This window comes from Garra rufa, unplaced genomic scaffold (genome assembly GCF_049309525.1).
Source record: "Garra rufa unplaced genomic scaffold, GarRuf1.0 hap1_unplaced_001, whole genome shotgun sequence".
Classification (NCBI taxonomy): Eukaryota; Metazoa; Chordata; class Actinopteri; order Cypriniformes; family Cyprinidae; genus Garra; species Garra rufa.
The window spans coordinates 24,555,469-24,627,557 of record NW_027394276.1 but is presented as its reverse complement, the minus strand read 5'-3'; positions in this window follow the sequence as shown (position 1 = coordinate 24,627,557).

The following is a 72,089-nucleotide window of genomic DNA, read 5'->3' as shown; positions in this document are numbered from 1 at the left end:
TCCGAGCTTCGATTTCTTGCATCATTAAGTATTCTGCTTCTTTAGCTGCTAATTCAGCTGCTGCATCTGCCCGCTTGGCTGCAATGGACATAACCGTAGACCTTGATGATGTGGGGTGTGAGACTGTGGATCCATATACAGAGCGAGCATAATCATGATGGAGTAATTCACGAAGGCTGTGTTTTACGTTTTCTCGGTCAAAATCCTCAAGGCATGCCATTCTGTCAAAAATGATCTTCGAAATATCTTTTGTCACAGCTTCACAAGTGTCAATTCTGCGTCTAGTGTCACTGGATGGAGCAATGTAATCTCTTATTTCCAGGTAGACATGCATGACATCATCCCTTCCCTTCTCAAGTGAATTAATAAGCACTACAAGTTGGCTTTCACTAACGTCTGTTTTTAGCTCTTCCCTTGTCTTGCGAGCCAGATCTTTCCATTGTTCATACAGCTGGATCAATCTTTTCTCCTTTTTTAGTGCCTCCTCTTTCTTATATGCACGCATCTTTTCCGTGGGATTCCGTTGTCGACCAGAGCGGTGAAGCTCCTCCTCTTCCGTTCCATTCTGAGGGGTCTCCACCTGCGCGTCTGGGTCTTTATTTTCAGATGCATCCATTTTCTTTACAGGAGTGCCACAGACTTAGATCATCAAATTGAATCTTTTGGTTGTCGTTAGACAGCTTTCAGATGTGTGATAGAACTGATGAGGTGAAGCTGTTGTTTTTCTAGGTAAAGCGCTTACTCTCCAGAGTAAGGTAAAGCTCTTACTGTAGCATTCCCAGCTGAACATATGCACTTTACTCTCCAATGGACTGATGTTTATAAAATATTTATTTCCAAAAAACACCGTAAGAGCTGCATAAACACAAACAAACAAACTCATTAGACATCTGGCCACAAATTGTGCAAAAATGCTCATTATAAACCTACAAACTAATGAACACACACTTGCAATCAAATTGGTATACACAATTAATACAATGTGACAATCACATTTTTAGTATACAGGTAATAACCTTGCTTTACTGTACTGTAGTCTGAATAATATGAATTATTTTAACACAGACAAACTTCTTTTAAAGTGCTACCTGAATGACTACAATCTCATTTTAAAGTGCAATATGAAATGAGTTGACTATGAATTAATTTTAGTACAACTGACGATTTCAATTTAGAGAGAAAAACATAACACATGTAAACAATCCTTTTGGAATGCAAACCGAGAAACAATAACACTAACGAGCCTTCTAAACACTTTAAAACCTTGCAAATGAAATTAAAACAATACCTTGTGCCCTTTATCAGCCAGGAGCTAAGAGGTAGGGAAAAACTTTTTAAACTTTTAGACAGCGTGGAAAGTTCATGTCTCTTCTCCATTCGCGTTAATCAGACTGACGCTTCACGTACAAAGTTCACCACTGTACACACACACAGCGCTATTCCATGACAACAGCGCCCTCTACCGATGGAGGTAAAGATGACAGTGATTTATGATGATGATCAGATTTAATGGTCCTTTACAACGCCGTTTTCTGACATTTCAGGCTCTAACTTCAAAAATCATGCAAAACACTTCTAACACCTTCAGATATGTTTCTCTGTGTTGCAAAATAGGTTTTATTCATGCACAGACTGCAATTTTAATTTTGGACCGATTTTCAGCCTGCATTGCCTGAACCAAGTTTGTTATGTGCTGAAACGCCGTTTTCTGACATTTCAGGCTCTAACTTCAAAAATCATGCAAAACACTTCTAACACCTTCAGATATGTTTCTCTGTGTTGCAAAATAGGTTTTATTCATGCACAGACTGCAATTTTAATTTTTGGACCGATTTTCAGCCTGCATTGCCAGAACCAAGTTTGTTATGTGCTGAAAAGCTGTTTTCTGACATTTCAGGCTCTAACTTCAAAAATCATGCAAAACACTTCTAACACCTTCAGATATGTTTCTCTGTGTTGCAAAATAGGTTTTATTCATGCACAGACTGCAATTTTAATTTTTGGACCGAGTTTCAGCCTGCATTGCCAGAACCAAGTTTGTTATGTGCTGAAAAGCTGTTTTCTGACATTTCAGGCTCTAACTTCAAAAATCATGCAAAACACTTCTAACACCTTCAGATATGTTTCTCTGTGTTGCAAAATAGGTTGTATTCATGCACAGACTGCAATTTTTATTTTGGACCGAGTTTTAGCTTGAATTGCCTGAACCAAGTTTGTTCTGCGCTGAAACGCTGTTTTCTGACATTTCAGGCTCTAACTTCAAAAATCATGCAAAACACTTCTAACACCTTCAGATATGTTTCTCTGTGTTGCAAAATAGGTTTTATTCATGCACAGACTGCAATTTTAATTTTGGACCGAGTTTCAGCCTGCATTGCCAGAATCAAGTTTGTTATGTGCTGAAACGCTGTTTTCTGACATTTCAGGCTCTGACTTCAAAAATCATGCAAAACACTTCTAACACCTTCAGATATGTTTCTCTGTGTTGCAAAATAGGTTTTATTCATGCACAGACTGCAATTTTAATTTTGGACCGAGTTTCTGCTTGCATTGCCTGAACCAAGTTTGTTATGTGCTTAAACGCCGTTTTCTGACATTTCAGGCTCTAACTTCAAAAATCATGCAAAACACTTCTAACACCTTCAGATATGTTTCTCTGTGTTGCAAAATAGGTTTTATTCATGCACAGACTGCAATTTTAATTTTGGACCGAGTTTCAGCTTGCATTGCCTGAACCAAGTTTGTTATGTGCTGAAACGCCGTTTTCTGACATTTCAGGCTCTAACTTCAAAAATCATGCAAAACACTTCTAACACCTTCAGATATGTTTCTCTGTGTTGCAAAATAGGTTTTATTCATGCACAGACTGCAATTTTAATTTTGGACCGAGTTTCAGCTTGCATTGCCTGAACCAAGTTTGTTATGTGCTGAAACGCCGTTTTCTGACATTTCAGGCTCTAACTTCAAAAATCATGCAAAACACTTCTAACACCTTCAGATATGTTTCTCTGTGTTGCAAAATAGGTTTTATTCATGCACAGACTGCAATTTTAATTTTGGACCGAGTTTCAGCCTGCATTGCCAGAATCAAGTTTGTTATGTGCTGAAACGCTGTTTTCTGACATTTCAGGCTCTAACTTCAAAAATCATGCAAAACACTTCTAACACCTTCAGATATGTTTCTCTGTGTTGCAAAATAGGTTTTATTCATGCACAGACTGCAATTTTAATATTGGACCGAGTTTCAGCTTGAATTGCCTGAACCAAGTTTGTTATGTGCTGAAACGCCGTTTTCTGACATTTCAGGCTCTAACTTCAAAAATCATGCAAAACACTTCTAACACCTTCAGATATGTTTCTCTGTGTTGCAAAATAGGTTTTATTCATGCACAGACTGCAATTTTAATATTGGACCGAGTTTCAGCTTGAATTGCCTGAACCAAGTTTGTTCTGCGCTGAAACGCTGTTTTCTGACATTTCAGGCTCTAACTTCAAAAATCATGCAAAACACTTCTAACACCTTCAGATATGTTTCTCTGTGTTGCAAAATAGGTTTTATTCATGCACAGACTGCAATTTTAATTTTTGGACCGAGTTTCTGCTTGCATTGCCTGAACCAAGTTTGTTATGTGCTGAAACGCCGTTTTCTGACATTTCAGGCTCTAACTTCAAAAATCATGCAAAACACTTCTAACACCTTCAGATATGTTTCTCTGTGTTGCAAAATAGGTTTTATTCATGCACAGACTGCAATTTTAATTTTTGGACCGATTTTCAGCCTGCATTGCCAGAACCAAGTTTGTTATGTGCTGAAAAGCTGTTTTCTGACATTTCAGGCTCTAACTTCAAAAATCATGCAAAACACTTCTAACACCTTCAGATATGTTTCTCTGTGTTGCAAAATAGGTTTTATTCATGCACAGACTGCAATTTTAATTTTTGGACCGATTTTCAGCCTGCATTGCCAGAACCAAGTTTGTTATGTGCTGAAACGCCGTTTTCTGACATTTCAGGCTCTAACTTCAAAAATCATGCAAAACACTTCTAACACCTTCAGATATGTTTCTCTGTGTTGCAAAATAGGTTTTATTCATGCACAGACTGCAATTTTAATTTTGGACCGAGTTTCAGCCTGCATTGCCAGAACCAAGTTTGTTATGTGCTGAAACGCTGTTTTCTGACATTTCAGGCTCTAACTTCAAAAATCATGCAAAACACTTCTAACACCTTCAGATATGTTTCTCTGTGTTGCAAAATAGGTTTTATTCATGCACAGACTGCAATTTTAATTTTGGACCGATTTTCAGCCTGCATTGCCAGAACCAAGTTTGTTATGTGCTGAAAAGCTGTTTTCTGACATTTCAGGCTCTAACTTCAAAAATCATGCAAAACACTTCTAACACCTTCAGATATGTTTCTCTGTGTTGCAAAATAGGTTGTATTCATGCACAGACTGCAATTTTTATTTTGGACCGAGTTTTAGCTTGAATTGCCTGAACCAAGTTTGTTCTGCGCTGAAATGCTGTTTTCTGACATTTCAGGCTCTAACTTCAAAAATCATGCAAAACACTTCTAACACCTTCAGATATGTTTCTCTGTGTTGCAAAATAGGTTTTATTCATGCACAGACTGCAATTTTAATTTTGGACCGAGTTTCAGCCTGCATTGCCAGAATCAAGTTTGTTATGTGCTGAAACGCTGTTTTCTGACATTTCAGGCTCTGACTTCAAAAATCATGCAAAACACTTCTAACACCTTCAGATATGTTTCTCTGTGTTGCAAAATAGGTTTTATTCATGCACAGACTGCAATTTTAATATTGGACCGAGTTTCAGCTTGAATTGCCTGAACCAAGTTTGTTATGTGCTGAAACGCCGTTTTCTGACATTTCAGGCTCTAACTTCAAAAATCATGCAAAACACTTCTAACACCTTCAGATATGTTTCTCTGTGTTGCAAAATAGGTTTTATTCATGCACAGACTGCAATTTTTATTTTGGACCGAGTTTCAGCTTGAATTGCCTGAACCAAGTTTGTTCTGCGCTGAAACGCTGTTTTCTGACATTTCAGGCTCTAACTTCAAAAATCATGCAAAACACTTCTAACACCTTCAGATATGTTTCTCTGTGTTGCAAAATAGGTTTTATTCATGCACAGACTGCAATTTTAATTTTGGACCGATTTTCAGCCTGCATTGCCAGAACCAAGTTTGTTATGTGCTGAAAAGCTGTTTTCTGACATTTCAGGCTCTAACTTCAAAAATCATGCAAAACACTTCTAACACCTTCAGATATGTTTCTCTGTGTTGCAAAATAGGTTTTATTCATGCACAGACTGCAATTTTAATTTTGGGCCGAGTTTCAGCTTGCATTGCCTGAACCAAGTTTGTTATGTGCTGAAACGCCGTTTTCTGACATTTCAGGCTCTAACTTCAAAAATCATGCAAAACACTTCTAACACCTTCAGATATGTTTCTCTGTGTTGCAAAATAGGTTTTATTCATGCACAGACTGCAATTTTAATTTTGGACCGAGTTTCAGCCTGCATTGCCAGAATCAAGTTTGTTATGTGCTGAAACGCTGTTTTCTGACATTTCAGGCTCTAACTTCAAAAATCATGCAAAACACTTCTAACACCTTCAGATATGTTTCTCTGTGTTGCAAAATAGGTTTTATTCATGCACAGACTGCAATTTTAATATTGGACCGAGTTTCAGCTTGAATTGCCTGAACCAAGTTTGTTATGTGCTGAAACGCCGTTTTCTGACATTTCAGGCTCTAACTTCAAAAATCATGCAAAACACTTCTAACAACTTCAGATATGTTTCTCTGTGTTGCAAAATAGGTTTTATTCATGCACAGACTGCAATTTTAATTTTGGGCCGAGTTTCAGCTTGCATTGCCTGAACCAAGTTTGTTATGTGCTGAAACGCCGTTTTCTGACATTTCAGGCTCTAACTTCAAAAATCATGCAAAACACTTCTAACACCTTCAGATATGTTTCTCTGTGTTGCAAAATAGGTTTTATTCATGCACAGACTGCAATTTTAATTTTGGACCGAGTTTCAGCCTGCATTGCCAGAACCAAGTTTGTTATGTGCTGAAACGCTGTTTTCTGACATTTCAGGCTCTAACTAAAAAAATCATGCAAAACACTTCTAACACCTTCAGATATGTTTCTCTGTGTTGCAAAATAGGTTTTATTCATGCACAGACTGCAATTTTTATTTTGGACCGAGTTTCAGCTTGAATTGCCTGAACCAAGTTCTGCGCTGAAACGCTGTTTTCTGACATTTCAGGCTCTAACTTCAAAAATCATGCAAAACACTTCTAACACCTTCAGATATGTTTCTCTGTGTTGCAAAATAGGTTTTATTCATGCACAGACTGCAATTTTAATTTTGGACCGATTTTCAGCCTGCATTGCCAGAACCAAGTTTGTTATGTGCTGAAAAGCTGTTTTCTGACATTTCAGGCTCTAACTTCAAAAATCATGCAAAACACTTCTAACACCTTCAGATATGTTTCTCTGTGTTGCAAAATAGGTTTTATTAATGCACAGACTGCAATTTTAATTTTGGACCGAGTTTCAGCTTGAATTGCCTGAACCAACTTTTTTATGTGCTGAAACGCCGTTTTCTGACATTTCAGGCTCTAACTTCAAAAATCATGCAAAACACTTCTAACACCTTCAGATATGTTTCTCTGTGTTGCAAAATAGGTTTTATTCATGCACAGACTGCAATTTTAATTTTGGACCGATTTTCAGCCTGCATTGCCAGAACCAAGTTTGTTATGTGCTGAAAAGCTGTTTTCTGACATTTCAGGCTCTAACTTCAAAAATCATGCAAAACACTTCTAACACCTTCAGATATGTTTCTCTGTGTTGCAAAATAGGTTTTATTCATGCACAGACTGCAATTTTTATTTTGGACCGAGTTTCAGCTTGAATTGCCTGAACCAAGTTTGTTATGTGCTGAAACGCCGTTTTCTGACATTTCAGGCTCTAACTTCAAAAATCATGCAAAACACTTCTAACACCTTCAGATATGTTTCTCTGTGTTGCAAAATAGGTTTTATTCATGCACAGACTGCAATTTTTATTTTGGACCGAGTTTCAGCTTGAATTGCCTGAACCAAGTTCTGCGCTGAAACGCTGTTTTCTGACATTTCAGGCTCTAACTTCAAAAATCATGCAAAACACTTCTAACACCTTCAGATATGTTTCTCTGTGTTGCAAAATAGGTTTTATTCATGCACAGACTGCAATTTTAATTTTGGACCGATTTTCAGCCTGCATTGCCTGAACCAAGTTTGTTATGTGCTGAAACGCCGTTTTCTGACATTTCAGGCTCTAACTTCAAAAATCATGCAAAACACTTCTAACACCTTCAGATATGTTTCTCTGTGTTGCAAAATAGGTTTTATTCATGCACAGACTGCAATTTTAATTTTTGGACCGATTTTCAGCCTGCATTGCCAGAACCAAGTTTGTTATGTGCTGAAAAGCTGTTTTCTGACATTTCAGGCTCTAACTTCAAAAATCATGCAAAACACTTCTAACACCTTCAGATATGTTTCTCTGTGTTGCAAAATAGGTTTTATTCATGCACAGACTGCAATTTTAATTTTTGGACCGAGTTTCAGCCTGCATTGCCAGAACCAAGTTTGTTATGTGCTGAAAAGCTGTTTTCTGACATTTCAGGCTCTAACTTCAAAAATCATGCAAAACACTTCTAACACCTTCAGATATGTTTCTCTGTGTTGCAAAATAGGTTGTATTCATGCACAGACTGCAATTTTTATTTTGGACCGAGTTTTAGCTTGAATTGCCTGAACCAAGTTTGTTCTGCGCTGAAACGCTGTTTTCTGACATTTCAGGCTCTAACTTCAAAAATCATGCAAAACACTTCTAACACCTTCAGATATGTTTCTCTGTGTTGCAAAATAGGTTTTATTCATGCACAGACTGCAATTTTAATTTTGGACCGAGTTTCAGCCTGCATTGCCAGAATCAAGTTTGTTATGTGCTGAAACGCTGTTTTCTGACATTTCAGGCTCTGACTTCAAAAATCATGCAAAACACTTCTAACACCTTCAGATATGTTTCTCTGTGTTGCAAAATAGGTTTTATTCATGCACAGACTGCAATTTTAATTTTGGACCGAGTTTCTGCTTGCATTGCCTGAACCAAGTTTGTTATGTGCTTAAACGCCGTTTTCTGACATTTCAGGCTCTAACTTCAAAAATCATGCAAAACACTTCTAACACCTTCAGATATGTTTCTCTGTGTTGCAAAATAGGTTTTATTCATGCACAGACTGCAATTTTAATTTTGGACCGAGTTTCAGCTTGCATTGCCTGAACCAAGTTTGTTATGTGCTGAAACGCCGTTTTCTGACATTTCAGGCTCTAACTTCAAAAATCATGCAAAACACTTCTAACACCTTCAGATATGTTTCTCTGTGTTGCAAAATAGGTTTTATTCATGCACAGACTGCAATTTTAATTTTGGACCGAGTTTCAGCTTGCATTGCCTGAACCAAGTTTGTTATGTGCTGAAACGCCGTTTTCTGACATTTCAGGCTCTAACTTCAAAAATCATGCAAAACACTTCTAACACCTTCAGATATGTTTCTCTGTGTTGCAAAATAGGTTTTATTCATGCACAGACTGCAATTTTAATTTTGGACCGAGTTTCAGCCTGCATTGCCAGAATCAAGTTTGTTATGTGCTGAAACGCTGTTTTCTGACATTTCAGGCTCTAACTTCAAAAATCATGCAAAACACTTCTAACACCTTCAGATATGTTTCTCTGTGTTGCAAAATAGGTTTTATTCATGCACAGACTGCAATTTTAATATTGGACCGAGTTTCAGCTTGAATTGCCTGAACCAAGTTTGTTATGTGCTGAAACGCCGTTTTCTGACATTTCAGGCTCTAACTTCAAAAATCATGCAAAACACTTCTAACACCTTCAGATATGTTTCTCTGTGTTGCAAAATAGGTTTTATTCATGCACAGACTGCAATTTTAATATTGGACCGAGTTTCAGCTTGAATTGCCTGAACCAAGTTTGTTCTGCGCTGAAACGCTGTTTTCTGACATTTCAGGCTCTAACTTCAAAAATCATGCAAAACACTTCTAACACCTTCAGATATGTTTCTCTGTGTTGCAAAATAGGTTTTATTCATGCACAGACTGCAATTTTAATTTTTGGACCGAGTTTCTGCTTGCATTGCCTGAACCAAGTTTGTTATGTGCTGAAACGCCGTTTTCTGACATTTCAGGCTCTAACTTCAAAAATCATGCAAAACACTTCTAACACCTTCAGATATGTTTCTCTGTGTTGCAAAATAGGTTTTATTCATGCACAGACTGCAATTTTAATTTTTGGACCGATTTTCAGCCTGCATTGCCAGAACCAAGTTTGTTATGTGCTGAAAAGCTGTTTTCTGACATTTCAGGCTCTAACTTCAAAAATCATGCAAAACACTTCTAACACCTTCAGATATGTTTCTCTGTGTTGCAAAATAGGTTTTATTCATGCACAGACTGCAATTTTAATTTTTGGACCGATTTTCAGCCTGCATTGCCAGAACCAAGTTTGTTATGTGCTGAAACGCCGTTTTCTGACATTTCAGGCTCTAACTTCAAAAATCATGCAAAACACTTCTAACACCTTCAGATATGTTTCTCTGTGTTGCAAAATAGGTTTTATTCATGCACAGACTGCAATTTTAATTTTGGACCGAGTTTCAGCCTGCATTGCCAGAACCAAGTTTGTTATGTGCTGAAACGCTGTTTTCTGACATTTCAGGCTCTAACTTCAAAAATCATGCAAAACACTTCTAACACCTTCAGATATGTTTCTCTGTGTTGCAAAATAGGTTTTATTCATGCACAGACTGCAATTTTAATTTTGGACCGATTTTCAGCCTGCATTGCCAGAACCAAGTTTGTTATGTGCTGAAAAGCTGTTTTCTGACATTTCAGGCTCTAACTTCAAAAATCATGCAAAACACTTCTAACACCTTCAGATATGTTTCTCTGTGTTGCAAAATAGGTTGTATTCATGCACAGACTGCAATTTTTATTTTGGACCGAGTTTTAGCTTGAATTGCCTGAACCAAGTTTGTTCTGCGCTGAAATGCTGTTTTCTGACATTTCAGGCTCTAACTTCAAAAATCATGCAAAACACTTCTAACACCTTCAGATATGTTTCTCTGTGTTGCAAAATAGGTTTTATTCATGCACAGACTGCAATTTTAATTTTGGACCGAGTTTCAGCCTGCATTGCCAGAATCAAGTTTGTTATGTGCTGAAACGCTGTTTTCTGACATTTCAGGCTCTGACTTCAAAAATCATGCAAAACACTTCTAACACCTTCAGATATGTTTCTCTGTGTTGCAAAATAGGTTTTATTCATGCACAGACTGCAATTTTAATATTGGACCGAGTTTCAGCTTGAATTGCCTGAACCAAGTTTGTTATGTGCTGAAACGCCGTTTTCTGACATTTCAGGCTCTAACTTCAAAAATCATGCAAAACACTTCTAACACCTTCAGATATGTTTCTCTGTGTTGCAAAATAGGTTTTATTCATGCACAGACTGCAATTTTTATTTTGGACCGAGTTTCAGCTTGAATTGCCTGAACCAAGTTTGTTCTGCGCTGAAACGCTGTTTTCTGACATTTCAGGCTCTAACTTCAAAAATCATGCAAAACACTTCTAACACCTTCAGATATGTTTCTCTGTGTTGCAAAATAGGTTTTATTCATGCACAGACTGCAATTTTAATTTTGGACCGATTTTCAGCCTGCATTGCCAGAACCAAGTTTGTTATGTGCTGAAAAGCTGTTTTCTGACATTTCAGGCTCTAACTTCAAAAATCATGCAAAACACTTCTAACACCTTCAGATATGTTTCTCTGTGTTGCAAAATAGGTTTTATTCATGCACAGACTGCAATTTTAATTTTGGGCCGAGTTTCAGCTTGCATTGCCTGAACCAAGTTTGTTATGTGCTGAAACGCCGTTTTCTGACATTTCAGGCTCTAACTTCAAAAATCATGCAAAACACTTCTAACACCTTCAGATATGTTTCTCTGTGTTGCAAAATAGGTTTTATTCATGCACAGACTGCAATTTTAATTTTGGACCGAGTTTCAGCCTGCATTGCCAGAATCAAGTTTGTTATGTGCTGAAACGCTGTTTTCTGACATTTCAGGCTCTAACTTCAAAAATCATGCAAAACACTTCTAACACCTTCAGATATGTTTCTCTGTGTTGCAAAATAGGTTTTATTCATGCACAGACTGCAATTTTAATTTTGGACCGAGTTTCAGCCTGCATTGCCAGAACCAAGTTTGTTATGTGCTGAAATGCTGTTTTCTGACATTTCAGGCTCTAACTACAAAAATCATGCAAAACACTTCTAACACCTTCAGATATGTTTCTCTGTGTTGCAAAATAGGTTTTATTCATGCACAGACTGCAATTTTTATTTTGGACCGAGTTTCAGCTTGAATTGCCTGAACCAAGTTTGTTCTGCGCTGAAACGCTGTTTTCTGACATTTCAGGCTCTAACTTCAAAAATCATGCAAAACACTTCTAACACCTTCAGATATGTTTCTCTGTGTTGCAAAATAGGTTTTATTCATGCACAGACTGCAATTTTAATTTTGGACCGAGTTTCAGCTTGCATTGCCTGAACCAAGTTTGTTATGTGCTGAAACGCCGTTTTCTGACATTTCAGGCTCTAACTTCAAAAATCATGCAAAACACTTCTAACACCTTCAGATATGTTTCTCTGTGTTGCAAAATAGGTTTTATTCATGCACAGACTGCAATTTTAATTTTGGACCGAGTTTCAGCCTGCATTGCCAGAATCAAGTTTGTTATGTGCTGAAACGCTGTTTTCTGACATTTCAGGCTCTAACTTCAAAAATCATGCAAAACACTTCTAACACCTTCAGATATGTTTCTCTGTGTTGCAAAATAGGTTTTATTCATGCACAGACTGCAATTTTAATATTGGACCGAGTTTCAGCTTGAATTGCCTGAACCAAGTTTGTTATGTGCTGAAACGCCGTTTTCTGACATTTCAGGCTCTAACTTCAAAAATCATGCAAAACACTTCTAACAACTTCAGATATGTTTCTCTGTGTTGCAAAATAGGTTTTATTCATGCACAGACTGCAATTTTAATTTTGGGCCGAGTTTCAGCTTGCATTGCCTGAACCAAGTTTGTTATGTGCTGAAACGCCGTTTTCTGACATTTCAGGCTCTAACTTCAAAAATCATGCAAAACACTTCTAACACCTTCAGATATGTTTCTCTGTGTTGCAAAATAGGTTTTATTCATGCACAGACTGCAATTTTAATTTTGGACCGAGTTTCAGCCTGCATTGCCAGAACCAAGTTTGTTATGTGCTGAAACGCTGTTTTCTGACATTTCAGGCTCTAACTAAAAAAATCATGCAAAACACTTCTAACACCTTCAGATATGTTTCTCTGTGTTGCAAAATAGGTTTTATTCATGCACAGACTGCAATTTTTATTTTGGACCGAGTTTCAGCTTGAATTGCCTGAACCAAGTTCTGCGCTGAAACGCTGTTTTCTGACATTTCAGGCTCTAACTTCAAAAATCATGCAAAACACTTCTAACACCTTCAGATATGTTTCTCTGTGTTGCAAAATAGGTTTTATTCATGCACAGACTGCAATTTTAATTTTGGACCGATTTTCAGCCTGCATTGCCAGAACCAAGTTTGTTATGTGCTGAAAAGCTGTTTTCTGACATTTCAGGCTCTAACTTCAAAAATCATGCAAAACACTTCTAACACCTTCAGATATGTTTCTCTGTGTTGCAAAATAGGTTTTATTAATGCACAGACTGCAATTTTAATTTTGGACCGAGTTTCAGCTTGAATTGCCTGAACCAACTTTTTTATGTGCTGAAACGCCGTTTTCTGACATTTCAGGCTCTAACTTCAAAAATCATGCAAAACACTTCTAACACCTTCAGATATGTTTCTCTGTGTTGCAAAATAGGTTTTATTCATGCACAGACTGCAATTTTAATTTTGGACCGATTTTCAGCCTGCATTGCCAGAACCAAGTTTGTTATGTGCTGAAAAGCTGTTTTCTGACATTTCAGGCTCTAACTTCAAAAATCATGCAAAACACTTCTAACACCTTCAGATATGTTTCTCTGTGTTGCAAAATAGGTTTTATTCATGCACAGACTGCAATTTTTATTTTGGACCGAGTTTCAGCTTGAATTGCCTGAACCAAGTTTGTTATGTGCTGAAACGCCGTTTTCTGACATTTCAGGCTCTAACTTCAAAAATCATGCAAAACACTTCTAACACCTTCAGATATGTTTCTCTGTGTTGCAAAATAGGTTTTATTCATGCACAGACTGCAATTTTAATTTTGGGCCGAGTTTCAGCTTGCATTGCCTGAACCAAGTTTGTTATGTGCTGAAACGCCGTTTTCTGACATTTCAGGCTCTAACTTCAAAAATCATGCAAAACACTTCTAACACCTTCAGATATGTTTCTCTGTGTTGCAAAATAGGTTTTATTCATGCACAGACTGCAATTTTAATTTTGGACCGAGTTTCAGCCTGCATTGCCAGAACCAAGTTTGTTATGTGCTGAAACGCTGTTTTCTGACATTTCAGGCTCTAACTACAAAAATCATGCAAAACACTTCTAACACCTTCAGATATGTTTCTCTGTGTTGCAAAATAGGTTTTATTCATGCACAGACTGCAATTTTTATTTTGGACCGAGTTTCAGCTTGAATTGCCTGAACCAAGTTTGTTCTGCTCTGAAACGCTGTTTTCTGACATTTCAGGCTCTAACTTCAAAAATCATGCAAAACACTTCTAACACCTTCAGATATGTTTCTCTGTGTTGCAAAATAGGTTTTATTCATGCACAGACTGCAATTTTAATTTTGGACCGAGTTTCTGCTTGCATTGCCTGAACCAAGTTTGTTATGTGCTTAAACGCCGTTTTCTGACATTTCAGGCTCTAACTTCAAAAATCATGCAAAACACTTCTAACACCTTCAGATATGTTTCTCTGTGTTGCAAAATAGGTTTTATTCATGCACAGACTGCAATTTTAATTTTGGACCGAGTTTCAGCCTGCATTGCCAGAATCAAGTTTGTTATGTGCTGAAACGCTGTTTTCTGACATTTCAGGCTCTAACTTCAAAAATCATGCAAAACACTTCTAACACCTTCAGATATGTTTCTCTGTGTTGCAAAATAGGTTTTATTCATGCACAGACTGCAATTTTAATATTGGACCGAGTTTCAGCTTGAATTGCCTGAACCAAGTTTGTTATGTGCTGAAACGCCGTTTTCTGACATTTCAGGCTCTAACTTCAAAAATCATGCAAAACACTTCTAACACCTTCAGATATGTTTCTCTGTGTTGCAAAATAGGTTTTATTCATGCACAGACTGCAATTTTAATTTTGGGCCGAGATTCAGCTTGCATTGCCTGAACCAAGTTTGTTATGTGCTGAAACGCCGTTTTCTGAAATTTCAGGCTCTAACTTCAAAAATCATGCAAAACACTTCTAACACCTTCAGATATGTTTCTCTGTGTTGCAAAATAGGTTTTATTCATGCACAGACTGCAATTTTAATTTTGGACCGAGTTTCAGCCTGCATTGCCAGAATCAAGTTTGTTATGTGCTGAAACGCTGTTTTCTGACATTTCAGGCTCTAACTTCAAAAATCATGCAAAACACTTCTAACACCTTCAGATATGTTTCTCTGTGTTGCAAAATAGGTTTTATTCATGCACAGACTGCAATTTTAATATTGGACCGAGTTTCAGCTTGAATTGCCTGAACCAAGTTTGTTATGTGCTGAAACGCCGTTTTCTGACATTTCAGGCTCTAACTTCAAAAATCATGCAAAACACTTCTAACACCTTCAGATATGTTTCTCTGTGTTGCAAAATAGGTTTTATTCATGCACAGACTGCAATTTTAATTTTGGGCCGAGTTTCAGCTTGCATTGCCTGAACCAAGTTTGTTATGTGCTGAAACGCCGTTTTCTGACATTTCAGGCTCTAACTTCAAAAATCATGCAAAACACTTCTAACACCTTCAGATATGTTTCTCTGTGTTGCAAAATAGGTTTTATTCATGCACAGACTGCAATTTTAATTTTGGACCGAGTTTCAGCCTGCATTGCCAGAACCAAGTTTGTTATGTGCTGAAACGCTGTTTTCTGACATTTCAGGCTCTAACTAAAAAAATCATGCAAAACACTTCTAACACCTTCAGATATGTTTCTCTGTGTTGCAAAATAGGTTTTATTCATGCACAGACTGCAATTTTTATTTTGGACCGAGTTTCAGCTTGAATTGCCTGAACCAAGTTCTGCGCTGAAACGCTGTTTTCTGACATTTCAGGCTCTAACTTCAAAAATCATGCAAAACACTTCTAACACCTTCAGATATGTTTCTCTGTGTTGCAAAATAGGTTTTATTCATGCACAGACTGCAATTTTAATTTTGGACCGATTTTCAGCCTGCATTGCCAGAACCAAGTTTGTTATGTGCTGAAAAGCTGTTTTCTGACATTTCAGGCTCTAACTTCAAAAATCATGCAAAACACTTCTAACACCTTCAGATATGTTTCTCTGTGTTGCAAAATAGGTTTTATTAATGCACAGACTGCAATTTTAATTTTGGACCGAGTTTCAGCTTGAATTGCCTGAACCAACTTTTTTATGTGCTGAAACGCCGTTTTCTGACATTTCAGGCTCTAACTTCAAAAATCATGCAAAACACTTCTAACACCTTCAGATATGTTTCTCTGTGTTGCAAAATAGGTTTTATTCATGCACAGACTGCAATTTTAATTTTGGACCGATTTTCAGCCTGCATTGCCAGAACCAAGTTTGTTATGTGCTGAAAAGCTGTTTTCTGACATTTCAGGCTCTAACTTCAAAAATCATGCAAAACACTTCTAACACCTTCAGATATGTTTCTCTGTGTTGCAAAATAGGTTTTATTCATGCACAGACTGCAATTTTTATTTTGGACCGAGTTTCAGCTTGAATTGCCTGAACCAAGTTTGTTATGTGCTGAAACGCCGTTTTCTGACATTTCAGGCTCTAACTTCAAAAATCTTGCAAAACACTTCTAACACCTTCAGATATGTTTCTCTGTGTTGCAAAATAGGTTTTATTCATGCACAGACTGCAATTTTAATTTTGGGCCGAGTTTCAGCTTGCATTGCCTGAACCAAGTTTGTTATGTGCTGAAACGCCGTTTTCTGACATTTCAGGCTCTAACTTCAAAAATCATGCAAAACACTTCTAACACCTTCAGATATGTTTCTCTGTGTTGCAAAATAGGTTTTATTCATGCACAGACTGCAATTTTAATTTTGGACCGAGTTTCAGCCTGCATTGCCAGAACCAAGTTTGTTATGTGCTGAAACGCTGTTTTCTGACATTTCAGGCTCTAACTACAAAAATCATGCAAAACACTTCTAACACCTTCAGATATGTTTCTCTGTGTTGCAAAATAGGTTTTATTCATGCACAGACTGCAATTTTTATTTTGGACCGAGTTTCAGCTTGAATTGCCTGAACCAAGTTTGTTCTGCTCTGAAACGCTGTTTTCTGACATTTCAGGCTCTAACTTCAAAAATCATGCAAAACACTTCTAACACCTTCAGATATGTTTCTCTGTGTTGCAAAATAGGTTTTATTCATGCACAGACTGCAATTTTAATTTTGGACCGAGTTTCTGCTTGCATTGCCTGAACCAAGTTTGTTATGTGCTTAAACGCCGTTTTCTGACATTTCAGGCTCTAACTTCAAAAATCATGCAAAACACTTCTAACACCTTCAGATATGTTTCTCTGTGTTGCAAAATAGGTTTTATTCATGCACAGACTGCAATTTTAATTTTGGACCGAGTTTCAGCCTGCATTGCCAGAATCAAGTTTGTTATGTGCTGAAACGCTGTTTTCTGACATTTCAGGCTCTAACTTCAAAAATCATGCAAAACACTTCTAACACCTTCAGATATGTTTCTCTGTGTTGCAAAATAGGTTTTATTCATGCACAGACTGCAATTTTAATATTGGACCGAGTTTCAGCTTGAATTGCCTGAACCAAGTTTGTTATGTGCTGAAACGCCGTTTTCTGACATTTCAGGCTCTAACTTCAAAAATCATGCAAAACACTTCTAACACCTTCAGATATGTTTCTCTGTGTTGCAAAATAGGTTTTATTCATGCACAGACTGCAATTTTAATTTTGGGCCGAGATTCAGCTTGCATTGCCTGAACCAAGTTTGTTATGTGCTGAAACGCCGTTTTCTGAAATTTCAGGCTCTAACTTCAAAAATCATGCAAAACACTTCTAACACCTTCAGATATGTTTCTCTGTGTTGCAAAATAGGTTTTATTCATGCACAGACTGCAATTTTAATTTTGGACCGAGTTTCAGCCTGCATTGCCAGAACCAAGTTTGTTATGTGCTGAAACGCTGTTTTCTGACATTTCAGGCTCTAACTACAAAAATCATGCAAAACACTTCTAACACCTTCAGATATGTTTCTCTGTGTTGCAAAATAGGTTTTATTCATGCACAGACTGCAATTTTTATTTTGGACCGAGTTTCAGCTTGAATTGCCTGAACCAAGTTTGTTCTGCGCTGAAACGCTGTTTTCTGACATTTCAGGCTCTAACTTCAAAAATCATGCAAAACACTTCTAACACCTTCAGATATGTTTCTCTGTGTTGCAAAATAGGTTTTATTCATGCACAGACTGCAATTTTAATTTTGGACCGAGTTTCAGCTTGCATTGCCTGAACCAAGTTTGTTATGTGCTGAAACGCCGTTTTCTGTCATTTCAGGCTCTAACTTCAAAAATCATGCAAAACACTTCTAACACCTTCAGATATGTTTCTCTGTGTTGCAAAATAGGTTTTATTCATGCACAGACTGCAATTTTAATTTTGGACCGAGTTTCAGCTTGCATTGCCTGAACCAAGTTTGTTATGTGCTGAAACGCCGTTTTCTGACATTTCAGGCTCTAACTTCAAAAATCATGCAAAACACTTCTAACACCTTCAGATATGTTTCTCTGTGTTGCAAAATAGGTTTTATTCATGCACAGACTGCAATTTTAATTTTGGACCGAGTTTCAGCCTGCATTGCCAGAATCAAGTTTGTTATGTGCTGAAACGCTGTTTTCTGACATTTCAGGCTCTAACTTCAAAAATCATGCAAAACACTTCTAACACCTTCAGATATGTTTCTCTGTGTTGCAAAATAGGTTTTATTCATGCACAGACTGCAATTTTAATATTGGACCGAGTTTCAGCTTGAATTGCCTGAACCAAGTTTGTTATGTGCTGAAACGCCGTTTTCTGACATTTCAGGCTCTAACTTCAAAAATCATGCAAAACACTTCTAACAACTTCAGATATGTTTCTCTGTGTTGCAAAATAGGTTTTATTCATGCACAGACTGCAATTTTAATTTTGGGCCGAGTTTCAGCTTGCATTGCCTGAACCAAGTTTGTTATGTGCTGAAACGCCGTTTTCTGACATTTCAGGCTCTAACTTCAAAAATCATGCAAAACACTTCTAACACCTTCAGATATGTTTCTCTGTGTTGCAAAATAGGTTTTATTCATGCACAGACTGCAATTTTAATTTTGGACCGAGTTTCAGCCTGCATTGCCAGAACCAAGTTTGTTATGTGCTGAAACGCTGTTTTCTGACATTTCAGGCTCTAACTAAAAAAATCATGCAAAACACTTCTAACACCTTCAGATATGTTTCTCTGTGTTGCAAAATAGGTTTTATTCATGCACAGACTGCAATTTTTATTTTGGACCGAGTTTCAGCTTGAATTGCCTGAACCAAGTTCTGCGCTGAAACGCTGTTTTCTGACATTTCAGGCTCTAACTTCAAAAATCATGCAAAACACTTCTAACACCTTCAGATATGTTTCTCTGTGTTGCAAAATAGGTTTTATTCATGCACAGACTGCAATTTTAATTTTGGACCGATTTTCAGCCTGCATTGCCAGAACCAAGTTTGTTATGTGCTGAAAAGCTGTTTTCTGACATTTCAGGCTCTAACTTCAAAAATCATGCAAAACACTTCTAACACCTTCAGATATGTTTCTCTGTGTTGCAAAATAGGTTTTATTAATGCACAGACTGCAATTTTAATTTTGGACCGAGTTTCAGCTTGAATTGCCTGAACCAACTTTTTTATGTGCTGAAACGCCGTTTTCTGACATTTCAGGCTCTAACTTCAAAAATCATGCAAAACACTTCTAACACCTTCAGATATGTTTCTCTGTGTTGCAAAATAGGTTTTATTCATGCACAGACTGCAATTTTAATTTTGGACCGATTTTCAGCCTGCATTGCCAGAACCAAGTTTGTTATGTGCTGAAAAGCTGTTTTCTGACATTTCAGGCTCTAACTTCAAAAATCATGCAAAACACTTCTAACACCTTCAGATATGTTTCTCTGTGTTGCAAAATAGGTTTTATTCATGCACAGACTGCAATTTTTATTTTGGACCGAGTTTCAGCTTGAATTGCCTGAACCAAGTTTGTTATGTGCTGAAACGCCGTTTTCTGACATTTCAGGCTCTAACTTCAAAAATCATGCAAAACACTTCTAACACCTTCAGATATGTTTCTCTGTGTTGCAAAATAGGTTTTATTCATGCACAGACTGCAATTTTAATTTTGGGCCGAGTTTCAGCTTGCATTGCCTGAACCAAGTTTGTTATGTGCTGAAACGCCGTTTTCTGACATTTCAGGCTCTAACTTCAAAAATCATGCAAAACACTTCTAACACCTTCAGATATGTTTCTCTGTGTTGCAAAATAGGTTTTATTCATGCACAGACTGCAATTTTAATTTTGGACCGAGTTTCAGCCTGCATTGCCAGAACCAAGTTTGTTATGTGCTGAAACGCTGTTTTCTGACATTTCAGGCTCTAACTACAAAAATCATGCAAAACACTTCTAACACCTTCAGATATGTTTCTCTGTGTTGCAAAATAGGTTTTATTCATGCACAGACTGCAATTTTTATTTTGGACCGAGTTTCAGCTTGAATTGCCTGAACCAAGTTTGTTCTGCTCTGAAACGCTGTTTTCTGACATTTCAGGCTCTAACTTCAAAAATCATGCAAAACACTTCTAACACCTTCAGATATGTTTCTCTGTGTTGCAAAATAGGTTTTATTCATGCACAGACTGCAATTTTAATTTTGGACCGAGTTTCTGCTTGCATTGCCTGAACCAAGTTTGTTATGTGCTTAAACGCCGTTTTCTGACATTTCAGGCTCTAACTTCAAAAATCATGCAAAACACTTCTAACACCTTCAGATATGTTTCTCTGTGTTGCAAAATAGGTTTTATTCATGCACAGACTGCAATTTTAATTTTGGACCGAGTTTCAGCCTGCATTGCCAGAATCAAGTTTGTTATGTGCTGAAACGCTGTTTTCTGACATTTCAGGCTCTAACTTCAAAAATCATGCAAAACACTTCTAACACCTTCAGATATGTTTCTCTGTGTTGCAAAATAGGTTTTATTCATGCACAGACTGCAATTTTAATATTGGACCGAGTTTCAGCTTGAATTGCCTGAACCAAGTTTGTTATGTGCTGAAACGCCGTTTTCTGACATTTCAGGCTCTAACTTCAAAAATCATGCAAAACACTTCTAACACCTTCAGATATGTTTCTCTGTGTTGCAAAATAGGTTTTATTCATGCACAGACTGCAATTTTAATTTTGGGCCGAGATTCAGCTTGCATTGCCTGAACCAAGTTTGTTATGTGCTGAAACGCCGTTTTCTGAAATTTCAGGCTCTAACTTCAAAAATCATGCAAAACACTTCTAACACCTTCAGATATGTTTCTCTGTGTTGCAAAATAGGTTTTATTCATGCACAGACTGCAATTTTAATTTTGGACCGAGTTTCAGCCTGCATTGCCAGAATCAAGTTTGTTATGTGCTGAAACGCTGTTTTCTGACATTTCAGGCTCTAACTTCAAAAATCATGCAAAACACTTCTAACACCTTCAGATATGTTTCTCTGTGTTGCAAAATAGGTTTTATTCATGCACAGACTGCAATTTTAATATTGGACCGAGTTTCAGCTTGAATTGCCTGAACCAAGTTTGTTATGTGCTGAAACGCCGTTTTCTGACATTTCAGGCTCTAACTTCAAAAATCATGCAAAACACTTCTAACACCTTCAGATATGTTTCTCTGTGTTGCAAAATAGGTTTTATTCATGCACAGACTGCAATTTTAATTTTGGGCCGAGTTTCAGCTTGCATTGCCTGAACCAAGTTTGTTATGTGCTGAAACGCCGTTTTCTGACATTTCAGGCTCTAACTTCAAAAATCATGCAAAACACTTCTAACACCTTCAGATATGTTTCTCTGTGTTGCAAAATAGGTTTTATTCATGCACAGACTGCAATTTTAATTTTGGACCGAGTTTCAGCCTGCATTGCCAGAACCAAGTTTGTTATGTGCTGAAACGCTGTTTTCTGACATTTCAGGCTCTAACTAAAAAAATCATGCAAAACACTTCTAACACCTTCAGATATGTTTCTCTGTGTTGCAAAATAGGTTTTATTCATGCACAGACTGCAATTTTTATTTTGGACCGAGTTTCAGCTTGAATTGCCTGAACCAAGTTCTGCGCTGAAACGCTGTTTTCTGACATTTCAGGCTCTAACTTCAAAAATCATGCAAAACACTTCTAACACCTTCAGATATGTTTCTCTGTGTTGCAAAATAGGTTTTATTCATGCACAGACTGCAATTTTAATTTTGGACCGATTTTCAGCCTGCATTGCCAGAACCAAGTTTGTTATGTGCTGAAAAGCTGTTTTCTGACATTTCAGGCTCTAACTTCAAAAATCATGCAAAACACTTCTAACACCTTCAGATATGTTTCTCTGTGTTGCAAAATAGGTTTTATTAATGCACAGACTGCAATTTTAATTTTGGACCGAGTTTCAGCTTGAATTGCCTGAACCAACTTTTTTATGTGCTGAAACGCCGTTTTCTGACATTTCAGGCTCTAACTTCAAAAATCATGCAAAACACTTCTAACACCTTCAGATATGTTTCTCTGTGTTGCAAAATAGGTTTTATTCATGCACAGACTGCAATTTTAATTTTGGACCGATTTTCAGCCTGCATTGCCAGAACCAAGTTTGTTATGTGCTGAAAAGCTGTTTTCTGACATTTCAGGCTCTAACTTCAAAAATCATGCAAAACACTTCTAACACCTTCAGATATGTTTCTCTGTGTTGCAAAATAGGTTTTATTCATGCACAGACTGCAATTTTTATTTTGGACCGAGTTTCAGCTTGAATTGCCTGAACCAAGTTTGTTATGTGCTGAAACGCCGTTTTCTGACATTTCAGGCTCTAACTTCAAAAATCTTGCAAAACACTTCTAACACCTTCAGATATGTTTCTCTGTGTTGCAAAATAGGTTTTATTCATGCACAGACTGCAATTTTAATTTTGGGCCGAGTTTCAGCTTGCATTGCCTGAACCAAGTTTGTTATGTGCTGAAACGCCGTTTTCTGACATTTCAGGCTCTAACTTCAAAAATCATGCAAAACACTTCTAACACCTTCAGATATGTTTCTCTGTGTTGCAAAATAGGTTTTATTCATGCACAGACTGCAATTTTAATTTTGGACCGAGTTTCAGCCTGCATTGCCAGAACCAAGTTTGTTATGTGCTGAAACGCTGTTTTCTGACATTTCAGGCTCTAACTACAAAAATCATGCAAAACACTTCTAACACCTTCAGATATGTTTCTCTGTGTTGCAAAATAGGTTTTATTCATGCACAGACTGCAATTTTTATTTTGGACCGAGTTTCAGCTTGAATTGCCTGAACCAAGTTTGTTCTGCTCTGAAACGCTGTTTTCTGACATTTCAGGCTCTAACTTCAAAAATCATGCAAAACACTTCTAACACCTTCAGATATGTTTCTCTGTGTTGCAAAATAGGTTTTATTCATGCACAGACTGCAATTTTAATTTTGGACCGAGTTTCTGCTTGCATTGCCTGAACCAAGTTTGTTATGTGCTTAAACGCCGTTTTCTGACATTTCAGGCTCTAACTTCAAAAATCATGCAAAACACTTCTAACACCTTCAGATATGTTTCTCTGTGTTGCAAAATAGGTTTTATTCATGCACAGACTGCAATTTTAATTTTGGACCGAGTTTCAGCCTGCATTGCCAGAATCAAGTTTGTTATGTGCTGAAACGCTGTTTTCTGACATTTCAGGCTCTAACTTCAAAAATCATGCAAAACACTTCTAACACCTTCAGATATGTTTCTCTGTGTTGCAAAATAGGTTTTATTCATGCACAGACTGCAATTTTAATATTGGACCGAGTTTCAGCTTGAATTGCCTGAACCAAGTTTGTTATGTGCTGAAACGCCGTTTTCTGACATTTCAGGCTCTAACTTCAAAAATCATGCAAAACACTTCTAACACCTTCAGATATGTTTCTCTGTGTTGCAAAATAGGTTTTATTCATGCACAGACTGCAATTTTAATTTTGGACCGAGTTTCAGCTTGCATTGCCTGAACCAAGTTTGTTATGTGCTGAAACGCCATTTTCTGACATTTCAGGCTCTAACTTCAAAAATCATGCAAAACACTTCTAACACCTTCAGATATGTTTCTCTGTGTTGCAAAATAGGTTTTATTCATGCACAGACTGCAATTTTAATTTTGGACCGAGTTTCAGCCTGCATTGCCAGAATCAAGTTTGTTATGTGCTGAAACGCTGTTTTCTGACATTTCAGGCTCTAACTTCAAAAATCATGCAAAACACTTCTAACACCTTCAGATATGTTTCTCTGTGTTGCAAAATAGGTTTTATTCATGCACAGACTGCAATTTTAATATTGGACCGAGTTTCAGCTTGAATTGCCTGAACCAAGTTTGTTATGTGCTGAAACGCCGTTTTCTGACATTTCAGGCTCTAACTTCAAAAATCATGCAAAACACTTCTAACACCTTCAGATATGTTTCTCTGTGTTGCAAAATAGGTTTTATTCATGCACAGACTGCAATTTTAATATTGGACCGAGTTTCAGCTTGAATTGCCTGAACCAAGTTTGTTCTGCGCTGAAACGCTGTTTTCTGACATTTCAGGCTCTAACTTCAAAAATCATGCAAAACACTTCTAACACCTTCAGATATGTTTCTCTGTGTTGCAAAATAGGTTTTATTCATGCACAGACTGCAATTTTAATTTTTGGACCGAGTTTCTGCTTGCATTGCCTGAACCAAGTTTGTTATGTGCTAAAACGCCTGTAGCATTCCCAGCTGAACATATGCACTTTACTCTCCAATGGACTGATGTTTATAAAATATTTATTTCCAAAAAACACCGTAAGAGCTGCATAAACACAAACAAACAAACTCATTAGACATCTGGCCACAAATTGTGCAAAAATGCTCATTATAAACCTACAAACTAATGAACACACACTTGCAATCAAATTGGTATACACAATTAATACAATGTGACAATCACATTTTTAGTATACAGGTAATAACCTTGCTTTACTGTACTGTAGTCTGAATAATATGAATTATTTTAACACAGACAAACTTCTTTTAAAGTGCTACCTGAATGACTACAATCTCATTTTAAAGTGCAATATGAAATGAGTTGACTATGAATTAATTTTAGTACAACTGACGATTTCAATTTAGAGAGAAAAACATAACACATGTAAACAATCCTTTTGGAATGCAAACCGAGAAACAATAACACTAACGAGCCTTCTAAACACTTTAAAACCTTGCAAATGAAATTAAAACAATACCTTGTGCCCTTTATCAGCCAGGAGCTAAGAGGTAGGGAAAAACTTTTTAAACTTTTAGACAGCGTGGAAAGTTCATGTCTCTTCTCCATTCGCGTTAATCAGACTGACGCTTCACGTACAAAGTTCACCACTGTACACACACACAGCGCTATTCCATGACAACAGCGCCCTCTACCGATGGAGGTAAAGATGACAGTGATTTATGATGATGATCAGATTTAATGGTCCTTTACACTCCCACCAAATAATGAGTGATTTGTATGACATTAAGGAATATAAATTACAAATTATTTTCAAATACAAAATGACCTTGAACTCAGAAACAGACTACAAGTGTCTTTACTATGGTAAATTAATACTAGAATTAAGTATTATGATGAAAAGGATACACTTGGTTGCTCTTGGAAGCAGCTAGACAGTCTCTAGCAACAGGATCAGCTTCTGGACTGGGCGTTCAATGACAGACAGCTTGTTCAGACGACGACCATTCTTTTCTAGATTCCGGTCACCAAGGCATACCTTGACTCTTCTCACAAGCCCATCTTTATCTATGGTAGTCTCTGTAACTCTTGCCAGCCGCCACTCATTTCTGGGCAGTCCTTCAGCCCTTTCCATGACAATATCTCCTACTCGCAGGTTTCTCTTTGCTGTGTGCCAGCGCTGCCTGGTGGCAATGTTCGATAGATACTCCTTACGCCAGCGACTCCAAAACTGCTCTGCGAGGTACTGAACATGACGCCACCTTTTCCTTGCATAGATGTCTTCTCTGATGAATCTGCCTGGTGGTGGTAATGCTGGAACAGATTTCATATTAAGCAGGTTATTAGGGGTGAGAGGTGCAAGACTGTTGGGATCGTTTAGATTGTCAACTGAGAGGGGTCTATTGTTTACGATTGCCATAGCTTCATAAAAGAATGTCCGCAGTGATGCATCATCCAGTCTGCCAGAAGAGAGAGAGAGAGTTGAGCGGAGGACATTTCTCACTGTTCTGATTTGTCTCTCCCATACCCCACCTGCATGACTCGAATGGGGTGCATTTAGGACAAAGTCGCACTGCTTCTCAGCTAAGAAGACTGTCAGACGATCGGCATCAATCTCCTTAAGAGCATTTTTCAGCTCATTCTTGGCTCCTACAAAGTTGGTGCCTTGGTCACATTTAATTTGGCGCACTGCTCCCCGCAATGCGACGAAACAGCGCAGGCCATTGATGAAGGAATCTGTAGACATGTCGTACAGCATTTCGATATGAATAGCTCTGGAGCTGAAACACGTAAAGAGGAGGCCGTACCTTTTATGATCCTTCCGACCCTGTCTAGTGATAAAGGGACCAAAGCAGTCCATACCACAGTATGTGAACGGTGGTGAAGGATTTGTTCGCTCTGAAGGAAGGTCGGCCATTCTTTGTTCTTCTGTGGGTCTCCTGAGCTTCCGACACGTCACACAGTGATGCACATGGGATGCTACTGCTCTGCTCATTCCTGAAATCCAGTAGCCTTGAGATCTGATCTCATTAATTGTGAGACCCTTTCCTTGGTGCCTGACATTCTCATGACATTGAGAGATGATCATCTTTGTTATGTGGTGGTCTTTAGGAATGATCACTGGGTGTTTGACTGAGCTGGGTAAGGATGCATCACAAAGCCTTCCTCCCACCTTGAGTACTCCCTCTTGATCTAGGAAGGCATCAAGATGATACAGCTTGCTTCTAGCTGACAGCTGGACACCCCTGCTTAATAACTTGATGTCATCTGGATAGGTGTTTCTTTGTAAATCTTTAATGATGATGCGTTTAGCATCTTCTCGTTCAGCTACCGTACTGTGACTGCTGGATTTGTCCCCTTTGGCTCGACGAACAAGACGCGCCACCGCTTGGACAGCTCCAGACCATGAAGACAGCTTTGACAAACGGTCTGAGAGGCTGACATCTGTTGTTTCTGTACTCAGCGTCTGAGCCTGTCTCACTTCAGGATCTCCAATTGTTAGCGTAGTGTCAATATCTGCAACAGGAGGTATATCCTTCTTCCATAAGAATTCTGGACCTGTCAACCAATTGGATGTAAGAATCTCACCAGCATTTAAACCTCTTGATGCATGGTCAGCAGGGTTTTCATTAGTGGGAACATATCTCCACTGTTGAGAAGTAGTGCTGAGATGTATCTTCTGCACTCTGTTTGCCACAAATGTGTGAAAGCGGCGTGCCTCGTTGTTAATGTATCCCAAAACCACTTGGGAGTCGGTCCAGAAGTGCTCTTCTATGTCTGCATATTCAAGCTCCTGTTTAAGCATATTGCTCATGGCAACTGAGATGACGGCGGCTGTCAGTTCCAGCCTAGGAATAGTCTGGACCTTAATGGGAGCAACTCTGGATTTACCTATGACCAGGGCACAATGGATGTTTCCTTCTTCGTTTGTGATTCTTAGATAGGAACACTGGCCATAGCCGCTGTTGCTGGCGTCAGAAAAGTGATGAAGTTCCCTTCTGATAACCTTTCCAAAGTTTGCAGGCACGTAGCAGCGGGGTATATTAATCCTTTCCAAGTTCTCAAGATCAGCTTTCCAATGTTCCCACCTTGGCTGCAACTCTTTAGAAAGAGGGTCATCCCAGCCTGTTCCATTTCTGCACATTTCCTGAAGCACTAATTTTCCCCTGAGCAGGAAAGGAGCAATAAAGCCCAGTGGATCATACAGCGACGCAACTGTAGATAGTATGCCACGGCGTGTTGCTGGCTGGTCTTTGAGGTCAACAGAGAATCTGAGTCTATCAGAATCAATGTCCCAGTGTATCCCTAAAGCTCTCTCTAAAGGTGTGTCATCGAAGTTGAGGTCCAGCGCCTTTATTTCAATGGCTCGTTCAGAAATTGGAATGCTATCCAGGACAGCTCTGTCATTTGAAATAAATTTGTGCAGTCTAAGACCACCTGAAGCACACAGTTGTCGAGCTTCTCTAGCTACCTGGACAGCTTCTTCTGCGCTGGCTACACTGGTGACACCGTCATCTACATAGAAGTCTGTTGTGATGAATTTTGAGGCAAGAGGATACATATGCTCGTTCTCCTTAGCGAGATGTTTCAGACCGTAGTTGGCGCATCCAGGTGATGAGGTTGCACCGAAAAGATGGACCTTCATGCGGTATTCTTGTGGGTGTAAAGCCAAGTCTCCGTTTTTCCACCAGAGAAAACGGAGATAGTTTCGATCTGCTTCTTCTACATGAAACTGGTGAAACATCTTTTCAACATCGCACATCAGGGCGATGGGATGTTTTCTGAATCTTACAAGAACACCAGTCAGATTATTTATTAAATCTGGGCCTTGAAGCAAGTGATCATTGAGGCTGGTTCCCTGATACTTGGGCGGAGCAGTCAAAGACAACACGAAGCTTGTCTGGCTTCTTAGGGTGATACACCCCGTGATGAGGGATGTACCATTTTTCTCCATCCTTTCCTTCATCATGCACTTCTTCTGCATCACCTCTCTCAATGACCTCTTCCATAAACCTCACATAGTGTACCTTGTACCTTTCATCTTTTAGCAATTTCCTTTTAAGATGATTGAGCCTTACGATGGCAAGCTGCTTATTGTTAAGCAAGTGAGGTCTCTCCTTGAAAGGGAGTGGCATCTCGTAATGCCCATGTTCGTTCTTCCTTATGCCTTGCTGCAATTTATTCAAAAAGAGGATGTCATCCTGTGACACAGTTTTAGTATCTTCACCAGCATCTTTGAAGTCAGACTCCAATACTTTAATAACATCTGCTGGGGTCATTGGAGGGAGCTCTTTAATGCTGACTCTATGACATATGTTGTTGAAGCATTGTGATTCATGGTCTGAAGACAGGCGACCAACAATGCTCCATCCTAGGTCGGTATGGACTGCATAAGGTTCATTGTCTCCTCCTAAAATCACCTGTTTTGGTGCCAAAGCTTTTGGACAGCTGTAGCCTATCAGGAGACCAACCTCACAATCCTGCAGAGGTGGAATTTTGTCCACTATTGTAGAAAGATGCTTCCATTGCCGAGCTGTGTCACAAGTAGGGATATGAGTACGGTTCACTGGAATGGAGTCCTTAGTGTAGGCAGGAGGCAGGTTGAGGACAACGGGGGAGCTGTAGCCTCTTACTTTGAGACCTGACACCCTTTCACTTGGCATCACAACATCCTTTGCGGTCATGGTCGTCAACTTAAGTCTCACAGGAGAAGAGTCAGCTTGCAGGTTGTTGCTCAGCTCTCGATCAACAAACACAGTATCACTCTGGGTGTCAAGTAAAGCGTAAACAAGTTTTTCAAAACCTGGATTCCTCTCGGTTGATACCCAAACTGGTACTATCATTGAGGTATTGGTGGATGGCTCATCAATCCCTACTTTGTGAGATGTAGCAGTGCTTGTCTCTGTGTCACCTTGGTTTGAGACCGATGCAGAGTTGACTTTCTTTGTGTAGTTTTCATCATGTAGACACGTTGGATGTCTACCTCTACAGGTGTCACAGGATAGACGGTAACGGCAGTCTTTTGCGCTGTGGCCCGGTTTCATGCATCCATAGCAGAGTCTGTTCTCCTTCACATATTTCCGTTTCTCTTCTAATGATTTTGCCACAAATGTAGGACAGTTCTGAATCTTATGCTTGTTGTCTTTGCAGAAGAAACACATTTTGAAATTTCCTTTAGTGGACTTTTGTTCATTTTCGTTGTTTTGATTATTTTCTGTGGCTGTTTGAGTGTGAAAGACGTTAGCCCTGTTCCTTTTACTGTCCTTAGGGTTCCGTTTTTCCCACGTGGGGTCAGAGGCACGAAGAGCGCTGAAGGAGGTGACAGGATTACAAGTAATCTCTGCTTCCACTGACATGAAGGTCACAAAATCTATAAACTTTGGAAAGTCTTGAGTCTCAATTAATGTCTGCGTGACCTGACGGTTCCACCGTGCTGCTGCCCAATCTGGTAATTTGTGTACAAGTTTCTGATTTTCATCACAATCATTCAGTATTTCAAGGCCTTTGACATGAGGCATAGCTTGATAACATGCATTCAAGAAGTCAGAGAATTCTCTGAAACCTTCAGCATCCTTAGACTGAATTTTAGGCCATTTGGCTAGTTTTGCCCTGAATGCCTTCTGTATAACAAATGGCTGTCCATACCGTTGGTTCAGCTTGTTCCATGCATCATTATACGCCTCATCATCATTCCTGTAGAAGATGCCATCAAGAGACTTACGAGCTGGCCCACCAACATACCTTTTTAAATAGTGCAGCTTGTCAGCAGAAGAAATGGCCTTTCCATCAATGAGTGATACAAATGCAGCCTTCCACTCAATGAACTGGATAGGATCACCACTAAACACAGATGGTTCTGTCGTAGGCAGCCTGTTCAAGGCTATGCTGTCTTGGACAGCTTGAGCGAGATAAGATATATCAGATTTTGTAGGTGAGGATGTTGCCGTAATATTGGTAGGACGCGTTGCTGTGACATTAGTAGGACATTGGATGGGAAATGGAATCACATGCTGCTGTGCAGCTACGCTAACATCCTGCTGTTCACCTCTATTTGAGTCTGATGAATGAATGCTGACTTCATGTGCCATTTCTTGATCATAGACCTGCAGTCTGGCTCTAGCTGCTTTTAGATCCTTCTCTGCCTTTAGTTTTTCCAGTTCACACTTCCGAGCTTCGATTTCTTGCATCATTAAGTATTCTGCTTCTTTAGCTGCTAATTCAGCTGCTGCATCTGCCCGCTTGGCTGCAATGGACATAACCGTAGACCTTGATGATGTGGGGTGTGAGACTGTGGATCCATATACAGAGCGAGCATAATCATGATGGAGTAATTCACGAAGGCTGTGTTTTACGTTTTCTCGGTCAAAATCCTCAAGGCATGCCATTCTGTCAAAAATGATCTTCGAAATATCTTTTGTCACAGCTTCACAAGTGTCAATTCTGCGTCTAGTGTCACTGGATGGAGCAATGTAATCTCTTATTTCCAGGTAGACATGCATGACATCATCCCTTCCCTTCTCAAGTGAATTAATAAGCACTACAAGTTGGCTTTCACTAACGTCTGTTTTTAGCTCTTCCCTTGTCTTGCGAGCCAGATCTTTCCATTGTTCATACAGCTGGATCAATCTTTTCTCCTTTTTTAGTGCCTCCTCTTTCTTATATGCACGCATCTTTTCCGTGGGATTCCGTTGTCGACCAGAGCGGTGAAGCTCCTCCTCTTCCGTTCCATTCTGAGGGGTCTCCACCTGCGCGTCTGGGTCTTTATTTTCAGATGCATCCATTTTCTTTACAGGAGTGCCACAGACTTAGATCATCAAATTGAATCTTTTGGTTGTCGTTAGACAGCTTTCAGATGTGTGATAGAACTGATGAGGTGAAGCTGTTGTTTTTCTAGGTAAAGCGCTTACTCTCCAGAGTAAGGTAAAGCTCTTACTGTAGCATTCCCAGCTGAACATATGCACTTTACTCTCCAATGGACTGATGTTTATAAAATATTTATTTCCAAAAAACACCGTAAGAGCTGCATAAACACAAACAAACAAACTCATTAGACATCTGGCCACAAATTGTGCAAAAATGCTCATTATAAACCTACAAACTAATGAACACACACTTGCAATCAAATTGGTATACACAATTAATACAATGTGACAATCACATTTTTAGTATACAGGTAATAACCTTGCTTTACTGTACTGTAGTCTGAATAATATGAATTATTTTAACACAGACAAACTTCTTTTAAAGTGCTACCTGAATGACTACAATCTCATTTTAAAGTGCAATATGAAATGAGTTGACTATGAATTAATTTTAGTACAACTGACGATTTCAATTTAGAGAGAAAAACATAACACATGTAAACAATCCTTTTGGAATGCAAACCGAGAAACAATAACACTAACGAGCCTTCTAAACACTTTAAAACCTTGCAAATGAAATTAAAACAATACCTTGTGCCCTTTATCAGCCAGGAGCTAAGAGGTAGGGAAAAACTTTTTAAACTTTTAGACAGCGTGGAAAGTTCATGTCTCTTCTCCATTCGCGTTAATCAGACTGACGCTTCACGTACAAAGTTCACCACTGTACACACACACAGCGCTATTCCATGACAACAGCGCCCTCTACCGATGGAGGTAAAGATGACAGTGATTTATGATGATGATCAGATTTAATGGTCCTTTACAACGCCGTTTTCTGACATTTCAGGCTCTAACTTCAAAAATCATGCAAAACACTTCTAACACCTTCAGATATGTTTCTCTGTGTTGCAAAATAGGTTTTATTCATGCACAGACTGCAATTTTAATTTTGGACCGATTTTCAGCCTGCATTGCCTGAACCAAGTTTGTTATGTGCTGAAACGCCGTTTTCTGACATTTCAGGCTCTAACTTCAAAAATCATGCAAAACACTTCTAACACCTTCAGATATGTTTCTCTGTGTTGCAAAATAGGTTTTATTCATGCACAGACTGCAATTTTAATTTTTGGACCGATTTTCAGCCTGCATTGCCAGAACCAAGTTTGTTATGTGCTGAAAAGCTGTTTTCTGACATTTCAGGCTCTAACTTCAAAAATCATGCAAAACACTTCTAACACCTTCAGATATGTTTCTCTGTGTTGCAAAATAGGTTTTATTCATGCACAGACTGCAATTTTAATTTTTGGACCGAGTTTCTGCTTGCATTGCCTGAACCAAGTTTGTTATGTGCTAAAACGCCGTTTTCTGACATTTCAGGCTCTAACTTCAAAAATCATGCAAAACACTTCTAACACCTTCAGATATGTTTCTCTGTGTTGCAAAATAGGTTTTATTCATGCACAGACTGCAATTTTAATTTTGGACCGATTTTCAGCCTGCATTGCCTGAACCAAGTTTGTTATGTGCTGAAACGCCGTTTTCTGACATTTCAGGCTCTAACTTCAAAAATCATGCAAAACACTTCTAACACCTTCAGATATGTTTCTCTGTGTTGCAAAATAGGTTTTATTCATGCACAGACTGCAATTTTAATTTTTGGACCGATTTTCAGCCTGCATTGCCAGAACCAAGTTTGTTATGTGCTGAAAAGCTGTTTTCTGACATTTCAGGCTCTAACTTCAAAAATCATGCAAAACACTTCTAACACCTTCAGATATGTTTCTCTGTGTTGCAAAATAGGTTTTATTCATGCACAGACTGCAATTTTAATTTTTGGACCGATTTTCAGCCTGCATTGCCAGAACCAAGTTTGTTATGTGCTGAAACGCCGTTTTCTGACATTTCAGGCTCTAACTTCAAAAATCATGCAAAACACTTCTAACACCTTCAGATATGTTTCTCTGTGTTGCAAAATAGGTTTTATTCATGCACAGACTGCAATTTTAATTTTGGACCGAGTTTCAGCCTGCATTGCCAGAACCAAGTTTGTTATGTGCTGAAACGCTGTTTTCTGACATTTCAGGCTCTAACTTCAAAAATCATGCAAAACACTTCTAACACCTTCAGATATGTTTCTCTGTGTTGCAAAATAGGTTTTATTCATGCACAGACTGCAATTTTAATTTTGGACCGATTTTCAGCCTGCATTGCCAGAACCAAGTTTGTTATGTGCTGAAAAGCTGTTTTCTGACATTTCAGGCTCTAACTTCAAAAATCATGCAAAACACTTCTAACACCTTCAGATATGTTTCTCTGTGTTGCAAAATAGGTTGTATTCATGCACAGACTGCAATTTTTATTTTGGACCGAGTTTTAGCTTGAATTGCCTGAACCAAGTTTGTTCTGCGCTGAAATGCTGTTTTCTGACATTTCAGGCTCTAACTTCAAAAATCATGCAAAACACTTCTAACACCTTCAGATATGTTTCTCTGTGTTGCAAAATAGGTTTTATTCATGCACAGACTGCAATTTTAATTTTGGACCGAGTTTCAGCCTGCATTGCCAGAATCAAGTTTGTTATGTGCTGAAACGCTGTTTTCTGACATTTCAGGCTCTGACTTCAAAAATCATGCAAAACACTTCTAACACCTTCAGATATGTTTCTCTGTGTTGCAAAATAGGTTTTATTCATGCACAGACTGCAATTTTAATATTGGACCGAGTTTCAGCTTGAATTGCCTGAACCAAGTTTGTTATGTGCTGAAACGCCGTTTTCTGACATTTCAGGCTCTAACTTCAAAAATCATGCAAAACACTTCTAACACATTCAGATATGTTTCTCTGTGTTGCAAAATAGGTTTTATTCATGCACAGACTGCAATTTTTATTTTGGACCGAGTTTCAGCTTGAATTGCCTGAACCAAGTTTGTTCTGCGCTGAAACGCTGTTTTCTGACATTTCAGGCTCTAACTTCAAAAATCATGCAAAACACTTCTAACACCTTCAGATATGTTTCTCTGTGTTGCAAAATAGGTTTTATTCATGCACAGACTGCAATTTTAATTTTGGACCGATTTTCAGCCTGCATTGCCAGAACCAAGTTTGTTATGTGCTGAAAAGCTGTTTTCTGACATTTCAGGCTCTAACTTCAAAAATCATGCAAAACACTTCTAACACCTTCAGATATGTTTCTCTGTGTTGCAAAATAGGTTTTATTCATGCACAGACTGCAATTTTAATTTTGGGCCGAGTTTCAGCTTGCATTGCCTGAACCAAGTTTGTTATGTGCTGAAACGCCGTTTTCTGACATTTCAGGCTCTAACTTCAAAAATCATGCAAAACACTTCTAACACCTTCAGATATGTTTCTCTGTGTTGCAAAATAGGTTTTATTCATGCACAGACTGCAATTTTAATTTTGGACCGAGTTTCAGCCTGCATTGCCAGAATCAAGTTTGTTATGTGCTGAAACGCTGTTTTCTGACATTTCAGGCTCTAACTTCAAAAATCATGCAAAACACTTCTAACACCTTCAGATATGTTTCTCTGTGTTGCAAAATAGGTTTTATTCATGCACAGACTGCAATTTTAATTTTGGACCGAGTTTCAGCCTGCATTGCCAGAACCAAGTTTGTTATGTGCTGAAATGCTGTTTTCTGACATTTCAGGCTCTAACTACAAAAATCATGCAAAACACTTCTAACACCTTCAGATATGTTTCTCTGTGTTGCAAAATAGGTTTTATTCATGCACAGACTGCAATTTTTATTTTGGACCGAGTTTCAGCTTGAATTGCCTGAACCAAGTTTGTTCTGCGCTGAAACGCTGTTTTCTGACATTTCAGGCTCTAACTTCAAAAATCATGCAAAACACTTCTAACACCTTCAGATATGTTTCTCTGTGTTGCAAAATAGGTTTTATTCATGCACAGACTGCAATTTTAATTTTGGACCGAGTTTCAGCTTGCATTGCCTGAACCAAGTTTGTTATGTGCTGAAACGCCGTTTTCTGACATTTCAGGCTCTAACTTCAAAAATCATGCAAAACACTTCTAACACCTTCAGATATGTTTCTCTGTGTTGCAAAATAGGTTTTATTCATGCACAGACTGCAATTTTAATTTTGGACCGAGTTTCAGCCTGCATTGCCAGAATCAAGTTTGTTATGTGCTGAAACGCTGTTTTCTGACATTTCAGGCTCTAACTTCAAAAATCATGCAAAACACTTCTAACACCTTCAGATATGTTTCTCTGTGTTGCAAAATAGGTTTTATTCATGCACAGACTGCAATTTTAATATTGGACCGAGTTTCAGCTTGAATTGCCTGAACCAAGTTTGTTATGTGCTGAAACGCCGTTTTCTGACATTTCAGGCTCTAACTTCAAAAATCATGCAAAACACTTCTAACAACTTCAGATATGTTTCTCTGTGTTGCAAAATAGGTTTTATTCATGCACAGACTGCAATTTTAATTTTGGGCCGAGTTTCAGCTTGCATTGCCTGAACCAAGTTTGTTATGTGCTGAAACGCCGTTTTCTGACATTTCAGGCTCTAACTTCAAAAATCATGCAAAACACTTCTAACACCTTCAGATATGTTTCTCTGTGTTGCAAAATAGGTTTTATTCATGCACAGACTGCAATTTTAATTTTGGACCGAGTTTCAGCCTGCATTGCCAGAACCAAGTTTGTTATGTGCTGAAACGCTGTTTTCTGACATTTCAGGCTCTAACTAAAAAAATCATGCAAAACACTTCTAACACCTTCAGATATGTTTCTCTGTGTTGCAAAATAGGTTTTATTCATGCACAGACTGCAATTTTTATTTTGGACCGAGTTTCAGCTTGAATTGCCTGAACCAAGTTCTGCGCTGAAACGCTGTTTTCTGACATTTCAGGCTCTAACTTCAAAAATCATGCAAAACACTTCTAACACCTTCAGATATGTTTCTCTGTGTTGCAAAATAGGTTTTATTCATGCACAGACTGCAATTTTAATTTTGGACCGATTTTCAGCCTGCATTGCCAGAACCAAGTTTGTTATGTGCTGAAAAGCTGTTTTCTGACATTTCAGGCTCTAACTTCAAAAATCATGCAAAACACTTCTAACACCTTCAGATATGTTTCTCTGTGTTGCAAAATAGGTTTTATTAATGCACAGACTGCAATTTTAATTTTGGACCGAGTTTCAGCTTGAATTGCCTGAACCAACTTTTTTATGTGCTGAAACGCCGTTTTCTGACATTTCAGGCTCTAACTTCAAAAATCATGCAAAACACTTCTAACACCTTCAGATATGTTTCTCTGTGTTGCAAAATAGGTTTTATTCATGCACAGACTGCAATTTTAATTTTGGACCGATTTTCAGCCTGCATTGCCAGAACCAAGTTTGTTATGTGCTGAAAAGCTGTTTTCTGACATTTCAGGCTCTAACTTCAAAAATCATGCAAAACACTTCTAACACCTTCAGATATGTTTCTCTGTGTTGCAAAATAGGTTTTATTCATGCACAGACTGCAATTTTTATTTTGGACCGAGTTTCAGCTTGAATTGCCTGAACCAAGTTTGTTATGTGCTGAAACGCCGTTTTCTGACATTTCAGGCTCTAACTTCAAAAATCATGCAAAACACTTCTAACACCTTCAGATATGTTTCTCTGTGTTGCAAAATAGGTTTTATTCATGCACAGACTGCAATTTTAATTTTGGGCCGAGTTTCAGCTTGCATTGCCTGAACCAAGTTTGTTATGTGCTGAAACGCCGTTTTCTGACATTTCAGGCTCTAACTTCAAAAATCATGCAAAACACTTCTAACACCTTCAGATATGTTTCTCTGTGTTGCAAAATAGGTTTTATTCATGCACAGACTGCAATTTTAATTTTGGACCGAGTTTCAGCCTGCATTGCCAGAACCAAGTTTGTTATGTGCTGAAACGCTGTTTTCTGACATTTCAGGCTCTAACTACAAAAATCATGCAAAACACTTCTAACACCTTCAGATATGTTTCTCTGTGTTGCAAAATAGGTTTTATTCATGCACAGACTGCAATTTTTATTTTGGACCGAGTTTCAGCTTGAATTGCCTGAACCAAGTTTGTTCTGCTCTGAAACGCTGTTTTCTGACATTTCAGGCTCTAACTTCAAAAATCATGCAAAACACTTCTAACACCTTCAGATATGTTTCTCTGTGTTGCAAAATAGGTTTTATTCATGCACAGACTGCAATTTTAATTTTGGACCGAGTTTCTGCTTGCATTGCCTGAACCAAGTTTGTTATGTGCTTAAACGCCGTTTTCTGACATTTCAGGCTCTAACTTCAAAAATCATGCAAAACACTTCTAACACCTTCAGATATGTTTCTCTGTGTTGCAAAATAGGTTTTATTCATGCACAGACTGCAATTTTAATTTTGGACCGAGTTTCAGCCTGCATTGCCAGAATCAAGTTTGTTATGTGCTGAAACGCTGTTTTCTGACATTTCAGGCTCTAACTTCAAAAATCATGCAAAACACTTCTAACACCTTCAGATATGTTTCTCTGTGTTGCAAAATAGGTTTTATTCATGCACAGACTGCAATTTTAATATTGGACCGAGTTTCAGCTTGAATTGCCTGAACCAAGTTTGTTATGTGCTGAAACGCCGTTTTCTGACATTTCAGGCTCTAACTTCAAAAATCATGCAAAACACTTCTAACACCTTCAGATATGTTTCTCTGTGTTGCAAAATAGGTTTTATTCATGCACAGACTGCAATTTTAATTTTGGGCCGAGATTCAGCTTGCATTGCCTGAACCAAGTTTGTTATGTGCTGAAACGCCGTTTTCTGAAATTTCAGGCTCTAACTTCAAAAATCATGCAAAACACTTCTAACACCTTCAGATATGTTTCTCTGTGTTGCAAAATAGGTTTTATTCATGCACAGACTGCAATTTTAATTTTGGACCGAGTTTCAGCCTGCATTGCCAGAATCAAGTTTGTTATGTGCTGAAACGCTGTTTTCTGACATTTCAGGCTCTAACTTCAAAAATCATGCAAAACACTTCTAACACCTTCAGATATGTTTCTCTGTGTTGCAAAATAGGTTTTATTCATGCACAGACTGCAATTTTAATATTGGACCGAGTTTCAGCTTGAATTGCCTGAACCAAGTTTGTTATGTGCTGAAACGCCGTTTTCTGACATTTCAGGCTCTAACTTCAAAAATCATGCAAAACACTTCTAACACCTTCAGATATGTTTCTCTGTGTTGCAAAATAGGTTTTATTCATGCACAGACTGCAATTTTAATTTTGGGCCGAGTTTCAGCTTGCATTGCCTGAACCAAGTTTGTTATGTGCTGAAACGCCGTTTTCTGACATTTCAGGCTCTAACTTCAAAAATCATGCAAAACACTTCTAACACCTTCAGATATGTTTCTCTGTGTTGCAAAATAGGTTTTATTCATGCACAGACTGCAATTTTAATTTTGGACCGAGTTTCAGCCTGCATTGCCAGAACCAAGTTTGTTATGTGCTGAAACGCTGTTTTCTGACATTTCAGGCTCTAACTAAAAAAATCATGCAAAACACTTCTAACACCTTCAGATATGTTTCTCTGTGTTGCAAAATAGGTTTTATTCATGCACAGACTGCAATTTTTATTTTGGACCGAGTTTCAGCTTGAATTGCCTGAACCAAGTTCTGCGCTGAAACGCTGTTTTCTGACATTTCAGGCTCTAACTTCAAAAATCATGCAAAACACTTCTAACACCTTCAGATATGTTTCTCTGTGTTGCAAAATAGGTTTTATTCATGCACAGACTGCAATTTTAATTTTGGACCGATTTTCAGCCTGCATTGCCAGAACCAAGTTTGTTATGTGCTGAAAAGCTGTTTTCTGACATTTCAGGCTCTAACTTCAAAAATCATGCAAAACACTTCTAACACCTTCAGATATGTTTCTCTGTGTTGCAAAATAGGTTTTATTAATGCACAGACTGCAATTTTAATTTTGGACCGAGTTTCAGCTTGAATTGCCTGAACCAACTTTTTTATGTGCTGAAACGCCGTTTTCTGACATTTCAGGCTCTAACTTCAAAAATCATGCAAAACACTTCTAACACCTTCAGATATGTTTCTCTGTGTTGCAAAATAGGTTTTATTCATGCACAGACTGCAATTTTAATTTTGGACCGATTTTCAGCCTGCATTGCCAGAACCAAGTTTGTTATGTGCTGAAAAGCTGTTTTCTGACATTTCAGGCTCTAACTTCAAAAATCATGCAAAACACTTCTAACACCTTCAGATATGTTTCTCTGTGTTGCAAAATAGGTTTTATTCATGCACAGACTGCAATTTTTATTTTGGACCGAGTTTCAGCTTGAATTGCCTGAACCAAGTTTGTTATGTGCTGAAACGCCGTTTTCTGACATTTCAGGCTCTAACTTCAAAAATCTTGCAAAACACTTCTAACACCTTCAGATATGTTTCTCTGTGTTGCAAAATAGGTTTTATTCATGCACAGACTGCAATTTTAATTTTGGGCCGAGTTTCAGCTTGCATTGCCTGAACCAAGTTTGTTATGTGCTGAAACGCCGTTTTCTGACATTTCAGGCTCTAACTTCAAAAATCATGCAAAACACTTCTAACACCTTCAGATATGTTTCTCTGTGTTGCAAAATAGGTTTTATTCATGCACAGACTGCAATTTTAATTTTGGACCGAGTTTCAGCCTGCATTGCCAGAACCAAGTTTGTTATGTGCTGAAACGCTGTTTTCTGACATTTCAGGCTCTAACTACAAAAATCATGCAAAACACTTCTAACACCTTCAGATATGTTTCTCTGTGTTGCAAAATAGGTTTTATTCATGCACAGACTGCAATTTTTATTTTGGACCGAGTTTCAGCTTGAATTGCCTGAACCAAGTTTGTTCTGCTCTGAAACGCTGTTTTCTGACATTTCAGGCTCTAACTTCAAAAATCATGCAAAACACTTCTAACACCTTCAGATATGTTTCTCTGTGTTGCAAAATAGGTTTTATTCATGCACAGACTGCAATTTTAATTTTGGACCGAGTTTCTGCTTGCATTGCCTGAACCAAGTTTGTTATGTGCTTAAACGCCGTTTTCTGACATTTCAGGCTCTAACTTCAAAAATCATGCAAAACACTTCTAACACCTTCAGATATGTTTCTCTGTGTTGCAAAATAGGTTTTATTCATGCACAGACTGCAATTTTAATTTTGGACCGAGTTTCAGCCTGCATTGCCAGAATCAAGTTTGTTATGTGCTGAAACGCTGTTTTCTGACATTTCAGGCTCTAACTTCAAAAATCATGCAAAACACTTCTAACACCTTCAGATATGTTTCTCTGTGTTGCAAAATAGGTTTTATTCATGCACAGACTGCAATTTTAATTTTGGGCCGAGATTCAGCTTGCATTGCCTGAACCAAGTTTGTTATGTGCTGAAACGCCGTTTTCTGAAATTTCAGGCTCTAACTTCAAAAATCATGCAAAACACTTCTAACACCTTCAGATATGTTTCTCTGTGTTGCAAAATAGGTTTTATTCATGCACAGACTGCAATTTTAATTTTGGACCGAGTTTCAGCCTGCATTGCCAGAACCAAGTTTGTTATGTGCTGAAACGCTGTTTTCTGACATTTCAGGCTCTAACTACAAAAATCATGCAAAACACTTCTAACACCTTCAGATATGTTTCTCTGTGTTGCAAAATAGGTTTTATTCATGCACAGACTGCAATTTTTATTTTGGACCGAGTTTCAGCTTGAATTGCCTGAACCAAGTTTGTTCTGCGCTGAAACGCTGTTTTCTGACATTTCAGGCTCTAACTTCAAAAATCATGCAAAACACTTCTAACACCTTCAGATATGTTTCTCTGTGTTGCAAAATAGGTTTTATTCATGCACAGACTGCAATTTTAATTTTGGACCGAGTTTCAGCTTGCATTGCCTGAACCAAGTTTGTTATGTGCTGAAACGCCGTTTTCTGTCATTTCAGGCTCTAACTTCAAAAATCATGCAAAACACTTCTAACACCTTCAGATATGTTTCTCTGTGTTGCAAAATAGGTTTTATTCATGCACAGACTGCAATTTTAATTTTGGACCGAGTTTCAGCTTGCATTGCCTGAACCAAGTTTGTTATGTGCTGAAACGCCGTTTTCTGACATTTCAGGCTCTAACTTCAAAAATCATGCAAAACACTTCTAACACCTTCAGATATGTTTCTCTGTGTTGCAAAATAGGTTTTATTCATGCACAGACTGCAATTTTAATTTTGGACCGAGTTTCAGCCTGCATTGCCAGAATCAAGTTTGTTATGTGCTGAAACGCTGTTTTCTGACATTTCAGGCTCTAACTTCAAAAATCATGCAAAACACTTCTAACACCTTCAGATATGTTTCTCTGTGTTGCAAAATAGGTTTTATTCATGCACAGACTGCAATTTTAATATTGGACCGAGTTTCAGCTTGAATTGCCTGAACCAAGTTTGTTATGTGCTGAAACGCCGTTTTCTGACATTTCAGGCTCTAACTTCAAAAATCATGCAAAACACTTCTAACAACTTCAGATATGTTTCTCTGTGTTGCAAAATAGGTTTTATTCATGCACAGACTGCAATTTTAATTTTGGGCCGAGTTTCAGCTTGCATTGCCTGAACCAAGTTTGTTATGTGCTGAAACGCCGTTTTCTGACATTTCAGGCTCTAACTTCAAAAATCATGCAAAACACTTCTAACACCTTCAGATATGTTTCTCTGTGTTGCAAAATAGGTTTTATTCATGCACAGACTGCAATTTTAATTTTGGACCGAGTTTCAGCCTGCATTGCCAGAACCAAGTTTGTTATGTGCTGAAACGCTGTTTTCTGACATTTCAGGCTCTAACTAAAAAAATCATGCAAAACACTTCTAACACCTTCAGATATGTTTCTCTGTGTTGCAAAATAGGTTTTATTCATGCACAGACTGCAATTTTTATTTTGGACCGAGTTTCAGCTTGAATTGCCTGAACCAAGTTCTGCGCTGAAACGCTGTTTTCTGACATTTCAGGCTCTAACTTCAAAAATCATGCAAAACACTTCTAACACCTTCAGATATGTTTCTCTGTGTTGCAAAATAGGTTTTATTCATGCACAGACTGCAATTTTAATTTTGGACCGATTTTCAGCCTGCATTGCCAGAACCAAGTTTGTTATGTGCTGAAAAGCTGTTTTCTGACATTTCAGGCTCTAACTTCAAAAATCATGCAAAACACTTCTAACACCTTCAGATATGTTTCTCTGTGTTGCAAAATAGGTTTTATTAATGCACAGACTGCAATTTTAATTTTGGACCGAGTTTCAGCTTGAATTGCCTGAACCAACTTTTTTATGTGCTGAAACGCCGTTTTCTGACATTTCAGGCTCTAACTTCAAAAATCATGCAAAACACTTCTAACACCTTCAGATATGTTTCTCTGTGTTGCAAAATAGGTTTTATTCATGCACAGACTGCAATTTTAATTTTGGACCGATTTTCAGCCTGCATTGCCAGAACCAAGTTTGTTATGTGCTGAAAAGCTGTTTTCTGACATTTCAGGCTCTAACTTCAAAAATCATGCAAAACACTTCTAACACCTTCAGATATGTTTCTCTGTGTTGCAAAATAGGTTTTATTCATGCACAGACTGCAATTTTTATTTTGGACCGAGTTTCAGCTTGAATTGCCTGAACCAAGTTTGTTATGTGCTGAAACGCCGTTTTCTGACATTTCAGGCTCTAACTTCAAAAATCATGCAAAACACTTCTAACACCTTCAGATATGTTTCTCTGTGTTGCAAAATAGGTTTTATTCATGCACAGACTGCAATTTTAATTTTGGGCCGAGTTTCAGCTTGCATTGCCTGAACCAAGTTTGTTATGTGCTGAAACGCCGTTTTCTGACATTTCAGGCTCTAACTTCAAAAATCATGCAAAACACTTCTAACACCTTCAGATATGTTTCTCTGTGTTGCAAAATAGGTTTTATTCATGCACAGACTGCAATTTTAATTTTGGACCGAGTTTCAGCCTGCATTGCCAGAACCAAGTTTGTTATGTGCTGAAACGCTGTTTTCTGACATTTCAGGCTCTAACTACAAAAATCATGCAAAACACTTCTAACACCTTCAGATATGTTTCTCTGTGTTGCAAAATAGGTTTTATTCATGCACAGACTGCAATTTTTATTTTGGACCGAGTTTCAGCTTGAATTGCCTGAACCAAGTTTGTTCTGCTCTGAAACGCTGTTTTCTGACATTTCAGGCTCTAACTTCAAAAATCATGCAAAACACTTCTAACACCTTCAGATATGTTTCTCTGTGTTGCAAAATAGGTTTTATTCATGCACAGACTGCAATTTTAATTTTGGACCGAGTTTCTGCTTGCATTGCCTGAACCAAGTTTGTTATGTGCTTAAACGCCGTTTTCTGACATTTCAGGCTCTAACTTCAAAAATCATGCAAAACACTTCTAACACCTTCAGATATGTTTCTCTGTGTTGCAAAATAGGTTTTATTCATGCACAGACTGCAATTTTAATTTTGGACCGAGTTTCAGCCTGCATTGCCAGAATCAAGTTTGTTATGTGCTGAAACGCTGTTTTCTGACATTTCAGGCTCTAACTTCAAAAATCATGCAAAACACTTCTAACACCTTCAGATATGTTTCTCTGTGTTGCAAAATAGGTTTTATTCATGCACAGACTGCAATTTTAATATTGGACCGAGTTTCAGCTTGAATTGCCTGAACCAAGTTTGTTATGTGCTGAAACGCCGTTTTCTGACATTTCAGGCTCTAACTTCAAAAATCATGCAAAACACTTCTAACACCTTCAGATATGTTTCTCTGTGTTGCAAAATAGGTTTTATTCATGCACAGACTGCAATTTTAATTTTGGGCCGAGATTCAGCTTGCATTGCCTGAACCAAGTTTGTTATGTGCTGAAACGCCGTTTTCTGAAATTTCAGGCTCTAACTTCAAAAATCATGCAAAACACTTCTAACACCTTCAGATATGTTTCTCTGTGTTGCAAAATAGGTTTTATTCATGCACAGACTGCAATTTTAATTTTGGACCGAGTTTCAGCCTGCATTGCCAGAATCAAGTTTGTTATGTGCTGAAACGCTGTTTTCTGACATTTCAGGCTCTAACTTCAAAAATCATGCAAAACACTTCTAACACCTTCAGATATGTTTCTCTGTGTTGCAAAATAGGTTTTATTCATGCACAGACTGCAATTTTAATATTGGACCGAGTTTCAGCTTGAATTGCCTGAACCAAGTTTGTTATGTGCTGAAACGCCGTTTTCTGACATTTCAGGCTCTAACTTCAAAAATCATGCAAAACACTTCTAACACCTTCAGATATGTTTCTCTGTGTTGCAAAATAGGTTTTATTCATGCACAGACTGCAATTTTAATTTTGGGCCGAGTTTCAGCTTGCATTGCCTGAACCAAGTTTGTTATGTGCTGAAACGCCGTTTTCTGACATTTCAGGCTCTAACTTCAAAAATCATGCAAAACACTTCTAACACCTTCAGATATGTTTCTCTGTGTTGCAAAATAGGTTTTATTCATGCACAGACTGCAATTTTAATTTTGGACCGAGTTTCAGCCTGCATTGCCAGAACCAAGTTTGTAATGTGCTGAAACGCTGTTTTCTGACATTTCAGGCTCTAACTAAAAAAATCATGCAAAACACTTCTAACACCTTCAGATATGTTTCTCTGTGTTGCAAAATAGGTTTTATTCATGCACAGACTGCAATTTTTATTTTGGACCGAGTTTCAGCTTGAATTGCCTGAACCAAGTTCTGCGCTGAAACGCTGTTTTCTGACATTTCAGGCTCTAACTTCAAAAATCATGCAAAACACTTCTAACACCTTCAGATATGTTTCTCTGTGTTGCAAAATAGGTTTTATTCATGCACAGACTGCAATTTTAATTTTGGACCGATTTTCAGCCTGCATTGCCAGAACCAAGTTTGTTATGTGCTGAAAAGCTGTTTTCTGACATTTCAGGCTCTAACTTCAAAAATCATGCAAAACACTTCTAACACCTTCAGATATGTTTCTCTGTGTTGCAAAATAGGTTTTATTAATGCACAGACTGCAATTTTAATTTTGGACCGAGTTTCAGCTTGAATTGCCTGAACCAACTTTTTTATGTGCTGAAACGCCGTTTTCTGACATTTCAGGCTCTAACTTCAAAAATCATGCAAAACACTTCTAACACCTTCAGATATGTTTCTCTGTGTTGCAAAATAGGTTTTATTCATGCACAGACTGCAATTTTAATTTTGGACCGATTTTCAGCCTGCATTGCCAGAACCAAGTTTGTTATGTGCTGAAAAGCTGTTTTCTGACATTTCAGGCTCTAACTTCAAAAATCATGCAAAACACTTCTAACACCTTCAGATATGTTTCTCTGTGTTGCAAAATAGGTTTTATTCATGCACAGACTGCAATTTTTATTTTGGACCGAGTTTCAGCTTGAATTGCCTGAACCAAGTTTGTTATGTGCTGAAACGCCGTTTTCTGACATTTCAGGCTCTAACTTCAAAAATCTTGCAAAACACTTCTAACACCTTCAGATATGTTTCTCTGTGTTGCAAAATAGGTTTTATTCATGCACAGACTGCAATTTTAATTTTGGGCCGAGTTTCAGCTTGCATTGCCTGAACCAAGTTTGTTATGTGCTGAAACGCCGTTTTCTGACATTTCAGGCTCTAACTTCAAAAATCATGCAAAACACTTCTAACACCTTCAGATATGTTTCTCTGTGTTGCAAAATAGGTTTTATTCATGCACAGACTGCAATTTTAATTTTGGACCGAGTTTCAGCCTGCATTGCCAGAACCAAGTTTGTTATGTGCTGAAACGCTGTTTTCTGACATTTCAGGCTCTAACTACAAAAATCATGCAAAACACTTCTAACACCTTCAGATATGTTTCTCTGTGTTGCAAAATAGGTTTTATTCATGCACAGACTGCAATTTTTATTTTGGACCGAGTTTCAGCTTGAATTGCCTGAACCAAGTTTGTTCTGCTCTGAAACGCTGTTTTCTGACATTTCAGGCTCTAACTTCAAAAATCATGCAAAACACTTCTAACACCTTCAGATATGTTTCTCTGTGTTGCAAAATAGGTTTTATTCATGCACAGACTGCAATTTTAATTTTGGACCGAGTTTCTGCTTGCATTGCCTGAACCAAGTTTGTTATGTGCTTAAACGCCGTTTTCTGACATTTCAGGCTCTAACTTCAAAAATCATGCAAAACACTTCTAACACCTTCAGATATGTTTCTCTGTGTTGCAAAATAGGTTTTATTCATGCACAGACTGCAATTTTAATTTTGGACCGAGTTTCAGCCTGCATTGCCAGAATCAAGTTTGTTATGTGCTGAAACGCTGTTTTCTGACATTTCAGGCTCTAACTTCAAAAATCATGCAAAACACTTCTAACACCTTCAGATATGTTTCTCTGTGTTGCAAAATAGGTTTTATTCATGCACAGACTGCAATTTTAATATTGGACCGAGTTTCAGCTTGAATTGCCTGAACCAAGTTTGTTATGTGCTGAAACGCCGTTTTCTGACATTTCAGGCTCTAACTTCAAAAATCATGCAAAACACTTCTAACACCTTCAGATATGTTTCTCTGTGTTGCAAAATAGGTTTTATTCATGCACAGACTGCAATTTTAATTTTGGGCCGAGATTCAGCTTGCATTGCCTGAACCAAGTTTGTTATGTGCTGAAACGCCGTTTTCTGAAATTTCAGGCTCTAACTTCAAAAATCATGCAAAACACTTCTAACACCTTCAGATATGTTTCTCTGTGTTGCAAAATAGGTTTTATTCATGCACAGACTGCAATTTTAATTTTGGACCGAGTTTCAGCCTGCATTGCCAGAACCAAGTTTGTTATGTGCTGAAACGCTGTTTTCTGACATTTCAGGCTCTAACTACAAAAATCATGCAAAACACTTCTAACACCTTCAGATATGTTTCTCTGTGTTGCAAAATAGGTTTTATTCATGCACAGACTGCAATTTTTATTTTGGACCGAGTTTCAGCTTGAATTGCCTGAACCAAGTTTGTTCTGCGCTGAAACGCTGTTTTCTGACATTTCAGGCTCTAACTTCAAAAATCATGCAAAACACTTCTAACACCTTCAGATATGTTTCTCTGTGTTGCAAAATAGGTTTTATTCATGCACAGACTGCAATTTTAATTTTGGACCGAGTTTCAGCTTGCATTGCCTGAACCAAGTTTGTTATGTGCTGAAACGCCGTTTTCTGTCATTTCAGGCTCTAACTTCAAAAATCATGCAAAACACTTCTAACACCTTCAGATATGTTTCTCTGTGTTGCAAAATAGGTTTTATTCATGCACAGACTGCAATTTTAATTTTGGACCGAGTTTCAGCCTGCATTGCCAGAATCAAGTTTGTTATGTGCTGAAACGCTGTTTTCTGACATTTCAGGCTCTAACTTCAAAAATCATGCAAAACACTTCTAACACCTTCAGATATGTTTCTCTGTGTTGCAAAATAGGTTTTATTCATGCACAGACTGCAATTTTAATATTGGACCGAGTTTCAGCTTGAATTGCCTGAACCAAGTTTGTTATGTGCTGAAACGCCGTTTTCTGACATTTCAGGCTCTAACTTCAAAAAACATGCAAAACACTTCTAACACCTTCAGATATGTTTCTCTGTGTTGCAAAATAGGTTTTATTCATGCACAGACTGCAATTTTAATATTGGACCGAGTTTCAGCTTGAATTGCCTGAACCAAGTTTGTTCTGCGCTGAAACGCTGTTTTCTGACATTTCAGGCTCTAACTTCAAAAATCATGCAAAACACTTCTAACACCTTCAGATATGTTTCTCTGTGTTGCAAAATAGGTTTTATTCATGCACAGACTGCAATTTTAATTTTTGGACCGATTTTCAGCCTGCATTGCCAGAACCAAGTTTGTTATGTGCTGAAAAGCTGTTTTCTGACATTTCAGGCTCTAACTTCAAAAATCATGCAAAACACTTCTAACACCTTCAGATATGTTTCTTTGTGTTGCAACATAGGTTTTATTCATGCACAGACTGCAATTTTAATTTTTGGACCGATTTTCAGCCTGCATTGCCAGAACCAAGTTTGTTATGTGCTGAAAAGCTGTTTTCTGACATTTCAGGCTCTAACTTCAAAAATCATGCAAAACACTTCTAACACCTTCAGATATGTTTCTCTGTGTTGCAAAATAGGTTGTATTCATGCACAGACTGCAATTTTTATTTTGGACCGAGTTTTAGCCTGCATTGCCAGAATCAAGTTTGTTATGTGCTGAAACGCTGTTTTCTGACATTTCAGGCTCTAACTTCAAAAATCATGCAAAACACTTCTAACACCTTCAGATATGTTTCTCTGTGTTGCAAAATAGGTTTTATTCATGCACAGACTGCAATTTTTATTTTGGACCGAGTTTCAGCTTGAATTGCCTGAACCAAGTTTGTTCTGCGCTGAAACGCTGTTTTCTGACATTTCAGGCTCTAACTTCAAAAATCATGCAAAACACTTCTAACACCTTCAGATATGTTTCTCTGTGTTGCAAAATAGGTTTTATTCATGCACAGACTGCAATTTTAATTTTGGACCGAGTTTCAGCTTGCATTGCCTGAACCAAGTTTGTTATGTGCTGAAACGCTGTTTTCTGACATTTCAGGCTCTAACTACAAAAATCATGCAAAACACTTCTAACACCTTCAGATATGTTTCTCTGTGTTGCAAAATAGGTTTTATTCATGCACAGACTGCAATTTTAATTTTGGACCGATTTTCAGCCTGCATTGCCAGAACCAAGTTTGTTATGTGCTGAAAAGCTGTTTTCTGACATTTCAGGCTCTAACTTCAAAAATCATGCAAAACACTTCTAACACCTTCAGATATGTTTCTCTGTGTTGCAAAATAGGTTTTATTCATGCACAGACTGCAATTTTAATTTTGGACCGATTTTCAGCCTGCATTGCCAGAACCAAGTTTGTTATGTGCTGAAAAGCTGTTTTCTGACATTTCAGGCTCTAACTTCAAAAATCATGCAAAACACTTCTAACACCTTCAGATATGTTTCTCTGTGTTGCAAAATAGGTTTTATTAATGCACAGACTGCAATTTTAATTTTGGACCGAGTTTCAGCTTGAATTGCCTGAACCAACTTTGTTATGTGCTGAAACGCCGTTTTCTGACATTTCAGGCTCTAACTTCAAAAATCATGCAAAACACTTCTAACACCTTCAGATATGTTTCTCTGTGTTGCAAAATAGGTTTTATTCATGCACAGATTGCAATTTTTATTTTGGACCGAGTTTCAGCTTGAATTGCCTGAACCAAGTTTGTTCTGCGCTGAAACGCTGTTTTCTGACATTTCAGGCTCTAACTTCAAAAATCATGCAAAACACTTCTAACACCTTCAGATATGTTTCTCTGTGTTGCAAAATAGGTTTTATTCATGCACAGACTGCAATTTTAATTTTGGACCGATTTTCAGCCTGCATTGCCAGAACCAAGTTTGTTATGTGCTGAAAAGCTGTTTTCTGACATTTCAGGCTCTAACTTCAAAAATCATGCAAAACACTTCTAACACCTTCAGATATGTTTCTCTGTGTTGCAAAATAGGTTTTATTCATGCACAGACTGCAATTTTAATATTGGACCGAGTTTCAGCTTGAATTGCCTGAACCAAGTTTGTTATGTGCTGAAACGCCGTTTTCTGACATTTCAGGCTCTAACTTCAAAAATCATGCAAAACACTTCTAACACCTTCAGATATGTTTCTCTGTGTTGCAAAATAGGTTTTATTCATGCACAGACTGCAATTTTAATTTTGGACCGAGTTTCAGCTTGCATTGCCTGAACCAAGTTTGTTATGTGCTGAAACGCCGTTTTCTGACATTTCAGGCTCTAACTTCAAAAATCATGCAAAACACTTCTAACACCTTCAGATATGTTTCTCTGTGTTGCAAAATAGGTTTTATTCATGCACAGACTGCAATTTTAATTTTGGACCGAGTTTCAGCCTGCATTGCCAGAATCAAGTTTGTTATGTGCTGAAACGCTGTTTTCTGACATTTCAGGCTCTAACTTCAAAAATCATGCAAAACACTTCTAACACCTTCAGATATGTTTCTCTGTGTTGCAAAATAGGTTTTATTCATGCACAGACTGCAATTTTAATATTGGACCGAGTTTCAGCTTGAATTGCCTGAACCAAGTTTGTTATGTGCTGAAACGCCGTTTTCTGACATTTCAGGCTCTAACTTCAAAAATCATGCAAAACACTTCTAACACCTTCAGATATGTTTCTCTGTGTTGCAAAATAGGTTTTATTCATGCACAGACTGCAATTTTAATATTGGACCGAGTTTCAGCTTGAATTGCCTGAACCAAGTTTGTTCTGCGCTGAAACGCTGTTTTCTGACATTTCAGGCTCTAACTTCAAAAATCATGCAAAACACTTCTAACACCTTCAGATATGTTTCTCTGTGTTGCAAAATAGGTTTTATTCATGCACAGACTGCAATTTTAATTTTTGGACCGAGTTTCTGCTTGCATTGCCTGAACCAAGTTTGTTATGTGCTAAAACGCCGTTTTCTGACATTTCAGGCTCTAACTTCAAAAATCATGCAAAACACTTCTAACACCTTCAGATATGTTTCTCTGTGTTGCAAAATAGGTTTTATTCATGCACAGACTGCAATTTTAATTTTGGACCGATTTTCAGCCTGCATTGCCTGAACCAAGTTTGTTATGTGCTGAAACGCCGTTTTCTGACATTTCAGGCTCTAACTTCAAAAATCATGCAAAACACTTCTAACACCTTCAGATATGTTTCTCTGTGTTGCAAAATAGGTTTTATTCATGCACATACTGCAATTTTAATTTTTGGACCGATTTTCAGCCTGCATTGCCAGAACCAAGTTTGTTATGTGCTGAAAAGCTGTTTTCTGACATTTCAGGCTCTAACTTCAAAAATCATGCAAAACACTTCTAACACCTTCAGATATGTTTCTCTGTGTTGCAAAATAGGTTGTATTCATGCACAGACTGCAATTTTTATTTTGGACCGAGTTTTAGCTTGAATTGCCTGAACCAAGTTTGTTCTGCGCTGAAACGCTGTTTTCTGACATTTCAGGCTCTAACTTCAAAAATCATGCAAAACACTTCTAACACCTTCAGATATGTTTCTCTGTGTTGCAAAATAGGTTTTATTCATGCACAGACTGCAATTTTTATTTTGGACCGAGTTTCAGCTTGAATTGCCTGAACCAAGTTTGTTATGTGCTGAAACGCCGTTTTCTGACATTTCAGGCTCTAACTTCAAAAATCATGCAAAACACTTCTAACACCTTCAGATATGTTTCTCTGTGTTGCAAAATAGGTTTTATTCATGCACAGACTGCAATTTTAATTTTGGGCCGAGTTTCAGCTTGCATTGCCTGAACCAAGTTTGGTATGTGCTGAAACGCCGTTTTCTGACATTTCAGGCTCTAACTTCAAAAATCATGCAAAACACTTCTAACACCTTCAGATATGTTTCTCTGTGTTGCAAAATAGGTTTTATTCATGCACAGACTGCAATTTTAATTTTTGGACCGATTTTCAGCCTGCATTGCCAGAACCAAGTTTGTTATGTGCTGAAAAGCTGTTTTCTGACATTTCAGGCTCTAACTTCAAAAATCATGCAAAACACTTCTAACACCTTCAGATATGTTTCTCTGTGTTGCAAAATAGGTTTTATTCATGCACAGACTGCAATTTTAATTTTTGGACCGAGTTTCTGCTTGCATTGCCTGAACCAAGTTTGTTATGTGCTTAAACGCCGTTTTCTGACATTTCAGGCTCTAACTTCAAAAATCATGCAAAACACTTCTAACACCTTCAGATATGTTTCTCTGTGTTGCAAAATAGGTTTTATTCATGCACAGACTGCAATTTTAATTTTGGACCGAGTTTCAGCTTGCATTGCCTGAACCAAGTTTGTTATGTGCTGAAACGCCGTTTTCTGACATTTCAGGCTCTAACTTCAAAAATCATGCAAAACACTTCTAACACCTTCAGATATGTTTCTCTGTGTTGCAAAATAGGTTTTATTCATGCACAGACTGCAATTTTAATTTTGGACCGAGTTTCAGCCTGCATTGCCAGAATCAAGTTTGTTATGTGCTGAAACGCTGTTTTCTGACATTTCAGGCTCTAACTTCAAAAATCATGCAAAACACTTCTAACACCTTCAGATATGTTTCTCTGTGTTGCAAAATAGGTTTTATTCATGCACAGACTGCAATTTTAATATTGGACCGAGTTTCAGCTTGAATTGCCTGAACCAAGTTTGTTATGTGCTGAAACGCCGTTTTCTGACATTTCAGGCTCTAACTTCAAAAATCATGCAAAACACTTCTAACACCTTCAGATATGTTTCTCTGTGTTGCAAAATAGGTTTTATTCATGCACAGACTGCAATTTTAATATTGGACCGAGTTTCAGCTTGAATTGCCTGAACCAAGTTTGTTCTGCGCTGAAACGCTGTTTTCTGACATTTCAGGCTCTAACTTCAAAAATCATGCAAAACACTTCTAACACCTTCAGATATGTTTCTCTGTGTTGCAAAATAGGTTTTATTCATGCACAGACTGCAATTTTAATTTTTGGACCGAGTTTCTGCTTGCATTGCCTGAACCAAGTTTGTTATGTGCTAAAACGCCGTTTTCTGACATTTCAGGCTCTAACTTCAAAAATCATGCAAAACACTTCTAACACCTTCAGATATGTTTCTCTGTGTTGCAAAATAGGTTTTATTCATGCACAGACTGCAATTTTAATTTTGGACCGATTTTCAGCCTGCATTGCCTGAACCAAGTTTGTTATGTGCTGAAACGCCGTTTTCTGACATTTCAGGCTCTAACTTCAAAAATCATGCAAAACACTTCTAACACCTTCAGATATGTTTCTCTGTGTTGCAAAATAGGTTTTATTCATGCACAGACTGCAATTTTAATTTTTGGACCGATTTTCAGCCTGCATTGCCAGAACCAAGTTTGTTATGTGCTGAAAAGCTGTTTTCTGACATTTCAGGCTCTAACTTCAAAAATCATGCAAAACACTTCTAACACCTTCAGATATGTTTCTCTGTGTTGCAAAATAGGTTTTATTCATGCACAGACTGCAATTTTAATTTTTGGACCGATTTTCAGCCTGCATTGCCAGAACCAAGTTTGTTATGTGCTGAAAAGCTGTTTTCTGACATTTCAGGCTCTAACTTCAAAAATCATGCAAAACACTTCTAACACCTTCAGATATGTTTCTCTGTGTTGCAAAATAGGTTGTATTCATGCACAGACTGCAATTTTTATTTTGGACCGAGTTTTAGCTTGAATTGCCTGAACCAAGTTTGTTCTGCGCTGAAACGCTGTTTTCTGACATTTCAGGCTCTAACTTCAAAAATCATGCAAAACACTTCTAACACCTTCAGATATGTTTCTCTGTGTTGCAAAATAGGTTTTATTCATGCACAGACTGCAATTTTAATTTTGGACCGAGTTTCAGCCTGCATTGCCAGAATCAAGTTTGTTATGTGCTGAAACGCTGTTTTCTGACATTTCAGGCTCTGACTTCAAAAATCATGCAAAACACTTCTAACACCTTCAGATATGTTTCTCTGTGTTGCAAAATAGGTTTTATTCATGCACAGACTGCAATTTTAATATTGGACCGAGTTTCAGCTTGAATTGCCTGAACCAAGTTTGTTATGTGCTGAAACGCCGTTTTCTGACATTTCAGGCTCTGACTTCAAAAATCATGCAAAACACTTCTAACACCTTCAGATATGTTTCTCTGTGTTGCAAAATAGGTTTTATTCATGCACAGACTGCAATTTTTATTTTGGACCGAGTTTCAGCTTGAATTGCCTGAACCAAGTTTGTTCTGCGCTGAAACGCTGTTTTCTGACATTTCAGGCTCTAACTTCAAAAATCATGCAAAACACTTCTAACACCTTCAGATATGTTTCTCTGTGTTGCAAAATAGGTTTTATTCATGCACAGACTGCAATTTTAATTTTGGACCGATTTTCAGCCTGCATTGCCAGAACCAAGTTTGTTATGTGCTGAAAAGCTGTTTTCTGACAGTTCAGGCTCTAACTTCAAAAATCATGCAAAACACTTCTAACACCTTCAGATATGTTTCTCTGTGTTGCAAAATAGGTTTTATTCATGCACAGACTGCAATTTTAATTTTGGGCCGAGTTTCAGCTTGCATTGCCTGAACCAAGTTTGTTATGTGCTGAAACGCCGTTTTCTGACATTTCAGGCTCTAACTTCAAAAATCATGCAAAACACTTCTAACACCTTCAGATATGTTTCTCTGTGTTGCAAAATAGGTTTTATTCATGCACAGACTGCAATTTTAATTTTGGACCGAGTTTCAGCCTGCATTGCCAGAATCAAGTTTGTTATGTGCTGAAACGCTGTTTTCTGACATTTCAGGCTCTAACTTCAAAAATCATGCAAAACACTTCTAACACCTTCAGATATGTTTCTCTGTGTTGCAAAATAGGTTTTATTCATGCACAGACTGCAATTTTAATTTTGGACCGAGTTTCTGCTTGCATTGCCTGAACCAAGTTTGTTATGTGCTTAAACGCCGTTTTCTGACATTTCAGGCTCTAACTTCAAAAATCATGCAAAACACTTCTAACACCTTCAGATATGTTTCTCTGTGTTGCAAAATAGGTTTTATTCATGCACAGACTGCAATTTTAATTTTGGACCGAGTTTCAGCTTGCATTGCCTGAACCAAGTTTGTTATGTGCTGAAACGCCGTTTTCTGACATTTCAGGCTCTAACTTCAAAAATCATGCAAAACACTTCTAACACCTTCAGATATGTTTCTCTGTGTTGCAAAATAGGTTTTATTCATGCACAGACTGCAATTTTAATTTTGGACCGAGTTTCAGCCTGCATTGCCAGAATCAAGTTTGTTATGTGCTGAAACGCTGTTTTCTGACATTTCAGGCTCTAACTTCAAAAATCATGCAAAACACTTCTAACACCTTCAGATATGTTTCTCTGTGTTGCAAAATAGGTTTTATTCATGCACAGACTGCAATTTTAATATTGGACCGAGTTTCAGCTTGAATTGCCTGAACCAAGTTTGTTATGTGCTGAAACGCCGTTTTCTGACATTTCAGGCTCTAACTTCAAAAATCATGCAAAACACTTCTAACACCTTCAGATATGTTTCTCTGTGTTGCAAAATAGGTTTTATTCATGCACAGACTGCAATTTTAATATTGGACCGAGTTTCAGCTTGAATTGCCTGAACCAAGTTTGTTCTGCGCTGAAACGCTGTTTTCTGACATTTCAGGCTCTAACTTCAAAAATCATGCAAAACACTTCTAACACCTTCAGATATGTTTCTCTGTGTTGCAAAATAGGTTTTATTCATGCACAGACTGCAATTTTAATTTTTGGACCGAGTTTCTGCTTGCATTGCCTGAACCAAGTTTGTTATGTGCTAAAACGCCTGTAGCATTCCCAGCTGAACATATGCACTTTACTCTCCAATGGACTGATGTTTATAAAATATTTATTTCCAAAAAACACCGTAAGAGCTGCATAAACACAAACAAACAAACTCATTAGACATCTGGCCACAAATTGTGCAAAAATGCTCATTATAAACCTACAAACTAATGAACACACACTTGCAATCAAATTGGTATACACAATTAATACAATGTGACAATCACATTTTTAGTATACAGGTAATAACCTTGCTTTACTGTACTGTAGTCTGAATAATATGAATTATTTTAACACAGACAAACTTCTTTTAAAGTGCTACCTGAATGACTACAATCTCATTTTAAAGTGCAATATGAAATGAGTTGACTATGAATTAATTTTAGTACAACTGACGATTTCAATTTAGAGAGAAAAACATAACACATGTAAACAATCCTTTTGGAATGCAAACCGAGAAACAATAACACTAACGAGCCTTCTAAACACTTTAAAACCTTGCAAATGAAATTAAAACAATACCTTGTGCCCTTTATCAGCCAGGAGCTAAGAGGTAGGGAAAAACTTTTTAAACTTTTAGACAGCGTGGAAAGTTCATGTCTCTTCTCCATTCGCGTTAATCAGACTGACGCTTCACGTACAAAGTTCACCACTGTACACACACACAGCGCTATTCCATGACAACAGCGCCCTCTACCGATGGAGGTAAAGATGACAGTGATTTATGATGATGATCAGATTTAATGGTCCTTTACACTCCCACCAAATAATGAGTGATTTGTATGACATTAAGGAATATAAATTACAAATTATTTTCAAATACAAAATGACCTTGAACTCAGAAACAGACTACAAGTGTCTTTACTATGGTAAATTAATACTAGAATTAAGTATTATGATGAAAAGGATACACTTGGTTGCTCTTGGAAGCAGCTAGACAGTCTCTAGCAACAGGATCAGCTTCTGGACTGGGCGTTCAATGACAGACAGCTTGTTCAGACGACGACCATTCTTTTCTAGATTCCGGTCACCAAGGCATACCTTGACTCTTCTCACAAGCCCATCTTTATCTATGGTAGTCTCTGTAACTCTTGCCAGCCGCCACTCATTTCTGGGCAGTCCTTCAGCCCTTTCCATGACAATATCTCCTACTCGCAGGTTTCTCTTTGCTGTGTGCCAGCGCTGCCTGGTGGCAATGTTCGATAGATACTCCTTACGCCAGCGACTCCAAAACTGCTCTGCGAGGTACTGAACATGACGCCACCTTTTCCTTGCATAGATGTCTTCTCTGATGAATCTGCCTGGTGGTGGTAATGCTGGAACAGATTTCATATTAAGCAGGTTATTAGGGGTGAGAGGTGCAAGACTGTTGGGATCGTTTAGATTGTCAACTGAGAGGGGTCTATTGTTTACGATTGCCATAGCTTCATAAAAGAATGTCCGCAGTGATGCATCATCCAGTCTGCCAGAAGAGAGAGAGAGAGTTGAGCGGAGGACATTTCTCACTGTTCTGATTTGTCTCTCCCATACCCCACCTGCATGACTCGAATGGGGTGCATTTAGGACAAAGTCGCACTGCTTCTCAGCTAAGAAGACTGTCAGACGATCGGCATCAATCTCCTTAAGAGCATTTTTCAGCTCATTCTTGGCTCCTACAAAGTTGGTGCCTTGGTCACATTTAATTTGGCGCACTGCTCCCCGCAATGCGACGAAACAGCGCAGGCCATTGATGAAGGAATCTGTAGACATGTCGTACAGCATTTCGATATGAATAGCTCTGGAGCTGAAACACGTAAAGAGGAGGCCGTACCTTTTATGATCCTTCCGACCCTGTCTAGTGATAAAGGGACCAAAGCAGTCCATACCACAGTATGTGAACGGTGGTGAAGGATTTGTTCGCTCTGAAGGAAGGTCGGCCATTCTTTGTTCTTCTGTGGGTCTCCTGAGCTTCCGACACGTCACACAGTGATGCACATGGGATGCTACTGCTCTGCTCATTCCTGAAATCCAGTAGCCTTGAGATCTGATCTCATTAATTGTGAGACCCTTTCCTTGGTGCCTGACATTCTCATGACATTGAGAGATGATCATCTTTGTTATGTGGTGGTCTTTAGGAATGATCACTGGGTGTTTGACTGAGCTGGGTAAGGATGCATCACAAAGCCTTCCTCCCACCTTGAGTACTCCCTCTTGATCTAGGAAGGCATCAAGATGATACAGCTTGCTTCTAGCTGACAGCTGGACACCCCTGCTTAATAACTTGATGTCATCTGGATAGGTGTTTCTTTGTAAATCTTTAATGATGATGCGTTTAGCATCTTCTCGTTCAGCTACCGTACTGTGACTGCTGGATTTGTCCCCTTTGGCTCGACGAACAAGACGCGCCACCGCTTGGACAGCTCCAGACCATGAAGACAGCTTTGACAAACGGTCTGAGAGGCTGACATCTGTTGTTTCTGTACTCAGCGTCTGAGCCTGTCTCACTTCAGGATCTCCAATTGTTAGCGTAGTGTCAATATCTGCAACAGGAGGTATATCCTTCTTCCATAAGAATTCTGGACCTGTCAACCAATTGGATGTAAGAATCTCACCAGCATTTAAACCTCTTGATGCATGGTCAGCAGGGTTTTCATTAGTGGGAACATATCTCCACTGTTGAGAAGTAGTGCTGAGATGTATCTTCTGCACTCTGTTTGCCACAAATGTGTGAAAGCGGCGTGCCTCGTTGTTAATGTATCCCAAAACCACTTGGGAGTCGGTCCAGAAGTGCTCTTCTATGTCTGCATATTCAAGCTCCTGTTTAAGCATATTGCTCATGGCAACTGAGATGACGGCGGCTGTCAGTTCCAGCCTAGGAATAGTCTGGACCTTAATGGGAGCAACTCTGGATTTACCTATGACCAGGGCACAATGGATGTTTCCTTCTTCGTTTGTGATACTTAGATAGGAACACTGGCCATAGCCGCTGTTGCTGGCGTCAGAAAAGTGATGAAGTTCCCTTCTGATAACCTTTCCAAAGTTTGCAGGCACGTAGCAGCGGGGTATATTAATCCTTTCCAAGTTCTCAAGATCAGCTTTCCAATGTTCCCACCTTGGCTGCAACTCTTTAGAAAGAGGGTCATCCCAGCCTGTTCCATTTCTGCACATTTCCTGAAGCACTAATTTTCCCCTGAGCAGGAAAGGAGCAATAAAGCCCAGTGGATCATACAGCGACGCAACTGTAGATAGTATGCCACGGCGTGTTGCTGGCTGGTCTTTGAGGTCAACAGAGAATCTGAGTCTATCAGAATCAATGTCCCAGTGTATCCCTAAAGCTCTCTCTAAAGGTGTGTCATCGAAGTTGAGGTCCAGCGCCTTTATTTCAATGGCTCGTTCAGAAATTGGAATGCTATCCAGGACAGCTCTGTCATTTGAAATAAATTTGTGCAGTCTAAGACCACCTGAAGCACACAGTTGTCGAGCTTCTCTAGCTACCTGGACAGCTTCTTCTGCGCTGGCTACACTGGTGACACCGTCATCTACATAGAAGTCTGTTGTGATGAATTTTGAGGCAAGAGGATACATATGCTCGTTCTCCTTAGCGAGATGTTTCAGACCGTAGTTGGCGCATCCAGGTGATGAGGTTGCACCGAAAAGATGGACCTTCATGCGGTATTCTTGTGGGTGTAAAGCCAAGTCTCCGTTTTTCCACCAGAGAAAACGGAGATAGTTTCGATCTGCTTCTTCTACATGAAACTGGTGAAACATCTTTTCAACATCGCACATCAGGGCGATGGGATGTTTTCTGAATCTTACAAGAACACCAGTCAGATTATTTATTAAATCTGGGCCTTGAAGCAAGTGATCATTGAGGCTGGTTCCCTGATACTTGGGCGGAGCAGTCAAAGACAACACGAAGCTTGTCTGGCTTCTTAGGGTGATACACCCCGTGATGAGGGATGTACCATTTTTCTCCATCCTTTCCTTCATCATGCACTTCTTCTGCATCACCTCTCTCAATGACCTCTTCCATAAACCTCACATAGTGTACCTTGTACCTTTCATCTTTTAGCAATTTCCTTTTAAGATGATTGAGCCTTACGATGGCAAGCTGCTTATTGTTAAGCAAGTGAGGTCTCTCCTTGAAAGGGAGTGGCATCTCGTAATGCCCATGTTCGTTCTTCCTTATGCCTTGCTGCAATTTATTCAAAAAGAGGATGTCATCCTGTGACACAGTTTTAGTATCTTCACCAGCATCTTTGAAGTCAGACTCCAATACTTTAATAACATCTGCTGGGGTCATTGGAGGGAGCTCTTTAATGCTGACTCTATGACATATGTTGTTGAAGCATTGTGATTCATGGTCTGAAGACAGGCGACCAACAATGCTCCATCCTAGGTCGGTATGGACTGCATAAGGTTCATTGTCTCCTCCTAAAATCACCTGTTTTGGTGCCAAAGCTTTTGGACAGCTGTAGCCTATCAGGAGACCAACCTCACAATCCTGCAGAGGTGGAATTTTGTCCACTATTGTAGAAAGATGCTTCCATTGCCGAGCTGTGTCACAAGTAGGGATATGAGTACGGTTCACTGGAATGGAGTCCTTAGTGTAGGCAGGAGGCAGGTTGAGGACAACGGGGGAGCTGTAGCCTCTTACTTTGAGACCTGACACCCTTTCACTTGGCATCACAACATCCTTTGCGGTCATGGTCGTCAACTTAAGTCTCACAGGAGAAGAGTCAGCTTGCAGGTTGTTGCTCAGCTCTCGATCAACAAACACAGTATCACTCTGGGTGTCAAGTAAAGCGTAAACAAGTTTTTCAAAACCTGGATTCCTCTCGGTTGATACCCAAACTGGTACTATCATTGAGGTATTGGTGGATGGCTCATCAATCCCTACTTTGTGAGATGTAGCAGTGCTTGTCTCTGTGTCACCTTGGTTTGAGACCGATGCAGAGTTGACTTTCTTTGTGTAGTTTTCATCATGTAGACACGTTGGATGTCTACCTCTACAGGTGTCACAGGATAGACGGTAACGGCAGTCTTTTGCGCTGTGGCCCGGTTTCATGCATCCATAGCAGAGTCTGTTCTCCTTCACATATTTCCGTTTCTCTTCTAATGATTTTGCCACAAATGTAGGACAGTTCTGAATCTTATGCTTGTTGTCTTTGCAGAAGAAACACATTTTGAAATTTCCTTTAGTGGACTTTTGTTCATTTTCGTTGTTTTGATTATTTTCTGTGGCTGTTTGAGTGTGAAAGACGTTAGCCCTGTTCCTTTTACTGTCCTTAGGGTTCCGTTTTTCCCACGTGGGGTCAGAGGCACGAAGAGCGCTGAAGGAGGTGACAGGATTACAAGTAATCTCTGCTTCCACTGACATGAAGGTCACAAAATCTATAAACTTTGGAAAGTCTTGAGTCTCAATTAATGTCTGCGTGACCTGACGGTTCCACCGTGCTGCTGCCCAATCTGGTAATTTGTGTACAAGTTTCTGATTTTCATCACAATCATTCAGTATTTCAAGGCCTTTGACATGAGGCATAGCTTGATAACATGCATTCAAGAAGTCAGAGAATTCTCTGAAACCTTCAGCATCCTTAGACTGAATTTTAGGCCATTTGGCTAGTTTTGCCCTGAATGCCTTCTGTATAACAAATGGCTGTCCATACCGTTGGTTCAGCTTGTTCCATGCATCATTATACGCCTCATCATCATTCCTGTAGAAGATGCCATCAAGAGACTTACGAGCTGGCCCACCAACATACCTTTTTAAATAGTGCAGCTTGTCAGCAGAAGAAATGGCCTTTCCATCAATGAGTGATACAAATGCAGCCTTCCACTCAATGAACTGGATAGGATCACCACTAAACACAGATGGTTCTGTCGTAGGCAGCCTGTTCAAGGCTATGCTGTCTTGGACAGCTTGAGCGAGATAAGATATATCAGATTTTGTAGGTGAGGATGTTGCCGTAATATTGGTAGGACGCGTTGCTGTGACATTAGTAGGACATTGGATGGGAAATGGAATCACATGCTGCTGTGCAGCTACGCTAACATCCTGCTGTTCACCTCTATTTGAGTCTGATGAATGAATGCTGACTTCATGTGCCATTTCTTGATCATAGACCTGCAGTCTGGCTCTAGCTGCTTTTAGATCCTTCTCTGCCTTTAGTTTTTCCAGTTCACACTTCCGAGCTTCGATTTCTTGCATCATTAAGTATTCTGCTTCTTTAGCTGCTAATTCAGCTGCTGCATCTGCCCGCTTGGCTGCAATGGACATAACCGTAGACCTTGATGATGTGGGGTGTGAGACTGTGGATCCATATACAGAGCGAGCATAATCATGATGGAGTAATTCACGAAGGCTGTGTTTTACGTTTTCTCGGTCAAAATCCTCAAGGCATGCCATTCTGTCAAAAATGATCTTCGAAATATCTTTTGTCACAGCTTCACAAGTGTCAATTCTGCGTCTAGTGTCACTGGATGGAGCAATGTAATCTCTTATTTCCAGGTAGACATGCATGACATCATCCCTTCCCTTCTCAAGTGAATTAATAAGCACTACAAGTTGGCTTTCACTAACGTCTGTTTTTAGCTCTTCCCTTGTCTTGCGAGCCAGATCTTTCCATTGTTCATACAGCTGGATCAATCTTTTCTCCTTTTTTAGTGCCTCCTCTTTCTTATATGCACGCATCTTTTCCGTGGGATTCCGTTGTCGACCAGAGCGGTGAAGCTCCTCCTCTTCCGTTCCATTCTGAGGGGTCTCCACCTGCGCGTCTGGGTCTTTATTTTCAGATGCATCCATTTTCTTTACAGGAGTGCCACAGACTTAGATCATCAAATTGAATCTTTTGGTTGTCGTTAGACAGCTTTCAGATGTGTGATAGAACTGATGAGGTGAAGCTGTTGTTTTTCTAGGTAAAGCGCTTACTCTCCAGAGTAAGGTAAAGCTCTTACTGTAGCATTCCCAGCTGAACATATGCACTTTACTCTCCAATGGACTGATGTTTATAAAATATTTATTTCCAAAAAACACCGTAAGAGCTGCATAAACACAAACAAACAAACTCATTAGACATCTGGCCACAAATTGTGCAAAAATGCTCATTATAAACCTACAAACTAATGAACACACACTTGCAATCAAATTGGTATACACAATTAATACAATGTGACAATCACATTTTTAGTATACAGGTAATAACCTTGCTTTACTGTACTGTAGTCTGAATAATATGAATTATTTTAACACAGACAAACTTCTTTTAAAGTGCTACCTGAATGACTACAATCTCATTTTAAAGTGCAATATGAAATGAGTTGACTATGAATTAATTTTAGTACAACTGACGATTTCAATTTAGAGAGAAAAACATAACACATGTAAACAATCCTTTTGGAATGCAAACCGAGAAACAATAACACTAACGAGCCTTCTAAACACTTTAAAACCTTGCAAATGAAATTAAAACAATACCTTGTGCCCTTTATCAGCCAGGAGCTAAGAGGTAGGGAAAAACTTTTTAAACTTTTAGACAGCGTGGAAAGTTCATGTCTCTTCTCCATTCGCGTTAATCAGACTGACGCTTCACGTACAAAGTTCACCACTGTACACACACACAGCGCTATTCCATGACAACAGCGCCCTCTACCGATGGAGGTAAAGATGACAGTGATTTATGATGATGATCAGATTTAATGGTCCTTTACAACGCCGTTTTCTGACATTTCAGGCTCTAACTTCAAAAATCATGCAAAACACTTCTAACACCTTCAGATATGTTTCTCTGTGTTGCAAAATAGGTTTTATTCATGCACAGACTGCAATTTTAATTTTGGACCGATTTTCAGCCTGCATTGCCTGAACCAAGTTTGTTATGTGCTGAAACGCCGTTTTCTGACATTTCAGGCTCTAACTTCAAAAATCATGCAAAACACTTCTAACACCTTCAGATATGTTTCTCTGTGTTGCAAAATAGGTTTTATTCATGCACAGACTGCAATTTTAATTTTTGGACCAATTTTCAGCCTGCATTGCCAGAACCAAGTTTGTTATGTGCTGAAAAGCTGTTTTCTGACATTTCAGGCTCTAACTTCAAAAATCATGCAAAACACTTCTAACACCTTCAGATATGTTTCTCTGTATTGCAAAATAGGTTTTATTCATGCACAGACTGCAATTTTAATTTTTGGACCGATTTTCAGCCTGCATTGCCAGAACCAAGTTTGTTATGTGCTGAAAAGCTGTTTTCTGACATTTCAGGCTCTAACTTCAAAAATCATGCAAAACACTTCTAACACCTTCAGATATGTTTCTCTGTGTTGCAAAATAGGTTGTATTCATGCACAGACTGCAATTTTTATTTTGGACCGAGTTTTAGCTTGAATTGCCTGAACCAAGTTTGTTCTGCGCTGAAACGCTGTTTTCTGACATTTCAGGCTCTAACTTCAAAAATCATGCAAAACACTTCTAACACCTTCAGATATGTTTCTCTGTGTTGCAAAATAGGTTTTATTCATGCACAGACTGCAATTTTAATTTTGGACCGAGTTTCAGCCTGCATTGCCAGAATCAAGTTTGTTATGTGCTGAAACGCTGTTTTCTGACATTTCAGGCTCTGACTTCAAAAATCATGCAAAACACTTCTAACACCTTCAGATATGTTTCTCTGTGTTGCAAAATAGGTTTTATTCATGCACAGACTGCAATTTTAATTTTGGACCGAGTTTCTGCTTGCATTGCCTGAACCAAGTTTGTTATGTGCTTAAACGCCGTTTTCTGACATTTCAGGCTCTAACTTCAAAAATCATGCAAAACACTTCTAACACCTTCAGATATGTTTCTCTGTGTTGCAAAATAGGTTTTATTCATGCACAGACTGCAATTTTAATTTTGGACCGAGTTTCAGCTTGCATTGCCTGAACCAAGTTTGTTATGTGCTGAAACGCCGTTTTCTGACATTTCAGGCTCTAACTTCAAAAATCATGCAAAACACTTCTAACACCTTCAGATATGTTTCTCTGTGTTGCAAAATAGGTTTTATTCATGCACAGACTGCAATTTTAATTTTGGACCGAGTTTCAGCCTGCATTGCCAGAATCAAGTTTGTTATATGCTGAAACGCTGTTTTCTGACATTTCAGGCTCTAACTTCAAAAATCATGCAAAACACTTCTAACACCTTCAGATATGTTTCTCTGTGTTGCAAAATAGGTTTTATTCATGCACAGACTGCAATTTTAATATTGGACCGAGTTTCAGCTTGAATTGCCTGAACCAAGTTTGTTCTGCGCTGAAACGCTGTTTTCTGACATTTCAGGCTCTAACTTCAAAAATCATGCAAAACACTTCTAACACCTTCAGATATGTTTCTCTGTGTTGCAAAATAGGTTTTATTCATGCACAGACTGCAATTTTAATTTTTGGACCGAGTTTCTGCTTGCATTGCCTGAACCAAGTTTGTTATGTGCTAAAACGCCGTTTTCTGACATTTCAGGCTCTAACTTCAAAAATCATGCAAAACACTTCTAACACCTTCAGATATGTTTCTCTGTGTTGCAAAATAGGTTTTATTCATGCACAGACTGCAATTTTAATTTTGGACCGATTTTCAGCCTGCATTGCCTGAACCAAGTTTGTTATGTGCTGAAACGCCGTTTTCTGACATTTCAGGCTCTAACTTCAAAAATCATGCAAAACACTTCTAACACCTTCAGATATGTTTCTCTGTGTTGCAAAATAGGTTTTATTCATGCACAGACTGCAATTTTAATTTTTGGACCGATTTTCAGCCTGCATTGCCAGAACCAAGTTTGTTATGTGCTGAAAAGCTGTTTTCTGACATTTCAGGCTCTAACTTCAAAAATCATGCAAAACACTTCTAACACCTTCAGATATGTTTCTCTGTGTTGCAAAATAGGTTTTATTCATGCACAGACTGCAATTTTAATTTTTGGACCGATTTTCAGCCTGCATTGCCAGAACCAAGTTTGTTATGTGCTGAAACGCCGTTTTCTGACATTTCAGGCTCTAACTTCAAAAATCATGCAAAACACTTCTAACACCTTCAGATATGTTTCTCTGTGTTGCAAAATAGGTTTTATTCATGCACAGACTGCAATTTTAATTTTGGACCGAGTTTCAGCCTGCATTGCCAGAACCAAGTTTGTTATGTGCTGAAACGCTGTTTTCTGACATTTCAGGCTCTAACTTCAAAAATCATGCAAAACACTTCTAACACCTTCAGATATGTTTCTCTGTGTTGCAAAATAGGTTTTATTCATGCACAGACTGCAATTTTAATTTTGGACCGATTTTCAGCCTGCATTGCCAGAACCAAGTTTGTTATGTGCTGAAAAGCTGTTTTCTGACATTTCAGGCTCTAACTTCAAAAATCATGCAAAACACTTCTAACACGTTCAGATATGTTTCTCTGTGTTGAAAAATAGGTTGTATTCATGCACAGACTGCAATTTTTATTTTGGACCGAGTTTTAGCTTGAATTGCCTGAACCAAGTTTGTTCTGCGCTGAAATGCTGTTTTCTGACATTTCAGGCTCTAACTTCAAAAATCATGCAAAACACTTCTAACACCTTCAGATATGTTTCTCTGTGTTGCAAAATAGGTTTTATTCATGCACAGACTGCAATTTTAATTTTGGACCGAGTTTCAGCCTGCATTGCCAGAATCAAGTTTGTTATGTGCTGAAACGCTGTTTTCTGACATTTCAGGCTCTGACTTCAAAAATCATGCAAAACACTTCTAACACCTTCAGATATGTTTCTCTGTGTTGCAAAATAGGTTTTATTCATGCACAGACTGCAATTTTAATATTGGACCGAGTTTCAGCTTGAATTGCCTGAACCAAGTTTGTTATGTGCTGAAACGCCGTTTTCTGACATTTCAGGCTCTAACTTCAAAAATCATGCAAAACACTTCTAACACCTTCAGATATGTTTCTCTGTGTTGCAAAATAGGTTTTATTCATGCACAGACTGCAATTTTTATTTTGGACCGAGTTTCAGCTTGAATTGCCTGAACCAAGTTTGTTCTGCGCTGAAACGCTGTTTTCTGACATTTCAGGCTCTAACTTCAAAAATCATGCAAAACACTTCTAACACCTTCAGATATGTTTCTCTGTGTTGCAAAATAGGTTTTATTCATGCACAGACTGCAATTTTAATTTTGGACCGATTTTCAGCCTGCATTGCCAGAACCAAGTTTGTTATGTGCTGAAAAGCTGTTTTCTGACATTTCAGGCTCTAACTTCAAAAATCATGCAAAACACTTCTAACACCTTCAGATATGTTTCTCTGTGTTGCAAAATAGGTTTTATTCATGCACAGACTGCAATTTTAATTTTGGGCCGAGTTTCAGCTTGCATTGCCTGAACCAAGTTTGTTATGTGCTGAAACGCCGTTTTCTGACATTTCAGGCTCTAACTTCAAAAATCATGCAAAACACTTCTAACACCTTCAGATATGTTTCTCTGTGTTGCAAAATAGGTTTTATTCATGCACAGACTGCAATTTTAATTTTGGACCGAGTTTCAGCCTGCATTGCCAGAATCAAGTTTGTTATGTGCTGAAACGCTGTTTTCTGACATTTCAGGCTCTAACTTCAAAAATCATGCAAAACACTTCTAACACCTTCAGATATGTTTCTCTGTGTTGCAAAAATAGGTTTTATTCATGCACAGACTGCAATTTTAATATTGGACCGAGTTTCAGCTTGAATTGCCTGAACCAAGTTTGTTATGTGCTGAAACGCCGTTTTCTGACATTTCAGGCTCTAACTTCAAAAATCATGCAAAACACTTCTAACACCTTCAGATATGTTTCTCTGTGTTGCAAAATAGGTTTTATTCATGCACAGACTGCAATTTTAATTTTGGACCGAGTTTCAGCCTGCATTGCCAGAACCAAGTTTGTTATGTGCTGAAACGCTGTTTTCTGACATTTCAGGCTCTAACTACAAAAATCATGCAAAACACTTCTAACACCTTCAGATATGTTTCTCTGTGTTGCAAAATAGGTTTTATTCATGCACAGACTGCAATTTTTATTTTGGACCGAGTTTCAGCTTGAATTGCCTGAACCAAGTTTGTTCTGCGCTGAAACGCTGTTTTCTGACATTTCAGGCTCTAACTTCAAAAATCATGCAAAACACTTCTAACACCTTCAGATATGTTTCTCTGTGTTGCAAAATAGGTTTTATTCATGCACAGACTGCAATTTTAATTTTGGGCCGAGATTCAGCTTGCATTGCCTGAACCAAGTTTGTTATGTGCTGAAACGCCGTTTTCTGAAATTTCAGGCTCTAACTTCAAAAATCATGCAAAACACTTCTAACACCTTCAGATATGTTTCTCTGTGTTGCAAAATAGGTTTTATTCATGCACAGACTGAAATTTTAATTTTGGACCGAGTTTCAGCCTGCATTGCCAGAACCAAGTTTGTTATGTGCTGAAACGCTGTTTTCTGACATTTCAGGCTCTAACTACAAAAATCATGCAAAACACTTCTAACACCTTCAGATATGTTTCTCTGTGTTGCAAAATAGGTTTTATTCATGCACAGACTGCAATTTTTATTTTGGACCGAGTTTCAGCTTGAATTGCCTGAACCAAGTTTGTTCTGCGCTGAAACGCTGTTTTCTGACATTTCAGGCTCTAACTTCAAAAATCATGCAAAACACTTCTAACACCTTCAGATATGTTTCTCTGTGTTGCAAAATAGGTTTTATTCATGCACAGACTGCAATTTTAATTTTGGACCGAGTTTCAGCTTGCATTGCCTGAACCAAGTTTGTTATGTGCTGAAACGCCGTTTTCTGACATTTCAGGCTCTAACTTCAAAAATCATGCAAAACACTTCTAACACCTTCAGATATGTTTCTCTGTGTTGCAAAATAGGTTTTATTCATGCACAGACTGCAATTTTAATTTTGGACCGAGTTTCAGCCTGCATTGCCAGAATCAAGTTTGTTATGTGCTGAAACGCTGTTTTCTGACATTTCAGGCTCTAACTTCAAAAATCATGCAAAACACTTCTAACACCTTCAGATATGTTTCTCTGTGTTGCAAAATAGGTTTTATTCATGCACAGACTGCAATTTTAATATTGGACCGAGTTTCAGCTTGAATTGCCTGAACCAAGTTTGTTATGTGCTGAAACGCCGTTTTCTGACATTTCAGGCTCTAACTTCAAAAATCATGCAAAACACTTCTAACACCTTCAGATATGTTTCTCTGTGTTGCAAAATAGGTTTTATTCATGCACAGACTGCAATTTTAATTTTGGGACGAGTTTCAGCTTGCATTGCCTGAACCAAGTTTGTTATGTGCTGAAACGCCGTTTTCTGACATTTCAGGCTCTAACTTCAAAAATCATGCAAAACACTTCTAACACCTTCAGATATGTTTCTCTGTGTTGCAAAATAGGTTTTATTCATGCACAGACTGCAATTTTAATTTTGGACCGAGTTTCAGCCTGCATTGCCAGAACCAAGTTTGTTATGTGCTGAAACGCTGTTTTCTGACATTTCAGGCTCTAACTAAAAAAATCATGCAAAACACTTCTAACACCTTCAGATATGTTTCTCTGTGTTGCAAAATAGGTTTTATTCATGCACAGACTGCAATTTTTATTTTGGACCGAGTTTCAGCTTGAATTGCCTGAACCAAGTTCTGCGCTGAAACGCTGTTTTCTGACATTTCAGGCTCTAACTTCAAAAATCATGCAAAACACTTCTAACACCTTCAGATATGTTTCTCTGTGTTGCAAAATAGGTTTTATTCATGCACAGACTGCAATTTTAATTTTGGACCGATTTTCAGCCTGCATTGCCAGAACCAAGTTTGTTATGTGCTGAAAAGCTGTTTTCTGACATTTCAGGCTCTAACTTCAAAAATCATGCAAAACACTTCTAACACCTTCAGATATGTTTCTCTGTGTTGCAAAATAGGTTTTATTAATGCACAGACTGCAATTTTAATTTTGGACCGAGTTTCAGCTTGAATTGCCTGAACCAACTTTTTTATGTGCTGAAACGCCGTTTTCTGACATTTCAGGCTCTAACTTCAAAAATCATGCAAAACATTTCTAACACCTTCAGATATGTTTCTCTGTGTTGCAAAATAGGTTTTATTCATGCACAGACTGCAATTTTAATTTTGGACCGATTTTCAGCCTGCATTGCCAGAACCAAGTTTGTTATGTGCTGAAAAGCTGTTTTCTGACATTTCAGGCTCTAACTTCAAAAATCATGCAAAACACTTCTAACACCTTCAGATATGTTTCTCTGTGTTGCAAAATAGGTTTTATTCATGCACAGACTGCAATTTTTATTTTGGACCGAGTTTCAGCTTGAATTGCCTGAACCAAGTTTGTTATGTGCTGAAACGCCGTTTTCTGACATTTCAGGCTCTAACTTCAAAAATCATGCAAAACACTTCTAACACCTTCAGATATGTTTCTCTGTGTTGCAAAATAGGTTTTATTCATGCACAGACTGCAATTTTAATTTTGGGCCGAGTTTCAGCTTGCATTGCCTGAACCAAGTTTGTTATGTGCTGAAACGCCGTTTTCTGACATTTCAGGCTCTAACTTCAAAAATCATGCAAAACACTTCTAACACCTTCAGATATGTTTCTCTGTGTTGCAAAATAGGTTTTATTCATGCACAGACTGCAATTTTAATTTTGGACCGAGTTTCAGCCTGCATTGCCAGAACCAAGTTTGTTATGTGCTGAAACGCTGTTTTCTGACATTTCAGGCTCTAACTACAAAAATCATGCAAAACACTTCTAACACCTTCAGATATGTTTCTCTGTGTTGCAAAATAGGTTTTATTCATGCACAGACTGCAATTTTTATTTTGGACCGAGTTTCAGCTTGAATTGCCTGAACCAAGTTTGTTCTGCTCTGAAACGCTGTTTTCTGACATTTCAGGCTCTAACTTCAAAAATCATGCAAAACACTTCTAACACCTTCAGATATGTTTCTCTGTGTTGCAAAATAGGTTTTATTCATGCACAGACTGCAATTTTAATTTTGGACCGAGTTTCTGCTTGCATTGCCTGAACCAAGTTTGTTATGTGCTTAAACGCCGTTTTCTGACATTTCAGGCTCTAACTTCAAAAATCATGCAAAACACTTCTAACACCTTCAGATATGTTTCTCTGTGTTGCAAAATAGGTTTTATTCATGCACAGACTGCAATTTTAATTTTGGACCAAGTTTCAGCCTGCATTGCCAGAATCAAGTTTGTTATGTGCTGAAACGCTGTTTTCTGACATTTCAGGCTCTAACTTCAAAAATCATGCAAAACACTTCTAACACCTTCAGATATGTTTCTCTGTGTTGCAAAATAGGTTTTATTCATGCACAGACTGCAATTTTAATATTGGACCGAGTTTCAGCTTGAATTGCCTGAACCAAGTTTGTTATGTGCTGAAACGCCGTTTTCTGACATTTCAGGCTCTAACTTCAAAAATCATGCAAAACACTTCTAACACCTTCAGATATGTTTCTCTGTGTTGCAAAATAGGTTTTATTCATGCACAGACTGCAATTTTAATTTTGGGCCGAGATTCAGCTTGCATTGCCTGAACCAAGTTTGTTATGTGCTGAAACGCCGTTTTCTGAAATTTCAGGCTCTAACTTCAAAAATCATGCAAAACACTTCTAACACCTTCAGATATGTTTCTCTGTGTTGCAAAATAGGTTTTATTCATGCACAGACTGCAATTTTAATTTTGGACCGAGTTTCAGCCTGCATTGCCAGAACCAAGTTTGTTATGTGCTGAAACGCTGTTTTCTGACATTTCAGGCTCTAACTACAAAAATCATGCAAAACACTTCTAACACCTTCAGATATGTTTCTCTGTGTTGCAAAATAGGTTTTATTCATGCACAGACTGCAATTTTTATTTTGGACCGAGTTTCAGCTTGAATTGCCTGAACCAAGTTTGTTCTGCGCTGAAACGCTGTTTTCTGACATTTCAGGCTCTAACTTCAAAAATCATGCAAAACACTTCTAACACCTTCAGATATGTTTCTCTGTGTTGCAAAATAGGTTTTATTCATGCACAGACTGCAATTTTAATTTTGGACCGAGTTTCAGCTTGCATTGCCTGAACCAAGTTTGTTATGTGCTGAAACGCCGTTTTCTGTCATTTCAGGCTCTAACTTCAAAAATCATGCAAAACACTTCTAACACCTTCAGATATGTTTCTCTGTGTTGCAAAATAGGTTTTATTCATGCA